General features: G+C 49.1%; 1 protein-coding gene across 7 annotated transcripts; it reads left to right on the top strand.

Moving 5' to 3' along the window:
• Positions 1–1319: 1319 nt before the first annotated feature.
• Positions 1320–14722, top strand: Slc4a3 (solute carrier family 4 member 3). 7 transcript variants are annotated; one of them, XM_059278000.1, is made up of 23 exons: positions 1320–1423; positions 2438–2581; positions 2868–3054; positions 3600–3877; positions 3990–4105; positions 4538–4734; positions 6185–6333; positions 6435–6615; positions 6974–7109; positions 7353–7536; positions 7893–7992; positions 8552–8736; positions 9191–9416; positions 9559–9777; positions 10092–10240; positions 10428–10622; positions 10835–11065; positions 11282–11371; positions 11783–11949; positions 12557–12810; positions 13108–13277; positions 13460–13633; positions 14451–14722. In XM_059278000.1, exons 2-23 carry the CDS (start codon positions 2531–2533, stop codon positions 14526–14528), a joined length of 3717 nt encoding a protein of 1238 aa, XP_059133983.1. In that variant the 5' UTR covers positions 1320–1423; positions 2438–2530; the 3' UTR covers positions 14529–14722. The 7 variants fall into 7 exon arrangements, with proteins under 7 accessions (XP_059133983.1, XP_059133984.1, XP_059133981.1 ...); XM_059278001.1 differs by lacking the exon at positions 1320–1423 and adding an exon at positions 1506–1574; XM_059277998.1 differs by lacking the exon at positions 1320–1423 and adding an exon at positions 1512–1833.
• The last annotated feature ends 46226 nt before the right edge of the window (positions 14723–60948 follow it).

Raw genomic sequence — 60948 nt, 5'->3', positions numbered from 1 at the left:
AAGATGCTCAGGAAGGACCTGTTCCAGGCCTCTCTCTCTGTTTCTGGAATTGCCTTGGCTCGTGGCAGCACACTGCCAATCTTCACATGGTGTTCTTTCTATGTGTGTCTGTGTCCAAATCTTCCCTTTTTATAGACATGCCATGCTGGATAAGAAAGGAGCCCATGTCACTCAAGTATGGCCTTAACAACTGCGGTGGCTTTATTTCCAAATAAGTGCTCATTCTGAGGTCATGGAAGTTGAGATTTTTGCATATGAGTTTTGAGGGCGGTGGAGAGACACAATTCAACACCAACACGTGGGCCTCATATGCTGACTTTTGGAAGGCAATTCGAATGTTCTGTTTCTGCACAGCTGACGTCCAGCATTGACAACCTTGTTTCATGTTCTCATCCCCCTGTAAACCGGATGATAATGAGAAACCTGGAGTAAATGGCCATGTCTCAGTCACCTTAAATCTGCCAAGGATTTGGTTACCCCAAATTTGTGGATAACCTTCTTCCTAGGCGTACCCTCTGTGGGGGTAACACAGCTTCCTGCATCTCCATGTTCTTAGCTGAAATAATAATAATAGTTCCCTGTGGTGGTTAGTGTTGTTACCTTGATAGCATCTGAAAGCAGAAGGTGGGCCTCTGGGCATGCCTTTGGGGCATTCTCTTTATTGTGTTAATTGATAAAGAAAAACCGACTTTTTGGGGTTTGTTTGCTTTTTGACACAGGGTTTCATTATGTAGCTCTGGCTGGCCTGAAACTGGTGTGTAGACCAGTCTGGCCTTGAAGGCCTTGAACCCATACAGATCCACTTGCCTCAACCTCCTGAGTGCTGAGATGAAAGCCTCATACCAGCACACCACAGTGCCCTGCTCTTGGAAGACCCATCTTAATTGTGGCAGGTCCGTTCTCCGGCCAGGGGATTCTGAACTATGTAAACTGGAAAGGGGGAACCATTCATCTTTGTTTCCCGATTGGAGATGTGATGTGACCAGCTGCGTCAAGCTCCGGTGGCCTTGACTTCCCCAGCATGAAGGATTGTACCCTTAACAGGAAGCTAGAATAAACCCGTTCTCTTTTAAGTTGCTTTTGTTGGAGTATTTTATCACAATAGGAAAGAAACAGGGGCAAGCCTTGATTTGAGGGGGGCGGGGCGCTGCTGAGCACAGGGCTCTGAGCACAAAGTGGGAAGCCAGAAGACAACTTTTCCTCAGCACCCCACAAAGCTCTGTATGTATAATCTCTTTCCTTGGGTGGTGCTGAGATCCTGCAGGGCAGGGGGCAGAGGGGTAACGCAATGCCCCTCTCTCGTCCTTTCCTCTTCTCTTGCAGATCCAGGAGACATTTGTTTCTCCTCCTCCTGGAGCCTGCCTATTCCACCTTCTGCTGACCCTCTGGTCATCCCCTGTTGTCCACTTTCGTTTGTTCTAAGGTACAGGGGCATGGCTTAAGCCGACTGTTATCCAGGGCTTTTATGGGCATGGGTTGTGCTAGGTGCCCAGTTTCAGAGACACCCCGAGAAGAACACACAGGGGTCTAGGTGCTCCTTCCAAAGAGCTCTCTGACCTTGGAAAGTGAGACAGGTCCTCAGCAGCTGGGGAAGTGGAGGCGGGGGCGTGGAAGCTTAGCCACAGGATTTTGGAGTGGTTGGCACAATTGGAATGCCCCTGTTTCAGCTGCCTCTGGCTACAGATGGGTAGATAATGTGCCAAGGTCAAATGTTGGGTGGTGCCCAGCTCCAGAAGCCAGGCCTTTGAAGGGCATCGGCTGAACTGAGACTTGAGGTGTTGATGGCAATTGCTTCCAGGGGTCTGTGATCTCCTGTCCAGGCTGGAGAGGCTTGTATGTGCGGAGGGGGTCTCCTCCAGTGCTCCTGAGGGGAAGGGAGGGGTGGCTAAAAGCAAGGTGGAGGAGTGTGTTTGAGGGATTGTGGGAATTTAGGGCCGTGCACCCGCCCCTCCTCCCCCCGCAATGCGTGGGGCGCTTGGAGAGGGGTCTTGCGGGCAGGTGGGATCCTGCGGGGACCCGAGCGCGGAGTCCGCGCTGGCCCGGGCGGGGTAAGTCAGGGCTCGTCCGCTCCCATTGTGCGGCCGGGCGGCGGCTGGCCGATCGAGCCAAGCGCTAGGAGGTGGAGCCGTGGGCTGCGGGCTCCGGCGCCTGCGTCCAACCCGGCCGGGCTCTGCGCGGCGAGAGGCCGGACGGGAACCCGGCAGCCGCGCCCCGGAGCGAGCGGGGAGGGACATGGGGCGCGGCGGCTCTCCCAGGCCCCGCAGGTTCCGGAGCCCCGAGGTACTTAAGGGCGAGGCGTGGGCCCCGGGCCGGGTGGGGACATCGGGCTGACCCGAACCGGGCTGGGCCTCGGAAGGGAGAGCGGGCTGGACACTGGGATGTAGTTCCCTGGAGGGGGCCCACTAGCCTGAATCTTGACCCCGCCTTCCTCCCCCAGGGCTCCCAAAGAGGTCTCCGCAGCGCCCCCTTCTTCTCACCCAGGGTTTGGGTCCTATAGTGATTGAGAGACTCCTAAGTCTTCAGCCCTACTATGGCTAATGGGGTGATCCCACCGCCCGGGGGCGCCTCCCCCCTACCCCAGGTGACTGATGCGTGGAGGGTGGGGTGGGGGAGGAGGGGCAGGATGGGTGGTGTGCCCTCTGGCTGACCCTGGGACCACCAGATCCGGGCATGGAGTTGTACTGGTGGTGTGGAGGAAGAGGGGGTCTGGTACTACTTCACGCATCCGTAGCTGGTGCTCCCAAGGCCTGGGGAAGCCCTCAGAGGGTGTTTTGGGGATGTTGATGCAGGCAAGGGTGAGGTTGTTGGGAAGGTTGAAGTATGGAGTTGGGAGTGGTGGTGGGTGTTCACGAACTAGGGGTCCTTAGGAGAGGCTGTCTGGCCTGCAGGTCCGGGTGCCCTTGGAGGAGCCCCCCCTGGGTCCAGACGTAGAAGAGGAGGATGATGACTTGGGCAAGACCTTGGCTGTGAGCAGGTTTGGGGACCTCATCAGCAAGACCCCGGCCTGGGACCCTGAGAAGCCTAGCCGCAGCTACAGCGAGCGGGACTTTGAGTGTGGGTAGCCTGGGGACCCCTAGTGCGGCAGCCTTCACCACCATCACCTTCATTGCCACCATTACTGCGCTCACCTCCGGCTTGATCACTCAGCGCCATCCTGTGCTGGACGCTGTGCTGGGCCACCATGCCGTGTTAAGTCATCATCCTGCCTTCCACACCATCACCTGTGTCACCCGTCAGGGGAGCTGGAGGGGAGATGGGCTTGAGGCTCCCTCTGTGACCTTCATCATCCACTCTGGCCCCACTCACTCTCTGCTCTACCATATCCCCTGGTGTGTCTTCCCTCAGCTTCTGGTTCTCTTCTGTGTCACATCCCCTACTCCCTTCTGCGACTTCTCCCTCTCTGTCACCCTTGACCCCACTCTACCAGGCCTCACCAATGACAGGAGCATGGACGCAGTAGTTGGGAGGGGCTCTAGAGGAAGGATTAGGGTGCCCTTGTTTGAGACCTTGAGCTAGAATAAGGTGTGTGCTCCTTAGTGGGGAAGGGGGGGAGCCCTACTCTGCTTCAGGGGTCTCAACCAACTCTCCTGCACCCCCAGTTCACCGGCACACATCCCACCACACCCATCACCCGCTCTCAGCCCGCCTGCCTCCACCCCACAAGCTGCGTCGACTGCCCCCCACCTCTGCTCGGCACACCAGGAGGAAGAGGAAGAAGGAGAAAACCTCTGCTCCCCCTTCAGAAGGGACACCCCCTATCCAGGAGGAGGGGGGAGCTGGAGCAGATGAGGAGGAGGAGGAAGAAGAGGAAGAGGAAGGAGAGTCCGAGGCAGAGCCTGTGGAACCTCCACCCTTGGGGCCCCCACAGAAAGCAAAGGTAGGGTCTACTCATTGAAGGAGGGTTGGCTGGCCAAGGGGTTGGTACAGAGCCGGTGCAGGACGCGATAAGGTGGCCGCTGGGAGGTAAGTCTGTCCATGTGTGTCCACAGTTCTCCATTGGAAGTGATGAGGATGAGAGCCCGGGCCTTTCTAACAAGGTTGCCTGTACCAAGGCCCTGCCTTCTGTGGGCCTGCACTCTGACCAGAGCCCCCAGCGCTCCGGCAGGTACTGGTCCCAGCTCCCTGGACCCAGCTAGCGCTCATGGAGCAGAACCCACTGCAGTCCAGAGCAGCTGGCCCAAGTCCCTGGCACCTGATTCTTAACCCTGAATAGTGTCCCTAGGTGTGACCTGGAAAGTGAAGAATGGGATGGGAGCTTCATCTGTCTCCGGGTTTCCAGGTGGGAGGGAGCAAGAGAGGAGAAAAGAAAGAGTTGAGCCAGAGGTCAAGGGTCCTCTAGACCTGAAGTGTTGGTGAAGAGGAAGGGGTACAGGTAGACGAGATGAGCCAGCAGCGGGAAGGATGGGCATGTTGGGGAAAGGGGGCCTGTGTATTCACTCTGGCTCCTGAGACCAAGGAAGTAACAGGAACCCACTAGCTTAGCCAGCTCCTTCCTTGCCTCTCTCCATCAAACCTAAGGCTCATGTTGCTTCCTTAGCTCTCCCAGCCCCCGAGCCCGGACTTCCAGAATCTCTACAGAGAAGACCCGGCCCTGGAGTCCATCAGCCAGCTATGATCTGCGGGAGCGGTTGTGCCCGGGCAGTGCCCTGGGCAACCCTGGGCCAGAGCAGCGGGTGCCCACTGATGAGGCTGAGGCCCAAATGCTGGGTTCTGCAGATCTGGATGACATGAAGAGTGAGTGGACCTTGAAGAGTCCCCCCACCCCCCAACCTGGGGCTTAGTCCTTTGCACGGTGCCTCAGTGGCAGAGGGAGCTTCGTCTCACAAAGCTAACTCTCTTCCAGAGCTGTTTCCCTCTGTGTCACTCACGAGTGCTCTCTGAGTCACACTATTGCATAAAAGAGCCCTCTTCCTCATGTACTCTTGGAGGGAAGCTCTCTTGAGACCTCACTGCTCTGTAAACTCTACTTTCACCCACCTGCCTGGAGGCTGAGGACTGAGCCGCACCACCAGGCTCTGCTTCTCCCCAGGCCAGGCCTGCCACTGCCCTTATTCCTTCCTACCACCCTTGGCCTGGCCTGGCTGTGATCTCGGCACATTCCTTCCATCTTATCAGTGCCTGGCTTTGGTGCCACCTGTCATCACCCATGGGGCTCTGTGCCCAGGCTAGGGGCATCACTGGTCTCCCTCCCCCTCCTCCTCCTCCTCCTAAGATTCACAGGGTGTGGGCGGGGGCAGAGGTGGGGGGAGTTAGGGCTTTGAGCTAATACGTCATGGAAAGTTGCCAGGGCCTGAGGACAGGGACAGGAACAATCCGATGGCAGCGGGATTGGGGGGGGGGTCATAGGGAGGGTGTATTTACAGATCCAGGGTGGGAGCTGGTAGCAGCAGAAATAGACTTGGGGGACCAGGAAAATTGGGAGCAGGAAACCTTACCACCTCCAGCTCCGTGTGGGCAAAGGCTGTTCCTGCAGGAGGCTCCCACCTCTTGGGACATCCAGGGTTCTGGGAAGGATCAGGGGCTGAGGCCTTGGCCACCAGGGGAATGACGAGCGTGCTGGACAAGGTCATGGAGCCCAATGGGGCTCTGAGTCCTGGGCCCAGGGACACTGAGGACCAGGGCCCTGGGAAGAATCCAGTTCCCGGCTCTGGTGACTTGCCGGCCTCAGAGGATTTGGAAATGTTTGTATTGGACTTTGAAGACTATGGCCTGTGGGAGCCCATGAGGGGCCACCCGAGCCCCCTGGCAGGGGTAGCTGCTTGTGAGTAACTGGGCAGCCAGCCTGTCCCCAGCTGTTCGCCTGGGCAGGGCAAGTGGGAGGATGACCAGGCAGCCGTGCAGAAGCCTGTTGGATGGGTACTAGTGGGGCTGGGATTCGGGTGTTGTAGATTTGGGGGAGCCAGGTGTCTAGGGCAGTGGGTGTGGTAGGGGCTTCAGGGTCTGGATGGGGCTGAAGACATAAGCTGGGATCTGCTTTTAGTTGTGGCTCGGTCCGTGGTACAAGGTGGCTCTGTACTGTGTCTTTCCACTTCCTGAGAGTCAGTCTCCAGCTCTGGGAAGTGGCCACCTGGATTATGTGGTCTGTCATAACAACCGGGTGGACTTGGTGGGTACAACAGGGACCCGGTGCGTGTGGGCCGTGTAAGTCAGACCCAGAGATGGATCCTTGGGGCCTTGTCCACAGGCCATCGGCTGGAGGACAACCCTGGTGTGAGGAGACACTTAGTGAAGAAACCATCCCGGATACAGGGTGGGAGAGGCAGCCCCAGTGGCCTGGCTCCCATCCTGCGCAGGAAGAAGAAGAAAAAGAAGTTGGATCGGAGGCCTCATGAAGTATAGTAGCCTGCGGGTGTTGGCCTTGGGGATCCAGTTTTCCTCTCCTGACAGCCCTAACCCTGGCAGCCTCCGGGCCCTCACCTTGATACCCACTGCAGGTGTTTGTGGAGCTGAATGAGCTGATGTTGGACCGTAGCCAGGAGCCACACTGGCGGGAGACGGCGCGATGGATCAAGTTCGAGGAAGATGTGGAGGAGGAGACGGAGCGCTGGGGGAAACCCCATGTTGCTTCCCTCTCCTTCCGGAGCCTGCTGGAGCTCAGGAGGACCATTGCCCAGGGTAGGGCTCCTCAGTCTGGCCTGAGCCACTGGGACCCTCTCCCCACCATAGCTCAGCCTGTGTTGGGCTGCCCGGTTCCCTGGGACCACTCTGGGAGTTCTGAGGGAGCAGGGCTGTGGATTCCACCTGGGGGCACAATGGACCTTCTAGCTACCTGCACTCTAAGCCAAGACTCGCCCCCATTGGCCCCTCTTTTGCTCTGCTTTCATGTCCTCCCCCAGCTGCCTGTGAAGTGTGTTATCTGCTGTAGGACACTGGCACTCAGCTGATGTTTGCATATTTGCCTGCCCTTGGGGAGCGAGGCTGTGGGGTGGGTCTCCTGTCTGGCAGGACGGCTCCTCCTCTTATTGTGTCCTAGGAGCGGCTCTCCTGGACTTGGAGCAGACCACCCTGCCGGGCATCGCTCACCTTGTGGTGGAGACCATGATTGTATCTGACCAGATCCGGCCTGAGGACCGGGCCAGTGTCCTACGGACTCTGCTCCTGAAACACAGGTGTGAGGCGCTGGGAAGAGGGCTCTGTCTGCTTCGGCTGTCCTTCTGGGAGCGTTGCCTCTTCTGAAAGGGTCTCAGTCTGAGCATGCGTCCTTAACGCGCTTCTGTCTTTCTATAGCCTCAACCAATAGAAAGCTCTTACGTTAAGGAAAAGGGCTGGAGGCTGTGGTCCCCTCATGTCTCACCTCCTTGTGACCTCGGTCTAACATAAGCCTCTCCAACTGACCTTGTCTCCTTCTTTAGCCATCCCAATGATGACAAGGACAGTAGCTTTTTCCCTCGGAATCCATCCAGCTCCAGTGTGAACTCAGTCCTGGGCAATCACCACCCAACCCCTAGTCATGGCCCTGATGGTGCGGTACCCACCATGGCTGATGACCCAGGGGAGCCAGCCCCGCTGTGGCCACATGACCCGGATGCCAAGGAGGTCAGTGACCTTGTCTAACTTGGGCCTGGGAACTTAGAAGATGCCCCGTTTAGTTGAGATTGGGAAGGTCGGATACCTGGCACGGTGCCGAGCATGCCGTGGGTCTGTGGGTGGCACACACAAGGACTCCCTGTGCTGGCAATACAGGGTTTTGGTGTGGTGATGTGCCTGACCCATGGCAGCCATGCAGCTGATAAAGCTGAGGTGGGCTAGGGCATCGAGGAGGGTGCAGGACCCTTCTAAGAGGCTGGGGAGAGAGGAAACAGGGCCCAGACTTAGGGCTGGGGCAAGGGGTGGGAGGGCCTGCCGTGGCCTCCAGGCTGGGTCCCAGCACTATTCCAGTTCTGCGTCCTCAGAAGCCCCTCCACATGCCCGGAGGAGATGGTCACCGGGGGAAAAGCCTGAAACTGCTGGAGAAGATCCCCGAAGACGCTGAGGCTACTGTTGTGCTTGTGGGTAAGGAGGGCTGGGTGCCGGGGATGGGGTTTGCTGAGTGCCCTCTCCTGTGGTCTGTTCCCCTGGACCTCTGGAGGAAGTTACTGTTGAGTCCTTTCTTCCCCGTTCCTGCCTGCTTCCATCCCATCCCATTCCGCCGTGAACTACTGCTAGTTTAATATAGCACCGCTGTAGGAAGTAGGAAGAAAGCAGTCTTTTTTTTTTTTTTTTTTTTTTTTTTTTTTTGGTTTCTCTGTGTAGCTTTGCGCCTTTTCCTGGAACTCACTTGGTAGCCCAGGCTGGCCTCGAACTCACAGAGATCCGCCTGGCTCTGCCTCCCGAGTGCTGGGATTAAAGGCGTGCGCCACCACCGCCCGGCAGAAAGCAGTCTTTATGTGCAAGCCTTAATTCCCCCCTATGGGTAACTGTTAGGTGACTATAAACATGGAGGTGGACAGGGGGCTTTTAGAGCTGAGTTGCAATGCCCAGCTGCCCCACTGTACAGAAGAACCCGGGTCTCCCTTCCAGGGCCTGCCTCGACTCTTCCCCCCTTGTCCATCACTGCCTCTTCTTCCTCTAGGCTGCGTGCCTTTCTTGGAGCAGCCCGCAGCAGCCTTTGTGCGGCTCAGCGAGGCTGTTCTCTTGGAGTCTGTGCTCGAGGTCCCCGTACCTGTCCGCTTCCTCTTTGTGATGCTGGGGCCCCGCCACACCAGCACCGACTATCACGAGTTAGGACGCTCCATTGCCACCCTCATGTCTGACAAGGTTAGTCCGATCACCTGGGATGTGAGGCCTGTCCTCCTGGGACCTGCTTGTCCCTTAGCCGTTTCTAACTGCGTCGGGAGTGGAGTTGGCGAGCCGTCAGCCCAGGGTCGAAAACAGAACCCTGGGCTGTGCCTGGAAAAGAATGGTAACAGAACAGCCCACACTCAGTGCCTTGGATGTAGTAGGAGATGTGGACTGAAGGGTTGGGGGTGCTGACCATGACTGGCCTCGGATAGGAGGGTCTCCTAGCCGAGTTGATGTCTGAGGTGCTCATTAGCCTGTAGGAGATGGGCACTGCCCAGTCAGATATGTTCTAGAGTTTCCCTCCTAGACTGTCCTGGTGCATATGGCTGCCTGTCTTCCCCACACTACCTCTGTGACCCAATGCCACCTCTCTGAAATCTTCTTCCTGGGCTCTCTTGGCCCATCCCTGAGAGCCAAACTCTCTTCCCAGCTGTTTCACGAGGCTGCCTACCAGGCAGATGACCGGCAGGACCTTTTGGGTGCCATCAGCGAGTTCTTGGATGGCAGCATCGTGATACCCCCATCGGAGGTGGAGGGCCGTGACCTACTACGCTCCGTGGCTGCCTTCCAGCGCGAGCTCCTGAGGAAGCGGCGGGAGCGGGAACAGACCAAAGTGGAGATGACCACCCGGGGGGGCTATGTGGCCCCTGGCAAAGGTTAGACCCCGGCCCAGTCCTGACTCTCTGAGTCCTTTGTGTCCTTCCCACCCCTGCCCGCAATGCTGTGGGGGATGCAGCCAGGGCTTCCAGACAGGAAGGAGTGGCCTGTGTTCCATCCGCGTCTTGCTCCCTTCCCCAGAACTGTCCCTGGAGATGGGGGGCTCCGAGGCAACCTCTGAAGATGATCCCCTGCAGCGGACAGGCTCAGTGTTTGGGGGGCTAGTGCGGGATGTGAAGCGCCGGTACCCACACTACCCCAGTGACCTGCGGGACGCACTACACTCCCAGTGTGTGGCGGCTGTGCTCTTCATCTACTTTGCAGCCCTCAGCCCTGCCATCACCTTTGGGGGGCTGCTAGGTGAGGCTCCTGGGGTCACTGTGGGGGCCAGATGTCACCTGCAAGGCTATGTGGTTCGTATCACTTAGCGGGGTGATGGGCAGAGGGGATAGGGAAGCTGCAACCCCTTGCTGGATCAGAAAACCCCAGCGATCTCTTTGTTTTGGGGGCTAAAAAACGAGGGGTACAAGGACAGGATTGCTGTGGTCTCCTGGGGAGTGTGGCCTTGTCTGTCATTCTGGGAGCTGTTCTGCTCTTGCTGGGGAGCTAGATGAGGGAGGGACTGGACAGGAAGAGCCAGGCTACGGCCACCTCCTGACCCCTTTCCACCGCAGGAGAGAAGACGGAGGGGCTAATGGGCGTGTCGGAGCTGATCGTGTCTACAGCTGTGCTTGGGGTCCTCTTCTCTCTGCTGGGGGCCCAGCCACTGCTCGTGGTGGGCTTCTCCGGACCTCTGTTGGTCTTTGAAGAAGCCTTCTTCAAGGTGAAGCCTGCTCCCTACCCCAGGCACTGCCCCTCCTGCCCACCCTTGTCAGCCCCTCATCCGGGTGTCCAGGAGCTGGGTCTCTGCACTCTGTCCCTTCTTGGAGTCCACCCCTGTTCAACCCACAGGCACCAGCTCCGGGGCAGATGGGCCCCCTGTCGGTAACCACCCTCCTTACTATCTCCAGTTCTGCCGAGCTCAGGACCTGGAATACCTCACTGGTCGAGTGTGGGTGGGCCTCTGGCTGGTGGTCTTCGTCCTGGCCCTGGTGGCTGCAGAGGGCAGCTTCCTGGTCCGCTACATCTCGCCCTTTACCCAGGAGATCTTCGCTTTCCTCATTTCGCTCATTTTCATCTATGAGACTTTTCACAAGCTCTACAAGGTGTGGCAGTTCTCGGAGGGTGGGTAGGGATAGGGAGGTGGCGCCCTAGGGAGGCCTGGAGCTTGCCGAGAGCAAGGTATAGGGAGAGGGGTTTCATTTGAGAGCATGTGTGTGTGTGTGTGTGTGTGTGTGTGTGTGTGTAGGTTAGGGACACCAGGGCTGGGTTTTCCATCTGCCTGTGGAGAGTGAGGCATCCTCTTCTCCACACACAGGTGTTCACAGAGCATCCTCTGCTGCCATTCTACCCACCGGAGGGGGCCCTGGAGGGGACCCTGGAGACTGGCTTGGAACTGAATAGTAGTGCCCTGCCCCCCACAGAGGGACCGCCGGGCCCAAGGAATCAGCCCAATACGGCTCTGTTGTCCCTCATCCTCATGCTGGGGACTTTCCTCATCGCCTTCTTCCTGCGCAAGTTCAGGAACAGCCGCTTCCTGGGAGGCAAGGTACCCCTGTCTCCCTTGATTCCTGTGTCCCAGCTAGGCTCAGCTCCTGAGAGTCTTCCTCCTGCCCCCTCCCGGCCAACAAGACAGTAGTGTCACCCAGCTGTGGCTGGGACACGGGAGAGCCACCTAGAGGGACATCTTGGGGTACTTCTCAGATTGGCCCCAGAAATGGTTGGGCGTGTCTCCCGACCCTCATCCTCTGGCCGCCCTTGGCAGGCTCGACGCATCATTGGGGACTTCGGCATTCCCATTTCCATCTTGGTGATGGTCCTGGTGGACTACTCCATCACAGACACCTACACGCAGGTGAGTGTGTCCCACCTGAGTGGGCACTGCAGATCCCCACCAGCCCCAGCTTCTAGAGCAGGGCTACAGCCCAACTCTCCTGGTGACAAGCAGTTAGGCCGCATCAGGGGGCTGCTGTGATGTTCAGCCCAGCGGGGGTTATCCAGGGTGTCTGAACTGTGTATGATCCCAAGTGGGAGGAACTTGGAAGTGGGCTGGTGCCGAGTACCAGGTCTCCCCACAGCTGTGGAGTTAGGGGGAAAGTCCCATTGCTATGTCCTCTGCCAGCCCCGGGAGGAGCAGTGACGAAAATGAGTTTCACCAGCTCCCTAGAGTTCTGGGGACTCTGTGGTAGGAACAGCTTCAGCGTGCACCTCTTGTATGGGAAGCCTCAGTCTCTGGCCTTCCCACGTCTTCTTTCCCGCCATGCAGAAGCTGACGGTGCCTACAGGGCTCTCAGTGACTTCGCCGCATAAGCGCACGTGGTTCATCCCACCCTTGGGCAGCGCCCGCCCCTTCCCGCCGTGGATGATGGTGGCCGCTGCTGTCCCTGCACTCTTGGTCCTCATCCTGATATTCATGGAGACACAGATCACTGCGTGAGAGGGCCTGGAGAGGGAAGGGGAGATGGAGGGATGGCTCAGTTTCAGGGTGAAGGCAGGGCTATCTTATCCGTGGAGGGGTGCCCCGTGGCAGGCTGCGAGGTGTTTGTTGGGATCCGGCAGGAGTGAGGAGGAGGAGGAGGAGGGGGTGGAGGAGCTAGAGCAACAGGCAGGAAGAGGCGTGGGCATGTGGGCCCAGGCACGGTTCTCCCGGGATGGTTTGACCTGGTACCGCTCTCACTACCACCCCTGGCAGGGTGGCACTTGGCGGTTCTCAGAATTCTGGCAGGGCGGTTCTCTCACCCAGCAACGCTCACACATTTCTCGTTTTGGTTAAACCCCAAATCACGTGGTCTGATCTGGCATCTGGCTTTTGTGGTGCTTTTAAATGTTCGCAGCATGAGAATTTGGCTCCGATTTCCCGCAGTGTGAGAACTTTAATTTGGGAACGTGAAAGAGGAAGCTGACAGGTCTGGGGAGAGCTGTTGTCTACAGTGCGCCCCCACTCTCCCCCCCCCCCCCCCCACGCCTCAAGCCTTGGGTGACTGTCATGTGCGTTACAGGTCTGCCTGCTGCTAGCTGGCTCCTTCTCTCTTCCCGTTAGGCTCATTGTCAGCCAGAAGGCACGGAGGCTACTCAAGGGTTCGGGCTTCCATCTTGACCTGCTTTTGATCGGCTCCCTGGGCGGCCTCTGCGGGTTGTTCGGATTGCCCTGGCTGACGGCTGCCACGGTCCGCTCGGTCACCCACGTCAACGCGCTGACGGTCATGCGCACGGCCATCGCGCCTGGCGACAAGCCCCAGATCCAGGAGGTTCGGGAGCAGCGGGTCACCGGCGTGCTCATTGCCAGCCTTGTGGGTGAGCATGGAGTCTTCCCACGGACTTGTTCTCTTGGGCCCGGTGGCTTGAAATCCTCACGACCCTGGGCTGGACCCTCCTGAATCTGCAGGAGCCTCACGCTTAGCTCCCCCTCGGGTCTCCAACCTGTCAGCCAGCGGACACTCTGGGAGCTCTTCCCTGCTTTCCGTTTGTCCTGCTCCGTCTCTCTTTGTGAGGCCCAGATTGGTCAGATGCATCTTGTTCCCTTACCAGGCAGGCCCTTTGTCCGGGCAGGACAGGGCACAGGGTGAGGCAGATCTGTGTCACCTCCTCCAGGCCTGTCTATCGTCATGGGGGCTGTGCTGCGCCGGATCCCATTGGCTGTGCTCTTCGGGATTTTCCTGTACATGGGGGTCACGTCACTGTCTGGTATCCAATTGTCCCAACGTCTGCTGCTCATTTTCATGCCAGCAAAGCACCATCCTGAGCAGCCGTACGTGACCAAGGTCAGGCCCGGATGCATGGAGCTGGGGATATGCAGGATGATGGGAGGGGGTCTGGAGGGGCTGCCCAGCTAGAGATGAAAGGGACGAATGAGAGGATGACCGGGCCCTGGAGAGCCACGTTCCCATAGGTGTGGGTGGGGGCAGAGTGGCCACCGTGTAATGAGACCGAGCCTGTACCCCAGGTGAAGACGTGGCGGATGCACATGTTCACCTGCATCCAGCTGGGCTGCATCGCTCTTCTCTGGGTGGTCAAGTCAACGGCGGCCTCACTGGCCTTTCCTTTCCTGCTCTTGCTCACGGTGCCTCTGAGGCGTTGCCTTTTGCCCCGGCTCTTCCAGGACAGGGAGCTGCAGGCGGTAAGGGATGATGGCTTGGGGTGGCAGGATTAAGGCAGATGGATGCTGGACTTAGATACCCAGGTTCCAGTTTATAAAGTCCAGACTACCTGTTGGGGTGTGCGAACTTGGGAAAGTTATTGGCTGTTCTGAAATGCTGTTTTCGCCAGTATAATGGGCTCGGAGATGCTGTCATAGAACTTTCGGGAGATTTAAATATGAATCTAGGTAAGGCTGTTGATGTAAGGCTTCGGAAAGAACAAGACAGGGCTGCTGTGGACAGCTGTGTAGAACGAAAACACCTGGCCGTGGGCTGTGTATGGGTTGGCATAGCCCAGACATCAGTCCTGAGCCCTGTTTCTGTCAGCGATAGGAAAGGATAGCTTGTTGCTATTCTTTAAATTTTTTCTTTCATTTTCTTTCGTTTTTTAAAATGTATTTTATGTGTATGTGCTGAGGTCAGAGGGCAGCCTTCAGGAGTTGGTTCTCTCTTTCCACCATGTGGGTCCTGGGGATTGAATTTAGGTCGTCAGACTTAGTGGCAAGTGCCTTTATCTGCTGAGTCATCTCACTGTTCCGTTTTTTGCAATTCTTGAATGCTCAGATATGGGGTACAGAAGTGCCGTGATCCTAGGAATGAGCATCCTATGTCATAGTTGCCAATGTATTGGTGTGATTTGGATGTTCTGGGTGACCCGGTAATGAAGGCTTTGGCCGGGGAAGTACTTCAAGCTGGGGTCCCTGAGCAGGGGGATGAGATGTTTAGAAGAGGCTGTGAGGAACAGAAGGAGACATCTATGCCCCCCTGCCTTTCCCAACCCTGTGCTCCCTTCTGCAGCTGGACTCCGAAGACGCCGAGCCAAACTTTGATGAAGATGGCCAGGATGAGTACAATGAGCTGCACATGCCGGTGTGACCCTCAAGATGTTGCCCCTCAGAGACCCCACCTTGGTGACTCACAGACCCTAAGAGCCCAGCACCAGGGCCAGGCACTCCTCGGGACCCAGGGATGTGCCCTGAGTCACTGCCCATGCCAGGGCAGTGGCCCCTCGACTTTCACAGACTAGACGGCACAGGCTTTGAAGTCATTATACCACACTCCTTGTCTCGTGTCTGCTTCATTTTCTTGGTGCCACCTGTGGCTTCCCAGGCCACATTTACCTATCTGAAATATTATCAGGGTCATCCAAACTGGAAGAGGTTTGAAGCAAGGGACAGAGGCCTCGAGGGGGAGGGGTAGATTCAAGACTGCAGAAAGTTCAAGGTGGGCCTCACCGTTCCCTCCTCAGCTCCCTTGAGTAGAGCCAGAAGAGCAGGAGGTTCAAGGTCGATCGGGGATCACATGCCCATTAATCTAGCCCCAGATTAGAAAGGCGGAGAGGACAGGAAGGCATCGCTTCCCCTTAGCCACTAGGGAAATCAGGGTGACTTTGGTCCTGTGGGGCTACAAAGCTGAGTGGAAACTGTGCATCTAGGGAGCAGGAATAGCAGCCCAACCCCCTAGACGCCGGGACGGCGCGCAGGGTTTGGGGCCTCCCGGACGGACCATTTTAGAGTCTCCTGGTTGAAGAGTGAAGCGGTTCTAGGATTCCTGAAGCCGCTCCGTGTGCAACAGTCTGTTTTGCCAGAAATAACCTGGGAGGCCTTGCGGAGGGTGGAAACGGGACCCGTTGCGTCACGGTTGCTAGGTAACCAGAAGCCTGATGCAGCCTGCCCACCTTGTGTAGCCCTCTGGTGGTGGTTTTTACACACTGCATGGTCTGTGGACTGAGCAGGAGTAAGGCTGCCACCTGGCGGATCCGATTTGATCCCAGGCTTAGTTTCCAGAGGGTTCTGGGAGGTTCTTGGAGGTCTGTAGCTCCAAGCATCCAGGTAATGACCCCTTAGCTTCACACGGCCCTTTCCCTCTGGAGCTTGCTCTGTACCCCTATAGTTTGACCTCTCCGTTTCTGCCATGTGTTCAGGCCTACAGCCAGCGCCTGAGGCAGGGGACACAGAACAGTTGGGATGTTCGTTGTGTTCCTAAGTCAGTGCAGAGTAGAGCTAGCAGTGCTGGGCTGCCATCACGTTTTAAGCATTTCATCCCGGTTGTCCACACACCCTTGGTCTCTGACGCTGTCAGGACCTTTGACTGGCTCCTTTAGCCCCTGTGACGACGACAAAACCTCGTTAGATGGACCGTGACAAGGTAGAATGTCAAAATTCTCTGCCGCGGAGCAAAACAAGGGTTTCACACACAGAGAGGGCGTGGCCTTCTTCCAGGCAGGCTTGGCTGACAGGCTTCATGTGAAAACCCACTTTTTTTTTTCCCAGCCTGGAGCCCTTTCTGGGTATTGGCTGCTGGCTGGCTCTACTGTTGTGGGGATTCCATACACCTCGGGAAGGAGCCTGTTTTTCCCAGGACCCCTCTGCTGCAAGTGAGAAGAAGTGGGGTTCACATGGAAATGAGTCCTAGTCAAGGTCAGCAGCAGGTGAGAAACGATGATGTCCGCTAAAGTGAGGAGACCCAGACGCCTCACAACAAAAGGTGACAGCAACCTAAATGTAGAAGTCAGACAGCCAGGACACCTGATATCACCTAATATGGAAAGGAGACTGGAGCTGTAGGGTATGAGCTGCAGTTTAGGAGGTCAAGCCTGAGGTGGGCCTGACAGAAGATGGAATTCCGTGGTGGGTGCCTGGGCAGGGCGTGAGCAGACCCATGGCGTTTTCCTAACAACCCGAAAACGTCACCAGGAAGGGTGCCGTGGGTGACAGGAATGGTGACCAGGCTGATTCTGTAAGAGACAGGGCATGATGAGACTCATTACATCCAGGCTTGGGGCGGGGTGCCTAGAGTGAATGCCATTTGAGGACGTTTGGAATTTGTCCCAAAGCCTTGGTAGTCCCCATGTGTCCGCTGACCTTTCTTTGACTGGGCCTTTGGCCATACCCTCTCAAGGGCTTGGGACCTTTGAGGATATTTTTAAGGCATAGAGGGGAGTCAGTAGAGAGGCGCCCCATCCCAATGGCACAGTTTAAGAGCAGGGAAGAGGTGGATATTACAAGACAGGTGTTGTGAAGTATGGTCCTCCAAACAAAACAGCCACCATGATAAGCTGTGCCTGTTAGCAGGAGACATCAGGAGAGGCCTTCGGACTGTTGACATTTCCTCAGAAGGGGGCTGGGGAAGGATCATTAGACTCTCACTCGAGATTCTAGCCTCTCCTTAAGCCATTTTTATGCATTTCTGCGTTGATTGCACATGGTGTGTCCTGGACACGGGCCCTCAGGGTCTTGGGAGCTGCTAGACTGACTAGCTGCTAAAGTATGTGTTCTGGGAAAGGTCACCAGAGGGTGCTTCATTTATTTGACTATGGGGAAGCCATCACCCATGTTGGGTGAAGATTTTCCAGTGTGGCTGCTTTGGGACAGTCACCCACATTCCTCTAGTCCCCTGCCCACGCTCTGTGACAATAATAAACTCACGAGTTCCCCAGCATGAACTTTGATGGGATTGTACTTCAGTTTGTGGTTGGGACCTTTTAAGGAGGGGGGTAGGCTTTATGTCTCTTCACAGAAGGAATTCTCCCACCAGGTAACGAGAAATGGAGTAAAGGCCATGGTATATTTAAACAACCAGCCCTGCTGTTGACTGATTTGGTTTGGAAAGGGAGTAGGCATGTGCAAAGTGTTGGGGTGTGCGGGGCGCTTCCAGTCGGGACATATTCCTGTCACACATTCTGCTCTTTTCCTTTGTAGCTTTCAGAGGGCAGATTTTGGCCACACCTTGGGCAAGTGCCCAGACTTTTCATTATCTCTGGACGGACAAGTTCAAGCCCATTGCCCGTCCAGAGTTCCAGCTCCTTCTTTTGCTTTGTACGAAGAAGGTGGCTGGCGCTGCCCTGTTCCCTACTGAGGATCCCAGCTCACTTCAGACAGCCGAGGCCTTTCTGACAGCTTCTGGCTGTCAGAGCTTGTGGACCATCTGCTCACACTGCCCCACACCCCCTCCTTTAGGGTCCAGAAGCTGGCAATATTATGTACCATTTGGCAGGCCAGGTGACATCTCTTCTTGTAACGTATCAGGTGACTCAAACAGTCATCATAGCTGTTGACACTTGGCACTCTCGAGGGGAATTCTAAGCAGCAGAAGCAAGACTCAAGGGCACCTGTACCAAGCACTACCTACTCGGCTCTCAATGAAGCCATTGCTGAGAACCGGCAAAAACAGGTTCTGGCAGTGCCTACCAGTGGCCTGAATCCAAGGTGGCAAATTAGGAAATGCAGAGTGAGGAATTTGGTTCCCAGATAAATTATTCAATCGTTTGAATTTGATCCATCATATGTCTCATCCATTGTGGAAAAAAAAATATGCAGCCTCCAATATTCATAGGATTTATGTTCTGTGAGAAAGATTTACCGTTTGAGCGGCCTGCTGGGATTATTTTCAATTTCCTAGGAACTGTTCGTTAATATTGAACGATGCTTTATCAAATGCTAACTAAGCAGACAGCCACTGGGATGCTCTCCGGGTGGTAGATGAATCACAATGGTTGTTGGCAATGGGAAAGAGTTGCCTGGAGCTCCTCCACATCCTGTGTCCTTCACATCCTGGGGGGAGGGGGGGCGGGGTTAGGGGAGGTGGGGGGGGAGGCGTAGCTGGTGGCTAGGTACAGTCGAGCACGGGGCTGGCGCAAAGACAGAGGGGAAGGAGACTCTGAAGCTGGTGCAAGCCAGGCTTGCTTTTAGAGCTTGCTTAGTGTCCCCCCAGCATGCCATTGATGGTGCTTTCTGTCTCTTTCTGGTCTGTGAGATAGGCAGAGACCTAGCCTAAACCTTTTTTTGTAACCTTGATGCCTCTCCGGTGCCTGGCCACAGAATACAGAAGGCATGGGGGCGGACAAATGTCAGGGCAGGAAGGGACCAAGTGATTCGGAATTCCATCTCCTTTAGGACTCAGTGAATGCCTCGTGACACCAATAGACCTGTCAAGAATTCCAAAACGGCGGCATTAGTTCTTGTGTTTGTTTCTGTTAAGACTGTCATTTCTCTGTGGCCGATAGTAATCATGCTCTAGAGCCCTGAGAGGGATCATGGGTTGCCTTCTGAGACAGTCGAGGGGAGCGATGTTGATGACGTTGTCCTGCATGCCAGGCTGACGGGTTGATATTGGTAGGACTAAAGAGTCAGTGCTACCATATTTTCCAGGAGCCACAGGAGATGAGAAAGGGAGAGAGGGGAGTCAGCCTGTTCTGAGAGTGGGCCCTGAGTCCATCTGTGCTTCCTAATCCACCAGTAGCACCTCAAAATACTAGAACCAGGTCACATGCTCCGTTATAGCTTTTGGCAGGCCAATCACAGATAGGGAGAGCCTGGAGGCAGTTCTAGACTCAGCCTTCTCCTCTCCAGCTTTCTCAGGTAGTTTCTTAGTATGTCATAGGGCCCCTTTGCATCCCAGTCACCCAAGGAACTAAATAAAGTGGTTAACTCTTCCTGGGTGTAGAGGTATATAGCAGGAATCTTAAAGGATCTTATTAATGAAATCAAACCCGGAGCCAGTTATTGGGGTGAATGCTGGAAGATCAGAGAAGCAGAGCAAGCCACGGCCACCTCACCTCACCAATTCCTCAGCTGATCCTGTTTCCTCAGACTGGAAGCCTCTGAGTCCTCATCCAGAATGAATCTCAGTTGAACTGCAGCTCAAAAGCCTAAAAGCTGAACCAGCCAAATGCTTCTAGTTTCTGATCTTCACACCTTATATATCTTTCTGCTTTCTGCCACCACTCCTGGGAATTAAAGGCTCATACTTCTTGGGACTAAAGGCGTGTGTCACCATGCCTGGCTGTTTCCAATGTGGCCTTGAACTCACAGAGATCTAGAGGGATTTCTGCCTCTGAAATGCTAGGATTAAAGGTGTGAGTGCCACCATTTTCTAGCCTTTGTATCTAGTGGCTGTTCTGTTCTTTGACCCCAGATAAGTTTATTAGGGTGTACAATATTTTGGGGAACACAATACCACCACAGGGAGGCTGTGGCAGCATTTGAGACTCGCCTGAGTCATTCAATAAGGACCCGTCTCAAAAACCATGCAAGGGAATACTGAAGTCTAGCAACCTATTTCTTGATGATCTTTGAAACTCAGACCCAAAGATTCCCATCCTGTGGGTCTTTGGAGTACACTTTAAGGGCCAGACAGGTGTTTTCTGCCTTCCAACACAGTGGTTCCAAGTTCACATTATTTAGAAGGAATTGAAGCCAATGCTCGAGTCTCCTCCTAGCTGTGGAGTCTTTCTGTTGGGGTCAGGAGAACCTGCACAGGAGGGAGTTGTTAGGGCGTAGGTATCAGATGCCTAGCTTTCCTGAGCCTTCCAGGTTCCATCTGTGTCGTTGGCTGCCCCACTCTGCAGTGGAGCAGGGGGAGGGAGGGTGGAAGGTGAGTTGGCAAGCTGTGCCCTCCTTGTGTGTTGTGACTGTGCACCCGTAAAGACTCTGCAGCATCCTCGCAGTCTACAGAGGTTGTGCAGCTTTCCAAGTGATGGGTAAAAGGAGGCAACTGAGTGAAAGTTTAGGAAGGAGCAACTTCTGGGAAAATTGTTTCCTGCAGGGAACTCTAGCATGGACTAAAGTCTGGAGTGGCTAACTAAGAGCAGTGGTGTATTTTATTTTATTTTATTTTATTTTATTGTGTGTGGTGGTGGTGTGTGTGTGTGTGTGTGTGTGTGTATGTGTGTGTGTGTGTGTGTGTGTGAGAGAGAGAGAGAGAGAGAGAGAGAGAGAGAGAGAGAGAGAGAGTTTTGCTACATAGCTCTGGCTAGCTCGGCCCTCTATGTAGCCCAGGCTGACCTTGTACTCAACGCATTCTCCTGCCCTAGGCTCCTGAGTGCTAAGATTACAGGCATGAACCACCACAACTGGGGCAGACATTACATTTTTCTTGTTGCTGTTGTTTTGAGAAAAGGTCTCTCTATATAGCCCTGGCTGTCCTGGAACTCATTCTGTAGTCTAGGCTGGTCTTGAACTTATGGATATCTGCCTACTTCTGCTTCCCAAGTTCTGGGATGAAGGCATGCGCCACCGTAACCTGCAATGAAAAAAAAATTAATTTTCTTTTAATTAAAATTTTTTCATCATGTGTATGTGTTTGTTTTGTTTGTGTGTGTGTGTGTGTGTGTGTGTGTGTGTGTGTGTGTGTGTGTATCACAGTGTATGTATGGAAGGTAGAGGACAACTTGAGGGAGACTTTTCTACCAACCATGTGGGTCCCAGGAATGGAATTCAGGTCATGAGACTTGGCAGCAAGTACATGTTTCTGCTGACCCATCTTGCTGGCCTGTGAACATTTTCAGATGACTAACTTCTGTTGATAAATGCAAAGCCAATACCCATAGTCCTCGGCTCTTTCCACTTCTCTGAGATCAGGCAGTGTTTCTCGCGGTGAAGAAGAGCGTTAGCGGTCAAGATGCTTTTATACTGTCTGGATGGTCTGACAGCTCAGGTGGGTGTCTTCACATGTGGGAGAGAAAAATGGAATGAACAGCTCTGTGATTCTGCAGGTAGCACTGTAGAGGGAAAAGCTGGAGTTGATGTAGAGAGAGACCGGACATTCAGCAGGGGCACATGGCACAAATCAACACAGTACTATGACAGAGGCGTCAGAAATCCTTGTTCAGGCCAGAGCTTTACTTGGTATGTGTATTGGAATAGCTTAGAAAGTTTTAACCAACATTAATATCTGGATTGTTCTCTATAGGCTTGTGTGTGTGTGTGTGTGTGTGTGTGTAGTAGGGATGGAAGTCAAGGCTCATGTATGTACATGAATGGTCTACCTTAACTCTTGCACTAGCCTTTTAAAAACTGTGCCCCCCTCAATCTCAGAGATTCTAACTTGAAGTCAGCTCGACAGCCCTAATCTGTTGTGCCCTGGGCGCGAGACGCCCGCCCCCCCCCCCCCCTCCAAGAGACCACCAGAGACATGAACTCACCAAAATGCAAAAAGCAAGGTTTATTGAAGCTGTGCGGCAGGGACCTCGTCAAGCCATCCCACACAGTAGAGGCTGGAGGAGGTGCCCGCCTCTCTGCAAGCTCAGATTACATCGTTTAGGGGCGCTAGTACGGGCACAATTCTGATTGGCTCAAGTTTCAGGGGCTTTTCAGAATTTCTGTGTTATCTTACTTTGTAGTTTTAAGACTACCTCTGGCATTGGGGCATTCTACGGTTAATCGGTTGTTAGCAGATGGCCCCTCAAACATCCTGACTTTGTCCTGGGACCTATGTCAGCAGCTCTGAGAATTTTGAAACTCAGGCCTGTTTCAAGCTGGGGTGAGGGGCTTGCTTGAAATGGGGGTGCTTTGGTTCTTCACAATCCTCAACTAATATTTTTTTTCCCATGGATCATTTCTGGCCTCATTTCCACAACAGTTGAAAGTTATTTCCTATTACTGCTTCTTCCTGCTATGGAAATGCAAATGTTCAGTTTGCATATTTATTTTAGAATGCTCCGGGGCAGGAACCAAGCCTATTTTTATTCTTCCATTTACCAGGCAGCAGCGAACACACGTGATACTTTGCAGTGTTGGGGTTGTGCTCCAGGAGCATCCTTTGCTGGCTTTGCTGTCACTGAGGGCATTGTGATTGAGTGGCCAGAACATCGGGACTAGAAGCTGGCCGTCCTGAGTCGAAGCCTCAGTTCAGCTACCCGCTGGTGCCTTTGGCTATGCTGTCAATTCCTTCCCGGAGATCTAGAATTTGGCTGCGCTGTGTTCTCTCTTGCATAGACCTTGTTCGACCCAACGACCTTGACCACTGCAGTGTTTGCTAGGGAGAGGTTGCCCTAGGGATCACTAGGTTTAGGAATTACTTCCTAAAGTCCCTCAGATAGAGTAGAACACAGACCCCGGGGAAGCCCTTTTTGCCATTTCCAAGGAAATCAGGAATTCTAGGGCCACAGAAGATAAGGTAACGTTAAATCCACTGGTCGAGAATAAGTCCACTACTACAATTTAAAGCCAAATCTGAAGCAAGCTTTAATTAAATACTGGCCAAGTGGATAGGCTCTCCACGTCCATCTCTGGTTCCCCAGGGGGGGGAAAAAAAAAAGGCCCCGAGTCATAGTTTGCAACAATTTAAGTATTTGCTGTCAGGTCCAATCAGGGCCAAGCATACATAGTACCTCCAGCCTAAATCCAATCAGGGGCAAGCATACATCCTGACCTATTTCCTGCCTGTGAACCTCCCGCCCACATGAGGTCATCCACGTCAGGTGCAGATGGCTCAAACAAGCTTATTTAGGAGAGTGAAGACTTGTTATCTCCCATAAACAATAGCCTCCAGCATTTCAGGAACTAAATGGGCAAGGGACTTGCAGTTTGGAGGCGTTTTTTTTTTTTTTTTTTTATTTATTTTTTTAATGGACCTCTAAGGCATAATAATTAAAACTTAAAATGTAACTTTCACTCTCACAGTAGGAGTAGGAGGTGGGATCAGCCATGACCTTGGAGAATGATCTTGGATCTCAGACACAGCTAGCTGGAAGAGACGATCAGGATTCAATTACGTATTTTGGCATAAAAATTAGGTATTTTGGTATAAAACTATACATCCAGAGTTGTGTGATCTTATAAGCAGAATATAGAAATGACAAAAAGACAAAAACAAAATCAAAACCCTCAAAAGGGAGAAGTATATGAAAAGAACCAGAGATTCTTTTATATGTGCGTAGGGTATGTATGTGTATGTATGTGCTCATGTGTGTGTATGGGTATTTGTGCATGTGGAAGCCAGAGGTCAAAGTTGAGTGTCTTCCTTAATCACTCTCCAATGTATCTTTTTGAGATAAGAGATCTGGCTGAATTGGGTGTAGAGCTCACTGATGTGGCTACATTAGTTAGGGAGCTCCTATCTCTGTCTTCCAGGCACGGGCGTGTTAGACTCGAACTGCTAGCTTTTTACAAAGGTATTGCCAATCTGAACTCAGGTTCTCATGTTTGTGAGGCAAGTACTCTCACCACTGAACAATCTCCCCAGCCCAAGGACAAAGGATTCTCTAGAGATAAATGAACAATACATAGTTCTATGCCTTCAGGGTTAGATAAACACCAGATCAGATGCAATACCTGGGTGGGTATTATGGCCAAGCTTGGAAACTGGTATTCATTAACCTAAGGGGACAGCTGGCTCAGCAACCTGGGTCTCTAAATTAGAAAGTGACTCAAAATAGGGCTTGGTGGGTCAGTCCACAGACTCACCTAGACAAACCCTGACTCAGAAAAAAAAAAAAAAAAGGACAATAAAAGTCCTTTGCTTTTATAAGCTCAAGGATGCCTAAGTCTATAAATTAAATATTAATTTTCAAGACCTAAGTAAGTTGGGTTTCAAACAATCACTAACTGGAGTGTTTTCTTTCCTTTAATGATTTCTTTTATTTTTGAGATTATAATAATTACATCATTTCCCCCTTCCCTTTCCTCTCTCCAAACTCTCCCATATACCTCTCCCTGCTCTCTTTCAAATTCATGGCCTCTTTTTTCATTAATTGTTGTCACATGCACATATATCTGTGTATAGACATACATATTCCTAAATATAATCTGCGCATTCTGTATGATGTTACTTGTATGTGTGACCATTTGACATTAGATAACCAATTGGTTTGCTCTCCCCGAGGAAGACTGTTTCTCCTGCTTTCAGCATTCCTTAGCTGCCTGGAGTTCTTTGTGTAGGGTGGAGGAGGCCTTGTCTTCATCCACCCCATCCCATGTTCCTACATTGTCTGTGCGTCCATGTCCCATGCAAGCCCCTCCCCCAGTCCACTTTGGGACATGTCTATTGGTGTCTTCCTTGTTCAGCTCATGTTTAGACAGTCATGTTGGTGAGACTCTATGGGTATTAGAGTGTTTTTTTCCTATGCCCCAAAACCACCCTTAAGGATCATAAAAACTTTCCCTCTAATTGACAAATATTCATTAGCCTAGGAGGGCCCGAGGAAGCAGAGAAAGGAAACATGGACTATAGGGTTATGAGATTGCTTTGTTTCTAAGGTTGAGCTAGTTAGGGGACTCCATCCAGTACCAATGACTCACCTCACAGGAAGAGACTTTGGTTCCATTCCCTCTTTTATTGGTGGTGAAGGTAGACTCAGATTTACTGAGGAGAATTTTTGGTAATGGAGAAAGCAGGTTGAGGCTTTGGGCTGGGTCTTCTTAGTCTTTCCCTGCTACTATAATAAACAGGCTGAGAAATTCATAAAGTATAGAAATTTATTTCTTACGGTCCTGGAGGCCAGGGAGTTCTATTTAGCAGAGTCAGTGTCTGGTGCTGGGTTGTTGGCTCTTTCCAAGATGGTACCTTTTGCTGCGTCCTCACATGGTAAAACGGGGAGGGGGTGGGGCCACGAGGCTTTCTCAGGTCCAAGAGCTAATCCCATTTATGAAGTCAGCACTGTTATAGCACATCATTCACCTCCTGAACAGCTCGCTTGCTTTTAATACCATTGCAAGGGACCTCTCTCCAACGTGAATGTTGCAGGAACACCTACGCTCAGACCACTGCAGATTCTGAGGAGCGTCTCTCAGCAAGCCCTTAGAGGTTGTGTTCCGCTGTGCTCTTTGCTCTGCCTCTTCAGTCAGTCATTTCCCCTGGGCGAGAGCGAGGTCATTCTGTGGGAGATGCTGAGATTCCCTCCTCCACCCCAGTGGTTTCCTTGTCTGACAGCCAGAGGACATGTGCACCAGTTTGAATTCTTCTTTGCACTCCAGCTGACTTAATCTCAAACAACACCGTGGAGAGGGATTCACAGAACTCCTGTGGAGGAAGGGGATCCAACTCAGACGCAGCTGGTCAGAACCACTGTTAAATCCCCAACACAAAATATCAGGCGAGATGACTGCCACTGAGCTCAGGGTGCCACAGTCCTGTCCCTGGGAAGGATGTGACCTTTGTTATTCTGTCCCTGGAATGGCTACCAGGATTCTCCACCATCCTACTTCTCCACATTGCTAGCTCCTGGGGCTTGCATGGTCTTCGGTGGACGTGGCTGACTGGGCTCATTCAGGTTGGGTGTCTGCCAGGAAGGCTGGAAAGAGAGTGGCTTAGTTTCCACGGTGAGAGGTGGGGTTGACGCTGAGATTCATAGTAGTGTTACATTGGAGCCAGCTTACAAGGGCTCCTGTCAAAATTCCAGGGATCTGTGAATGGATAGTTCAATTCAGCTATCAAAAAGTAAATTACAGCTCTATACAGAGGGATTTCTCTTGCAAAGTACAGCTAAACTCTCTTTTCTGTTGTGTGTAAAAGAAACAGATCCCTAAGGAGAGAGGCAAGAAGACAGACTAGCTCACCCAAGGGACAGGCTCTAAGACTCGAGGGCCAGCACTTGGGCCCATTTTCTTCTTGATTCATATTTTCTAGAATCGGAGCTGAAGAAGCTGGTTAGGCAGTCGCATCGACAGACCCAGGCAGAATCCTCAAAAAGAAAACCAACTAACCAACCTCGAACCCTGGACTAGACCCAAGGAAACAAAATGTTACAGACGTGTCTGTTTTCTCCAGCTGAAGGAAAAGACAACTGCAGCAAGGCAGAAAATGTGAAGGCGACTATTTCAAATGTCACAAAAAAAAAGAAACAAACAGGGTCCATCCCTGCACAGTCCAACCAAGGGCAAGGTGTACGCTTAGACTTCCAACTCCGAAGGACTGTGACAGGACACCTCAACACTCCTGTTGAAGTGATGTCATAGAGGCCAAGTGGGGAGCCCCGGTTTCCAGCTCCCTAAAACTCCCAGCAATAAGAAAACATTCCTATAGGTTTTCTACCGCCTCCCCCCCCCCCCCGCCCCCATAATAAGTTTCTCTGCCAATGCAGTAAGTCAGATCAAGCCTAATTGAAAAAGTATAGCAACAAGTTTATTTGAGCAAAGCAACTCCTGGGTGGGTTCTCTAGTCCCAGAGATGGAGGCCAGAGAAGCTGTACCTCTAAATGAAAGCAGAGAGACTTTATAGATTGTAGGCACCGGATGATGATGTGTCCACCACAAACTGGGACTGTGCCCAAGTGTGGTCAAAAGCTGAGTGCTTTAGGCAAGGACTTGGGCAGCTGGCAACTTCAGGGGAGGAAAATGCAGTAGTCGCCAAGGATACGGAACTGGGCTTCTTGGCACCTCTCCTTTGTTTGGAGACTCTCTGTATGGGCAGGGTTTGGAGAGAGAGACGAATGGGGTTTCCTGATCATGCAGGGGCAAGCGGGAGGCTCCAGCCGAACACTTCCTCCTTCCCCTCTGGATGGTGTTGAGAGGCCTGGTGGATTTTCTACCACCACTCAGGAGTAAGAGGTAGAGTGTGTTACTGTGTAATAACAGAAGAGTCAATCCATGGGGGGGGGGGGATAGTTATTGAGAGTGTCTATGTACCGAAAGGACTGGAGTCACCACAGGACACCCCATGATCAAGTTCTCAGCACAAAAGAGACTTATTTGCCCCAGAGGGACAAAGGGCAGGGAATAAAAGACAAAGACAGGAGACAGAGAATGAGGGAGAAGGGAAAGGGATATTTGCCCTGGAGGGACAAAGGACTGCCTCTGGATAGATAGGATCGTGGCCCAAAGGCAAATAGCAGTGTTAGGATGAGTTGTTTTTTTTTTTTTTTTTTTTTAAGATTTATTTATTTATTATGTATACAATGTTCTGCCTGCATGTATGCCTGCAGGCCAGAAGAGGGCACTAGATTTCATTACAGATGGTTGGGAGCTACCATGTGATTGCTGGGAATTGAACTCAGGACCTCTGGAAGAGCAGACAGTGCTCTTAACCTCTGAGCCATCTCTCCAGCCCAAGTTGGTTTGTTTTGGTTGGGTGTATTAATTAGAGTGACCAAAAGGCGGCTTTTGATTGCTGGACTTCAATACTTTGACAGCTGAACCTGAGTAGTCAGCTTCAGGAAGAGGAAGCGGCTATGAAAGGGAATAGACCTTGGCTGGCTTTAGGAATGTAGTCTATCAGTTCAGGAAGGCAGAGGGAATGGAGGAAGGCAAGACCCAACAGAGCCATGTTTGCCGTGCTTAGGCCTGCTGGAACCCTTCAGGTTCCACACAACAAAACTGCAAAATATTTGAAGAAAAACCGGCTGACCTGAAAAGAAAAGTGGGCGAAGAATCACAATTACGGCTGAGGGCTACACTTCCCCTTCCTCAACAACTGGTAGAGCAATTGATAGAACAAGGTACAAAGGACTCTCGAAGCTGAGCTAGGTGTGATGGCACATGCTGGTAATCCTAGGATTTGAAAGGAAGAGGCAGGAGGACCACTGTGAGTTCAAGGCCAGCCTGGGGGAGAAAGCCAGATCCTGTCTATAAACACAAACAAATGAAGAAGAGGAAGAAGTCGTTGACATTATCACTCTACTACCACCAACCATCAGGACTGAAATTGACATTCAGGGAACACTAACCTGGAAACATCATAATACATATTCCTTTCATGGCCTGGGTCTGTTTTGCCCCTCCTGACATTTTTGTCCCATTCTTCATGGAGTATGTACTAAGAGACAATATTCTGGGCTATAAAACAAATTGCAACCAGTTTAAGAGAATAAACACAGAACTTGTTCTCATACTCTATGGACTCCAACTGGAAATCAGTAACAGAAAAATAACAGGAAAGTCTCCAAACATATGGGAACCAGACAGGTTTTGAAAAATAACCAATGAGTCAAAAAGAAGTCTTGAGGGAAATAAAACATTGAATTAAATGACACTAAATCTGCTATATATCAAAATCTGTGAAACGCAGCTATTGAAGTTCTGAGAGAGAGATTCATAGCTCTAAACGCGCACACAAGAGAAGTGGCACATGCCGGGCGTGTTGGTGTATTTCTGTAATCTAAGAACGCTGGAGGCCGAAGCAGGGGGATTGAGAGTTTGAGGCCCACCTCTGCTAAGTGGTGGGTTCAAAGCCTGAGCTACATAGATCATATCTCATAAAACCCAAGGACCGGGAGGATCCCAGTGGTGGGACTCTTGCCTAGTGTTGTGGTTTGAATGAGACTGGGCCCCATATGCTCATATATTGAATGCTTTGTCTCCAGGCAATGGAACTATTTGGGAAGGATGAGGAGGTGTGGCCTTGTTGGAGGAGGTGTGTCACTAGGGGTGGGTTTTGAGGTTTCAAAAGCCCAAGCCATTCCCAGTTAGCTCTATTCTCTCTCTCTGCCCAGTGCTTGTGGATCAGTGTAAGCTCTCAGCTGGAGTGCCATGCCTGCCTACTGCCATGATCACAGACTCACCTCTAAAACCCGAGACCCAGTAAATGTTTTTTTGTTTTGTTTTGTTTTATTTTATAAGTTGCCTTGGTCATGATATCTTTTCACAGCAGTTGAACTAAGTAACTAAGTAACTAAGACACCTACCATTCTTTTTTTTTTTTTTTTTTGGTTTTTCGAAGACGGAGTTTCTCTGTGTAGCTTTGCGCCTTTCCTGGAACTCACTTTGTAGACCAGGCTGGCCTTGAACTCACATTGATCCGCCTGCTCTGCCTCCCAGAGTGCTGGGATTAAAGGTATGCACCACCACTGCCCGGTGACACCTACCATTCTTAATTCTCTGAGTTTGGTCCCTTGAACTGGAAAAACAAAACAAAACAAAACAACAACAATAAAACCAAAAAACAGCAACAGCAACAACAACCCCAAACAGAAGAAAGGAACACGAAAAGTAGGCATGGTAGCACATGGTTGCAAGCCTAGAATTTGGGAGGCTGAGCAGAAAAGATAATGGGTCAGAGACTCACTTGAAACAGAGCTCGATCCTGATTAAGAAATATATATATATATATATATATATATATATATATATATATATATAGAGAGAGAGAGAGAGAGAGAGAGAGAGAGGATCTCACATCGATTATAAGTCCTAACTCAAGAACCTACAAAATGTCCAGCAAAACACAGACTAGGAAATGGAAGCAGGGGACTAGAAAGGAGGAGCAGAGAAACAATGTGAGCAGGGTACGGTGACTCACCCCTGTAATCCCAGCTTTTGGGAGGTGGAGGCAGGAGGGCCAGGGGTTCAAGGCCAGGCTCAGCTACAAAGTGGCCTCAAGAGACAAAACTCCCTCCCTACTCCACCAAACCAAACCAAAGAAAAACAGAAAGAAAGGAGGAAAGTCAAATAAAAATGTACTATCATTTGCAGCCACTCAAATACATGAAATATTTAGGTGTAAATCTATCATATATGATTTATATGGTGAAAGGAATCAAAGCGGATGTGAATGAATGAAGAGACATACCATGTTGATGAGTAGAAAGTTTGTATCATAAAACCATCAAATATAAATATATATAATACAATTTTTATCAAATGCCAACACGATTTTTGTAGATACAGATAAAACTATTTTAAATATAGTAAAGCACAAGAATCATACTATCCAGAACAACATGACAAGAGAGAATAATGTGGAGTGAATTCATCTACCCAATTTTAAGATTTACTGTACAGCATCAGGAATCAAGAGAGACAGGCACACGGATTAATGGGGCATAAATAGACGACCTAGAAATCGATCCACAGACACATGCTAACTGACATTTGGCAAAAGGTACAAAAATAACTTAAGGAAGAAAAGACAGCTCTGTCGATAAATGACACCGTGATAGAACATTCATAGGCAAACAAATTAAATAAATAAAACCCTGGTGTAAATCTCACATCCTGGGTGGGGGGGAATTAACTCAAAATGGGTCACAGACTTAAATGTAAAACTTAAAAAAAAATTTCTTAGAGATTTATTTATGTGTGTGCATGTATCTGTGTGAGCATACGTACATACATATAGGGTACACAAGAAAGGGTACATGTACCTGTGTACACATATAGGCCAGAAGAAAGTATCAGATCCCTTGGAGCTGAGGCCTTTGGGGGACACGGGGCTTGTGGATGCCGGTGATTGGTCCTTATGATTGGTCAGTCAGTACTTTTAACCACTGAGCTATCTCTCTAGTTGTATAAAGAATTGTGTCTAGACTAGGCAGCGAGCTCTTAGATTTGACAATGAAGACTGCTAACCTGTAGCTTATAAAAATGTAAACATTTTATTCTGCAAAAGAATTTGTTAAGGGAACCAGGCATGGTGGCTCACGCCTTTAGTACCAGCACTTGGGAAGTAGGGGCAGGTGTGTCTCTGTGAGTTCCAGGCCAGTCAGGGCTACACAATGAGACCCTGTCTCAAATACAAATTATGTCTCCCCTCCCCCACCACTGCTATATACACACACAAAAGAAAGAGAGCATGACAAGGTGAATTATAGGCCAGGAATGATGATAAATGCCTGTAAACCCAGAGCTTGAGGGGCTGAGGTAGGAAGGGCAAGAGAGGCAGGCCTTGGCTATACCAGGAGACCCTGTTACAGAAAAGAAAAAGGCAAATTACAGAAAGGGGAAAACATTTTAAGCTATACGTCAAAGGAAGGATTAGTACCTAGACCAATGGTTCTCAACCTGTGGGTCAAGACCCCGTTGGGGGTCGCATTCAGGTATCCTGCATATCAGATATTTACATTACAATTCATAACAGTTGCAGAATTACAGTTATGAAGTAGCAACCAAATAATTTTATGGTTGGGGTTACTACAGCATGAGGAACCGTATTATCAAAGTGTTGCAGCATTAGGAAGGTTGAACCACTGGTCTAGACTAAATAAAGAATTCCCAAAGTCAACATCAAAATCGCAAGAATCCATTTGAGAACCGGAGGAAAAGACACTACCGTTGAAGATGACTGATTAGCAATTAGGGACGTGCAAGGAGACACCTGCACTCCTATCTAATGGCAAAACTCCAACCAAACCAAACCCAAGCAACAAGAAACAACAAAAGCCAAGAGGCGACCTTAAATGCTAGTGAGGCTGTGGAGAAACTGCGTTGCTCAGACACGGCTGGTGGGAAGGTAAAGCGTAAACAGCCACTCTGGGAGGGAGTGTGCCACTCTCTGAGACACCTGAGTGTGCGGCTACCGTGAGCTGGACGTCATACTCTAGACCTCATATCCCAAAGAAATGAAGATGTGTCTTCACACGTGACTTCATGAACAATGACCTACAGACACTATTTGTAACAACGACCTACAGACACTCAATTTGTAACAATGACTTATAGACACTCTATTTGTAACAACGACCAACAGACACTCTATTTGTAACAAGGAGCTACAGACACTCTATTTGTAACAAGAATCTACAGACACTCTATTTGTAACAATGACCTACAGACACTCTATTTGTAACAACGACCAACAGACACTCTATTTGGAGTATGTGATGCACACCACACAGCAACCTGTGACATCTGAAGAGGACCGTGTTGATAGGAAAAGTCAATGCCTCAAAGTTACACAGTGTACGATTTTATCTATAGAGTATTTATTTATTCATTTGTGTATGTGTGTGTGTGTGTGTGTGTGTGTGTGTGTGTGTTCAAGTGTACATGTTTGCCATGGTGTGCGTATGGAAATTAGAGGAAAACCTCCTGGAGCTGGCTCTCTCCGTCTGTCATCTGGGGACAGGTTGTCAGGCTTGGTGGTCAGTGTCTCTACCCACTGAGCCATCTTGCCATCCCTACAGAATAGTCTCAGTGTGACAAAATCAGAAGTAGGGACTAGGTTAGCAGTTTCTGGGGGGTTAGGGGGTGTTGGTGAAAGTGGAGGTCTGTAAAAGGCAACATGGGAGATCATTACTAAGATAAAAATGCTCTACAGCTTGACTGTGTTGACGCCGGTATCCTGATTGTGATATTAATTACAAAGTAAAAAATTCAATTAAGAAAAGTAAATGTAAGTATATAAGCTCAAAGGTAAAAACATTACATTAAAATAGAGCTATTAAATTTAAAATAATTTTTTTAACATTTATTTATTTAGTGTGTGTGTGCATGGCTGTGCCACAGCACTGGAATCTGGTCCCTCTTCCCACCATGTGGGTTCTGGAGATGGAATTCAGGTCAGCAGGCACATTTACCTGCTGAGCCATCTCAGCAGCCCTAAAAAACAAGCTATTAAATACACAAAACCCATCACTCCTGGATTATCTTATGACTCTAGCTCTTGTTTCTGGTCTGGAAGTTCCTTCCGCCTGTTGGCTTGTGATGGGCGGAGTCTGTGGTGATGATGATGCATTCTGTACTCTGCAGTCGGTGGTATCACAGTGGCCGCCGAACATCCCCGTGATGGAAAGGAGCAGACCGTGGAAGCAGTCACGTCCCTTCTCCCTTCGTACCAGGCTGCCCGGCGTCTGCCAGCCTACCACTGTCCACAAGCTAAGAGGGTTCCCCACCGTAAGAAGTGGGCTTAGGGACAGACTGACCCTGGCTCCTGCCCAAAGAGCGAGTGTTTACTAAAAAGTAGGGGGCAGGGGGAAATGTCCCAGGTCACTTTTAAGAGGAGCTAGAATCTGGGCTCTGTCTGGGGCTCTTTTCTCTCTCTGTATTTTATTATACTCAAGGCGACTGCCAACTGTGGTTGAGGTGGATCTGGGGAACTGAAGCCGGGGTGTTCGCAATCTCGTCTGAGCTTTCGGCAGTGACACGGGAAGATGGCGAGGCTACAAAAATACGGAGGCTTATAAATGAATGCTCAGCTCTGTTTGGCCTTTCCCCTAGCCAAGGCCCTTTGTATTCTCCCCGTCCATCAAATTCTGGCCATTTCCTCAGCACTTTGATCTGGAGACCAAAGGCTGGGGATGCGTAGATAATGGGTGTGTGAACGTGAGACCTACGGAGTCTTTATCCACAGAGCTGCCATGTCCTGGCGGCATTCCGAGTCCCCGCCACAGAGGGAGCTCCTCTGCGGCCACAGTGGAGCGGATACAGAGGTGAGATATGGACAGAGGAATAGATATTATTGGGCTGAGTCACTGAGAAGCCCTGAGTTCCTGGTCCCTCGTAGCTAAATTCTAGCTCATTCTTTCTTGTCTCTCTTGCTTGTTCTTCCCAGCCATATTCTATTTTGGGCTATAGTTGAGTTGAGGTTTTTTTTTTTTTTTTTTTTTTTTGCGTATGCAGCTGAAAAAAAATTCCAGATAAACACTCTGTTAAAGAGCGTTCCCTGGTCTGGACAGCTTCCTTTCCCTCCTATGGCTTCCCTCTACCAGAAAATTATATATGTGGTCTAAGACTGCCAGTCACATCCAAACACCACGGGGCAGCATCTGTCCCCCAGAGGGCCAGCTAACTTCAAGATAAGCTCCAGGGGTCTCTGAGAGGCTGCATTTCTCCTGAGCGTATTTGGATGCTCCATTCAGCCACTGACTTGAATCAGAGGCACGGTAATAGCATGAGCCTGCAGTTTTATAGCCTAAGAGACACATTTGGACAGAAATTCCCCCACTTCTCTTCTCCCCTCAGTATAGAAGAACATTCCAGAAACCAAGCCAAATGTTTCTGAGAAACATTTTGTGGGGATAAACTGATTGGGTGCTAAGACACCTCCGTCTCAGCCTCCCATATTCCCTGATTTATTTTGGCACTGAACCGATTGTGGTGCCGCCATTCAGCCACATGTTAATTTTTTTTGTGTGTGTGTGTCTATGCAAGGGTGTAAACTGCATATGGTTTATTTCAATTAGCTTAATTGTTTTTGGTATTTAATAGTTAATTGTCTTAATTAGCTTCCGAAGCACAACAATGCCAACGACGGTAATGACTACATCTTATCCATATGGTTACAGGAGACAGATGAGTCTGTTTCCCATCCTCAGGCTGTGTTTGTCCCAGGAGGACAGGGCAGATGTGAGAGCGGAGGAAGATGGAAGGTCCTCAAGAGAGCTGACCTGGCCTTGAAAGCAAAAAACCTGAATATTAAGAATAAAGAGGAGGTGATGGACGGGAAAATAAAACCGGAGAATGAAGGATTTATGGAGAACTTGAGTCATCAATTTTCTTAATGTAGATACCACAGAGTGATGCTGGGTGAATAATAATAGCAACCAATTTCACCGGTCCGGCAGGCTATAATGGCGCCGCTCTGAAGAGGTGGTGTTTGAAGAACAGACTAGAATATGGAGGGTGAGAAATGTCCCATGGTACAATCTGTCTTAGGAATAGCTGGTACCAGTCAAAGCCTGGGTGACTTTTCTCTAGCCAGTCTGGCTCAGAAATAGTTCATAGCTAGTGCCTGGCACACATTAGGAGCTTAATATATGTTTTAATCAGCAGCTGTCTGGAACTCCTATTGGCTTAACCTTCTAGACGGACACTCAGTAACTCCTTAATTGCTCTTATCATGGTCTGACTCACCCATCATCTTTGACTTGGCTACCTCTGCCAGACTTAAAGCTGGCCCTCTGCCAGCCAGCCTCAGACTCCAGAGTTTATTTCTTATATATAAATATATATATTTGGTTTTTCAAGACAGGGTTTCCTTGTGTATTTTTGGTGCCTGTCCTGGATCTCGCTCTGTAGACCAGGCTGTCCTCGAACTCACAGAGATCCTCCTGGTTCTACCTCCAGAGCCGCCTGGCATATATATGGCCATCTCTCTCCTCCCACCATGTGGGTCCTGGGGATCAAACTGAGGCCATCAGGCTTGGTGGCAAACACTTCTACCCGTGGAGTTGTTGGCCCCAGAATTCCACTTTTAACGTAGCAAGTGTCTTAATCTGTTTCCTGTTGCTTTAACCGTCTACCTGCGACGGGATAACAGAAAGAAAAGCGTTTCTTCGGCTCATGGTGATGGAGTTTGAGAATCTAAGAGCAAGGCATGGACTTGTGCTTGGCTTCTGGTGAGGGACTCCATGATGCCTTATAGAACGTGGACGATATCATGCTTTGAGCCACAGCACATGTGCTGGTGTGGTTCTCTCTTTCTGTTCTTATAAAGCCACTAATGTTGTTGAGGGACCCCGCCCCACCCTCATGATCTTATCCAGCCCTAATTATTCCTCCAAAGCCCCACTGCCAAGTGTCATCAATGTATGGATTTGGGGAATAAGTTTCCAACATAGAAGCTCTTGATGGGGAGGGGGGAACACATTCAAACCATTGCAGCGGCTAAAGGAAGCCATTTAAAGCATTGACGCTAAGGTCATATCACTGTTCTTCTGAGAACCCTCCAGTGTCAGCCATCTCACTCAGCACAGAGCCAGACTCCTTACAATGACAACATTCATCGAAGGCCTCCTCATCCTGGGTCACCTCTCTGACCTCTTCTCCATGTGTCTTTCCTTTCCACTGTCCTGTGAAGTCCTTCACACGTCCACACATTAGGGCCACGCCGTTTGGGTTACGCCTGCCCGTGGCCATTCAGCTCAAGGCTGGTCACTGTGTATCAGCCACTTTTTCCATGCTATGACAAAATACTTGACATTCTGCAGGGAAAGCTAAGGTTCGAACCTTGGGCTGCATCAGGAGAGAAGGCAGCCACTAGCCTGGAAGGGTGGCTCTTGCCTGTGTCAGAACTCTAGTGTCCGCAAGGGGGACGGGTCTTAGAATGATTTTTAGGAAGGTGGTGTTGCTCCTGTGAGGTGTCTGGAGTAACCAAATGTGGTGTTCCTGACACCGTGTATAGGACATCTGAGGTATGCTGTAGATGAACAGTCTTATTAAATAAGAAACACAGAGCCAATTGCAGAGTTAAAAGCCCAAGAGGTCAGAGCAGTAGCTGAGAGCTGAGCTTACCCTTCACTGCCGCTGCTGTCCTTCCTCTCAGCAAGAGCGCTACTTCCTGTGTATCTGTCTTTTTATAGACTTTCTGTTCTGCCTTCTCATTGGTTGTAAACCCAACCACATGACCTCCTTGTCACTGCCCATCTATACAGACCTCCAGGTCTTCTATGGTTGGTATTGAGATTAAAGGCGTGTGTCTCCATGCTGGCTGTATCCTTGAACACACAGAGATCTGCCTAGCTCTGCCTCCCAAGTGCTGGGATTAAAGGCGTGCGCCACCACTGCCCGGCTTCTGCTGTGGCTTGCTATTAGCTCTGACCCCCAGGCAACTTTATTTATTAACATACGAATAAAATCACATTTCAGTACAAATAAAATATCACCATAGTATGCGGTTCGCGTTTGAAAGAGCAGGAATGTACTGTCACCATCTAGTACTTTCCACAGGCCACACCTGTTCCAAGTATTTTATACGCAGATGCTCATTCAATCCTCACAATCCAGTGAGGTAGCCGCCCTTATTGTCTGACCAGTGAGGGGACCAATGCGACGTCAAGCACTTTGCCTAGGATCCCCTGGCTGTAAGTGGCGGGGTAGTAAGTATTGAACTATGCAGTCTGGCTCCATGTGCCAACGCTGTTTGGTTACACTTTGCATCTAGGACTTTAGGAAACACGCCTCTCTCATCCTTGCTTCCCACAGCTTTTGGGGAGCTGTGGAGGGAGAGTCCCTCCATTCTGTCCCTGTCTTCCTTCCATCCCTCCTCTTTCCTTCCTCACCCTCTGGTTTTTGTAGTTAGTATCAGGCAGGGAGTGTGGCAGGGAGGCTTCATATCATGTGACTAGAAGGAGGAGGAGGCTAGGGTGTACTTCCAGGACTGTCTGGGGTTGATTTACATTTTGTGGGATCTAAGCCAGGCGGTGGTGGCGCACGCCTTTAATCCCAGCACTCGGGAGGCAGAGGCAGGCGGATCTCTGTGAGTTCGAGGCCAGCCTGGGCTACCAAGTGAGTTCCAGGAAAAGGCGCAAAGCTACACAGAGAAACCTTGTCTCGAAAACAAACAAACAAACAAACAAAAAACAAACAAACAAACAAACAAAAAAACAACAAAAAAACATTTTGTGGGATCTAAAGTTTATATTATCTATTGCAGAAGGACTCTTCAAGAATAGATAGGGAGCCAGGTGGTGGTGGCGGCGGCGGCGGCGGCGGCGGCGGCGGCACACGCCTTTAATCCCAGCAATCGGGAGGCAGAGGCAGGTGGATCTCTGTCTCTGTGAGTTCAAGGCCAGCCTGGTCTACAGAGTGAGTTCCAGGACAGCCAGGAGTGTTACACAGAGAAACCCTGTTTCAGGAAACAAAACAAAACAAACAAAACAAAAGAACCAAGCCAACCAACCAACCAAACAAAAAACCAAGCAAAAAAATAGGGAAAACATAAACAAGAAAATATAGGAAATTATACTCTTTTGCAAATTTCATGAAGCCATGCTCAAGGTGAGTCATATCTTTCCCATCATTAGGTCTTCAGAGAAGGCCTCTCTAGTTCCCTAGAGCCCTGCCTCTCACCCTGAATTTGGCTTTTCTGACCATCCCAGAGGGGAAGTTGGCCAGCTGAGAATCTGTCTTCTGGTAGCATTGAGTCCCTCTTAGAACGACAGCCAATTGGAGCAACAGGGTCCTGGAATCTCTTTCCCACCCCTCTGAGGCCTGAGGGTGGTCCAGCTATCATCCTAGCTTGTGAAGGGGAAGGGCAACCCATTCAACCTCTTCCGGGAAAAGAGGGATTTATTAATGGCAAGGTGGTTCAGTTCTGCTTGGCGCTCAGAAACCCACACTTGAGATGGAAGAGTGCATGTCAAGGAGAAAACGTTTACTATGAAAAAATCAGCTAATTAGAAAATGGCTGTTCTATTGTCCCAAGGACCATGTCGAGGAACGTGGACACAGGGAAGTGTTTTTGTTTGTTTTTTTTGGAAGGGGGATAGTCCAGGGGGTGAAAAGAGAGGAGGACTACTTGCTGATCATACGTCCACCAAGCTCCCTAAGTATCTCGGCTGCATGAGATATTTCCCTTTCTTTTTGACAGACTTTCTATGTGGTAACTATTGACCTAGTCCCTGGGGCCAGTCCGTGACATTCTTTAGAAAAATGTGCCAATTTCCCTGAAGTGGATCATTACACTTTTTTAATTAAAGAAAAAGATTAGGAAACCCATGGTTCACATTGTGGTGTTATCCGAAGACGATCAGTAATTTTGAAAAACTGATAACCGATTAGGGAGTCTTGGCAGCAGTGTGTTCTGTTTTTTTTTTTTTTTTTCCTGCAATGTCTGGCTCTGACAGTTAGTATATCTGTCCTTTCAAGGTGGTTTCTGTAGACCGTTTAATGCTGGGCAAACGGGAAAAACAAAGAGTGACTTTATTGGGGGAATTTACAAACTAGAGCTAATCTAGACTCGGGTGGATGGAGGAAGGGCACACAGCTTCAACAATGGGTGCTGTTACAATAGTATTGTAATCCCAGCCCTTGGGAAGTGGAAGCTGGAGGGTCAGAAATCCAAGGTTATGCTCAGCTACACTGGGACACTGAGGCCAGCCTGGGCTATAGAGAACTTTGTTTGAAACAAACAAGCAACTAACAAATGAATGAACTTGTTAGTATTTTCCTGGTGGGGCTTTGAGGGACAAGCTGTCATGGTTGTCACAGAAGGACTTAGCTCTGTCTCATTTGTTGGCATATATATGTGTGTGTGTGTGTGTGTGTGTGTGTGTGTGTGTGTGTGTGTGTGTTTAGTTTAGTCTATTTCTATACATATTTTGTTAACACAGCTCATCATGGAGTGGCTTGGCTTCAGCCTCAGTGCTGTCTGTCCCTGGGCTTTTTTAAGAGTATCTAGGAGCAGATATGTTCCTCACCCCCATTTGGGCCAGCAGGGCTATGTCAGAAATTGATTGTGTTTGTCTAAAGAGGAGACATGATCAACGAACGTTTCTGGAGAGGTCTGACAGAGTGGCTTCAGCCAAGATGGGGCAGAGATAAACTGGTCAGTGGTGGCAGGACTCCAGGGCAAGCCTGTGAGAAGTTGGAGTCCCAGGTGCGAAGGGTGAATCAGACATGGAGGCAGCGTCCTCACTCAGCAGACTCTGGAGAATGAATATGCCACGTGGAAGGGGGTGCCTTGTGATCTCAGCGTGTGCACCGGGCACTGTCAGCCTCGCTGCCTGGTCCCGCCGTGTCCCGAAACTTCGTCGTGGTTCTCCCAGAGCAGACAAAGGCCACCGAGAACACTCTTTTAATATTCAAGTATTCCCCCTGTTCATTTACTTCTCCCTCTTTCTCAGGGAAAATTGACAGTAAATGGCAACTCCACAGACAGTCCTGAACTGCAAATTAGAGCTAAAGCCAGCAGCCCTCAGATTTACAATCATAACCTCTTGGAATTGAACTATTAACTAAACCAAACATGAGTGTATTAAGTCACAAGCCCTGGCTTGAGCAATTACTGGCGGTCCCTCTTCAGTCGATAATTTTATAATGCTTGGAACTGCTATTGCCTCTTCAATCAGATCTCTAGGCTGGGGGTCACAGCTCTCTCTTCCCCCGCCCTTCGCCCTCCAAGTTTTCCTGAGGGCTTGCCGGAGCTGGGGAGGATGTCTTTCTTCTGTCTTTTAGGAATTGTGCAATAAGTAAGGTTTGAAGGTGGTGAAACTGAAAATTCAGTTCAAGCTCCTTGTAATGTGTCCCCGTCCTATAAGAAGGACTGTGGCTTTTGGTCAAGAAGCTGAGCAGCAAGCAGAATCCACCTAGAAACAGACTTGGCAGGTGAGCTGTAATGGAAATACTTCAAGGTGATGATTAGATTGACCTTGACAGCAGGGCCTGTTTTGTCAAGGTCGTGGTATAGTGAGTCTTAGTCCTGTCTCTATGTTTGTTTGTTTATTTAGATGTGGGTTCTTTTTTTTTTTTTTTTTTTTTTTTTTTTAGGTGTTTCGAGACAGGGGTTCTCTGTGTAGCTTTGCACCTTTCCTGGATCTCTCTCTGTAGACCAGGCTGGCCTCGAACTCACAGAGATCCGCCTTGCCTCTGCCTCCCGAGTGCTGGGATTAAAGGCATGCGCCACCACTGCCCGGCTAGATGTGGGTTCTTATTATGTTTCTCAGGGTGGCCTTGAACTCTTTGGTTCAAGCCATCCATCTCCCTCAGCCTCTTGAGTGCCGAGGCTATAGGTGAGGTGCCCACCCGCCTGACTTTAGACCTACCCTTAGCTGTGAACTTGGTCTAGGACATTTACCCTTTGTTAGGCTGCTCTTGACCAGAGATTGATGAGTTGGATGGGGTATAGGATGCTGGGAACAGAACTTGGGTCCTATGTCCTCTTAACTGATGAGCCATGTCTCCAGCCTCGGAATAAGTTTTGAGATAGCTAGAATGTTATCATGTTGTTTTTAATTTTTATATATTTATTTTAATATCTATCTATCTATCTATCTATCTATCTATCTATCTATCTATCTATCTATTATCTATTTTTGAGACAGGCTGTCTCTATTATGTAACTCTGGCTGTCCTGGAACTTACTATGTAGGCCTGGCTGGTCTTGAACTCTGATAGATCATCTCATCTGCCTCACGAATACTGGGATTAAAGGCATGCACCACCATGCCTGGAATTATATTTATCTTTATGGTGACTTTGAATCTCACATTCATAGGCCAGAGAAAGTGGATTTCACTTTATAACAGTGACAGGAAGTCTTTTTCTTTGAAAGCCACATTAAATAAAATGTCAGATGATCTAAGAGAGAATATTAAGAAAATGGTAGTGATGAATGGGAAGTGAAGAAGGCAATGGCTTTGAAAGCAGGGGCACAAATAAGGGGAGCCTGGGAAGCGGCAAATGGGCCATCCTGCCTGGAGAAGCTTCTGTCACAAACTCCTAGCTTGAGGATGCCATGGACAACTTTACATGCAAGCCACGATGTTTCTCCAGGAAGTAGTCTCTGCATTCCACTTAGTTCCATTTCTGTCTTTCCATTTGTGGCCACACAGCCAAACCACGAGGTGTCTGACAACTGTTCCCCTCTCCTGCTCACATTCTCTCTGCCCCCATGATCATATAACCACCCTGTCTGGGAATGGAGGATCTCAGAGAAACAGCCAGGTTGTGTTCATGAGTCCAGGGCTCTTGGGGAGTCACATGACATTCAGGACGTTGGACTATGGGCACCTGATCATTGCTAGAAACGGTGAGCAAGTGACCCAGCTCCACGACCCCTCTTTCCAGGCACCAGCTTTCTCGTCCTGAACAAGGAGAGCAGAACTGCCCAGAGTCAGGAGGCCTCAGAGGCAGACTGTTTCCATAACTTTATACCTTGGACCTCTAGAATATTCCCTCTGGGGCTCCTGGTGGGACCCTCCTGCCCAGCTTGTGTCCGCTCTGGCCTGGGCCTGTCTGAGAAGCGGGAAGTATGGCCTAATCATCCCGACTTCTTCTAGATCCTTGATCTGTATTTGTGTCGTTCCAGCTAGGCAGGCTCTTTGCAATTCTGTGACTCTTTCTCTGATAGAGGATCAATTTCTGTCTGGAGAAACACTTTGGTGGCGTGAATGGGGTGCTTTATTGGCAATAGATGCATTTGTTCCTTCCTCAATGAATAAATAATCAGACAATAATGTTGTCGGCGCATATTTGAATCGAGAAAGTCTCTTACCTTCCCATGACTGTTTTTAATCGATTCCCCGCATGCTAAATATTTTCCCCTCCCTGAGATAACATGCTATAGTGTTTACAGGAAGATTTCTTATTCAACAGTAAAATGGCTGTGCCGTTTTGATTACATTCCAAGTCCTTGGTAATTGTCTCATTTTCCTTTTGTAAAGAGAATTCAGACATCTAACACAATTGTACCTCGACACCAATTCAGAGCATAATGAAGAATTCTGCCAATAGAACCCAGCAAGTTGTGAATAGCTTCTCTGTCCACATTTGGTTTCCTCAAATCATCTGGGATTCAGAGGCAGCACAGATGTTCCCAGCTGCTGGAAAATGAAGCTTGAAGTTAAAGCCGATAAGGAGCAAAACACCTAATTCAAATTCCAGGAATGATTTGACCTAAGTCAATTTCTACTCGAGAAAATGGGGTCAACTTTCTGGACCCCACAAGAACCACCCTGGTGATTAAAAAGCAAATCTTGAAGAATTAAATTATGTTGCTGTTCAGCCTTCATATGTACGCTGGGGGGAGGGGGGGCACAGTGCATCAAAGGCTGTCGGAATAACTCAATTTAGTGATGGTGGCAAAGCATCACTGTAGAAAAAGGGTTTTCCAGGCAACGAGAATTGCTCGGGGGAACTGTCGCACACTTCACTTGCTATCCGAGAGAAAGAAAGAGGGCTTTCTGATGAATAATTTCATGACTTTCAACCACACACATACTGCCGCTTGAATATCAAATTATTTTAAATGAGAACTTCAAAAAGATCTACCTGGTAAATGAATGAAAAGCTCTCAACAGCTGCCTGAGAGAACAAGGAGGTTCAGATGAAAATGCCCAACAGAGATGGGGAAGGTGCAGAATTCTGTTGGGCCAGGCATCCCAAGACACACACACACACACACACACACACACACACACACACACACACACGGTCAGCTTGCTCTGTGATGAAAGTATGCGCACGTGTGTGTGCGTGTGCGTGTGCGTGTGCGTGTGCGTGTGTGTGTGTGTGTGTGTGTGTGTTAGCCCATTCAGGCTGCTATAACAAAATGCCTTAGACTGGGTTAATTAATAAACAACAGATGTTTATTTCTTATAGTTTTGAAGGTTGAGAATCGGGGCAAGAGAGAATAAATAGTAACCTCTCACTTCTCCCTCTCTCTCTTTTTAAAATTATGCCAACTTATGGGTTAGAGTGTGTTTCTTAGTTAGGTTTCCATTGCTATGATAAAACACTGACCAAAGTCAATTTGTGGAGGAAAGGGTTTATTTCCCCTCACAGATTACAGTCCAACACTGAGGGAAGTCAGGGCAGGAATTAGAGGCAGGGACTGAAGCAGAGGAGTGCTGCTGACTGGCTTGCTCCCCACAGCTTCCTCAGCTGGGACTGGGACTGCCTGCCCAGGGATGGTACCACCCACAGTGGGCTGAGCCCTTCCGTGCCAATCATTCATCAAGAAAACACCCCACAGGCTGGCCTGCAAGTCAGTCTGATAGGGACATTTTCTCAGTTGAGATTTCCCTTTAGATGACTCTAGCTTGTGTCAAGTTGACAAAACAAAACAAAACAAAAACAAACAAACAAATCTGACCAGGATCATGAGTGTTGTGTCTGTATACATTTATGTATTTATATGTGTGTGTAAAGATCAAATCAGGGTCATCAGTATTTCCACGACCTTAAAGATTTCACATTTATTTGTGCTGAGAACATTGAAAATCTAATCTTCTGGCTATTTTAAAATATGCAGCAAATTACAAACGATATTCAGTTGTAAACTAGATTTGCTCCCTGCTGTGGAACATTAGGACTTATCCTTCTTTCTCACTTGTTTTGGGATCTGCTGTCTAGCCTCTTCCCACCCACCCACCCCCACTTCATCCTTCTCTAGCTCTGGTACTCATTATTCTATTCTCCACTTCTAAGAGAGCAGCTTTAAAGACTATTAAAGTTACAGGTATGTACACGTTATGTAACTATGTTTGTATGTATGTGTGAGTGTGCCGTGATGTCTGTGTGGAGGTCAGAGGAACACTTGTGGGGACTGGCCCTGGGCTTGTGGGTCCTGTCGATCAAGTTGAGGTCATCAGATTCGGTGGCAAGTGCTTTACCCAGTGAGCCACCTTGCTGGCCCAAGTTCAACTTTTAATGCTTTTCCCTGATTTGTCTTTCTATTCCTAATGTATTCTTTTAATTTAATGTCCTCTGGGTTCATTCATGTACCCTTTTTAAATGGTCACTGCTTTCTCATGACTTAACTACCTCTGAACAGCCCCCAACTCTTACGTACACAATGGTTACGTTTTAGCATATGAGCGTGTGTGTGTGTGTGTGTGTGTGTGTGTGTGTGTGTGTGTGTGTGTGTGTACATTCAGACCATAGCAGAGGTCAATGGATCTCAGGATTTTGGGATAATCAAATCCCTCTTGTCATATTTTCTAGGTGAAAACACAGAGGCCAGAATAGGTGTCCCCTAGTCCCCTCCCCGCTCCGATTCTGTCTAGTCTAGACACGTCCCAAGTCAGGGCAGAAGGGAGAAAAATTAATGACTGATGAACTGCTTTCGCCTATGAGATTAGCGAAAGGCGATGATTTATGCCTCTACCTTCCCAGCTGATACCTGAGATTTAAAAGAGCATATCAGTTATCTTCAGCTCAAAGAGGTGAACGGAGGCAGGGGTTTCCAGGCAACTGGATCAGAATGAGAAATTACTCTTTAATATCCAACAAGCAGATATGAATTTATTAAGTTGTCCACTGAGTGTTGTGGAGGGAAAAGGGCCTTAAATTCTTGCCTCGATCTCATTTAAAATAACATGACATTCATGCAGTATCTCTTAATTCATTTGTTAATAATATTATCACCATCATTATTTGACTTGGTACTTGGTTTGTCCAAATTGAGCTTCAGGAACCTGGACACGTGGGTCTTTGCCTTGGATTTCTTCTCCTGCACGGGGAAGTTGGGAGCAAGATGTAAGTTCACCGGAGTGAATTCAGTTTGTGACCTGGGAGCTGAGTTGGGTTTGATTTTCGTTCAGTGGGAGGTGAAGGTGCTTTTCTCACAGCGGTGCTCTGCTGTGCCTTTTTGCTTTGTTCCCAGGGATGCCCTTATATTTTGGGGACCCGTATGGTGGCACCATCCCTACAGAGGAGAGGATCAGAGGTGGTGGATGGTAGTGTTACCGGGCCAAGCTCTCAGCAGATTTTGCAGATCCCCGAAGAGCTGAGTTTTGTAAAAGAGAGTTTATTTCTGCACGGAGATAGGAGAGCGAGCGTAAATCTGCCCTCCCTCCGCCCCCAAAATGCAGAGTTTAAGGGTATTTGTGGAATTAAGAAGCAGGGTGTTCTAAGGCATGAGGAAAGGTAATGGACTGAAGGAGAAATGGGGTAGCCTGTTCTCTGGGCACGTGTGCTCAAATGTCACAGCTCGCAGGTCGTGTGTTCAGAAAATGGCAGCATTACCGAGATCTGAGGGTGAAGATCTGGCCCTCTGATGACAGAAATTCACTTCTCAGGCCCAAGTGAAGGATTGATGGTTTTCCCTGGCTGGTGTTTCCTCCAGACTCCTGAAAAAGAACTTCAGCCACTGTAACCCACACACCAGCAGTGTGACCTGTGGCCTGAGCTCTCTGTGACCTGTAAAGTTGGAGGAGGAAGCAGGGAACCAAGGCACCCGGGGTGGGGAGGCTTGTTTTGTCTCGGATTCAGAGGGTGGGCTCGTCCCTGCCGGTGTCCGACCCCAGGTCCAGGGAAGTCACCTGCAGCCATACTTAGTGAGTCCAGAGGATAGGCAGGTTGTGCCTTTTCATATTCTCTTTTTTCTGTCTTCTCTCATCTCTATTCTTGGGCACCATAAGGCATTTCTCCCACTCCGCCTTGTCATCTGTTGGTTTTGAAAGTTTTATGAAGAATCTCATTAGAATTTAAACATTTTAAAACATCATATAGATAGATCCTGCATATTTTTATTAGGTTTAGTCTTACATTTTTTTTTGGGGGGGGGAATATATTTGGCTATTTAAATGGAATTTTTTTCTTTCATTGTATTTTCAAATCAGTGTGTGTGTGTGTGTAGAAGAAGGTATTGATTTTCATATATCCATTTTTATAGCTAGCCCCCTATTGAATTCTACTTTTTTATTTTTTCAAGACAGCCCCTCTCTGTATAGACTGGCTGTCCTGGAGCTCGCTATGTAGACCAGGCTGGCCTTGAGATCCGCCTGCCTCTGCCTCTGCTGGGATTAGCACACCATGCAGTTCTATTCATTTGAACTTGACTCTTCTTTTACTTGCTGAGTATAGAGTCAAAGCTTGCTGCAGTTTTGCTAAAGCTTTTTCTTCTTTGTGTTTATAGCTTCATTCTCCGCAGCCATGCTGGGTGGCATGGATGTTAATGACGTCATTCTCCGCAGCTGGATGACATGGGTGTTAATGACGTCATTCTCCGCAGCCATGCTGGATGACATGGATGTTAATGATGTCATTCTCCGCAGCCATGCTGGATGACATGGATGTTAATGACGTCATTCTCCGCAGCCATGCTGGATGACATGGACGTTAATGACGTCATTCTCCACAGCCATGCTGGGTGACATGGATGTTAATGACGTCATTCTCCACAGCCATGTTGGATGACATGGATGTTAATGACGTCATTCTCCACAGCCATGCTGGGTGGCGTGGGGAGAGCAGGTCTTCTCTTTCTCTTGACTTTTCAGTTGGGTTTCTTCTGCCTCTGACTTTGCTTATGACTTGAGATCTAGAGCCCAGGTTCTGACTTGACCTCTCATTGTCCCTGAGGAGCAGGGTTGCAAGTTCCAGGAGGTTCTTAGAATTGGGGGCCCCAAGACATTGCCGGACTATGTCACTTTCTCCATACGTGACTCATCATGTCCAGTCAGACTTCCCCATTCCCTCTTTTTGGAATCTCTTCCAGCTTTTCTTGAATTCTTGGAGCTCAGCAGGTAATTTTAGGAAAAAGGAACAACAAAGGAATACACAGAAGAGTTTGTCATTGTTTCAATAAACAGATTGTGTAATTAGGGGTATACAACACGGGTGTGTTTATGGATAAAATTTTGCTTTTTAAAAACAGTGCTAGTCAAATACTTTTAAGATATCACTTGCAGAAACTGAACTTGAACCTGCTTACACTTACAAAAGGGGAATTTAAAGAATAAAAATAGGGGCTGGAGAGATGGCTCAGTGGTTAAGAGTTAAGGGCTGCTCTTCCAGAGGTCCTGAGTTCGATTCCCAGCAACCACAGGGTGGCTGACAACTATCTATAATGAGATCTGATGCTCTCTTCTGGCCCGCAGGCATATATGCAGACATAAAACTGTATGCATAAAAAGCAAATAAATACATCTTTAAAAACAAACAAAAAACCCCCACAAAACTTAAAAAGAATAAAAACTTATTAATAATAAGACAGAGAGAGAGAGAGAGAGAGAGAGAGAGAGAGAGAGAGAGAGAGAGGGAGAGAGAGAGAGAGAATTTATTGACTCCTGTGATCAAGTTGCAGAAAAGCTGGGTATATACTCAGTTTACCCTCAGGACCATTTTCTATGAAGACTTCGTTTGAGGATTGACATCCTTGAGGAGTCCATTTGAGGACAGACTCCCTCTGGTTCAAGGACACGGTCTCTCTGGTTGGCTGGTTTCTAACATAGCGTTTACGGTGTCAGCAGCTCTGGGATGCCATCTTGAAAGTAAGAGCCATCTACTGAGCCCTTAGGAAGGGCCAATACTATTCTAAGCATATAACAGACAGACTCATGGGATGAAGGTATAAGGTATTCGAATAGGTAGCTATTGGAGTCTAGCGGCCCCTGCTGGCATTTCCTGGAACAAAGGATTTTATACATGGACAGTGGTAGAAACACAGTTTATTCAGGATGAGAGCACATGCCGGCAAGGGTGTGGATCAGAGAGCGGGGGAAGAAGACTAGGAACTCAATGGCACCGCCCCTTTAGAGCACTGAGCTTTTATGAGCATTTCCACAGTGCCTACCTTTCCCTTCTGGAAACCTCAGGCTTTCTTCTGGCATCCTCTGTTCCTTACCTGTCACCCTTGGGGGTGTAGTGGTGTGGGGACGGTTGTCATTGACACCCCCCCCCCTCCTTTTCCACCCCACTCTTCTGCCTCCGCATGGTTATGCTCATCTTACTCATGAGGAGGTGGAGCCTGGCCAAGGAGCTCGTGGAGACTCACAAAGCCCATAACGAGGTTGGAGTTGAGAGTTACTTAGCCTAGAGAATGGGGACTCTTCGGCCCTGCAGAGTCACCACGGGAGAGAGGAGTTCTTCCTGCCAACTCCAGCTGGAACTAGTCCTGAAACCAAATGGGCTGTGATTGGTCTTGTTTGCCCACGCCTGGCCCAATCACTGACAGCAAAGGGGTCAGTTGCTAGGTATAGTCTACCCTGGGTCCTATGCCTTTGTGTGTGTGTGTGTGTGTGTGTGTGTGTGTGTGTGTGTGTGTGTGTGTGGTCTTGTTCTGGACAAATAGAATACTTAACTGGTCCCCACAGTTCTCAAATACAAATCCACAAATCCTCCCCTCTGAGTAGACCAGCCGTCTCCAGAAGCTCTGGGGACACCAGGAACATTCCTGGCTCCTCACTTTGTGTGTACTCTCTCCTCTCCCCCCAAAACCTTTCCCTTCCACGTACCAAGTATCACATCCTTTCTTTGTGTGTTTACATTCTAGCTAGCTTTTGCTATCAACTTGACAAAGCCTACTTCAGTTGAGAGATTGTCCAGATCAGATGGGCCTGTGGCCACTTCTGTGAAGGATCGTCTTGAGTGTTGGTGGATGTGTGTAAGGTTGCCCACTGTGGGTGGTTTTGTCCCTAGGAAGGTGGACATAGGCCATATAAGAAAGCTAATTAGGGGCGGTGGTGGCACACGCCTTTAATCCCAGCACTCGGGAGGCAGAGCCAGGCGGATCTCTGTGAGTTCGAGGCCAGCCTGGGCTACCAAGTGAGTCCCAGGAAAGGCGCAAAGCTACACAGAGAAACCCTGTCTCGAAAAACCAAAAAAAAAAAAAAAAAAAAAAAGAAAGCTAATTAGAGCATGAGGCAGTGAGTGAGCCAGAGACAGCAAGCCAGCAAGCTGCATCCCTCCATGGTTTCTGCTTCCAGCTCCTCTCTTGAGTTCCTGCCTTTACTTCCCTCAGGGATGGACTGTGACCTGGAAGTGTAAGAGGAAAGAAACTCTTTCCTCTTGAAAGTTTGCTTTTGGTCAGGGTGTTTCATCACAGCAAGAGGAGGCAAACCTTTCCCCAGGCAGCATCTGCTTACCCTCCCCACTGACTTGGACAATTTGCTCTCCAGATTTCCCAACCACCATTCAATTAACAAGAAGGTGGTTTTATCTTCTGGAGGAAGAAAAGGAACAGCTTTGTGTCTCCACATTTCCTGATCTCGAACTTTGCAGCTGATGGAACTTTGCTGGGAAACAAAGTGGTTCAAGGTACCTGTACCAAGACATTAGCATACACTGCCCCAGGCAAAGACACCACTGGCTTGCTCCATCTGTTTTGCCAAGTTCTCTTATGTAAGTGACAGCTGAGGGTGTTTTGAAGGAGATGCCGGGTTTGTGAACGATACATCTTAATAGAGGAACCGGCATGTGAAGCTCGCTTTGTGCGAGCAGGTTTTTTGCTGGAGGGTGACTTGGAGGTGAAGAGCTGTTCAGGATGGCTGGCAGAGCTAAGACTGACAAGAGGGTTCTTTTCGTCTGTAAAGGGCTGTCAGCAGAGGCTACACCAGGGTGCTCCTCTTGGGGCAAGAGGGATACTTGTCAGCTGGGGCCACACGCTGCACCCAGGTCAGAGAACAGCCCTTGCTTATTATACCGGGGACTCTGGATATACGCTTCAACCTTGGGAGTAATTTATGTTTATTTGATGAGGGTGGGAGTTAGGGAAGGCCGCTCCAAAAATCCCTGGGGCGCTCTTGTTGAGAAAGGGTGGAATCAGGACCCTTTCTCTTGATTCTGGGCAGAGTGGGCAAGGACTGAGTTAGAAAAGCCGCTGTTTCCACGTGATATCCTTTTGTGGCTCACTCTCCAGACCACCACGCCATGGAGGCTTTCTCCCTGAGCTCAGCAGCCATCCTAGGAGAGGCCATGTATAGGGGTTCTGGCTGGTCCTGCAGGTGTAGTACCAGCCATGTGAGCTCAGAGGCATCTTGGGAGTTCCAGACATTCTGGAGGAGAGAAGGGCTGTCCTACCTGGGATTCCCCTGGAGCCTGGGACCCGGGTGTCTTTTACACAACAAAAGATAATAATGAGAACAGCCTCCCAGCTCCCTCCTGATCCTCCTACCTTAATCTCCTGAGTGCTGGGATTACAGGCTGGCAGCACAGTTACTCCTGGTTTATACAGTCTCGCACTGTTGGCCTCATGCTAAGCAAGCACTCTGCCCACTGAACTACATTCCCATTCCCAGTCAGAATCTCTTGATTTCGATGGCACCCGAGAACCTGGGAACCTCTCCAGCTCCCTAATTCTAGAGACTGAGGTTCCACGAGGGTGGAGCTCTTTACAAATACCTGCAATCCCAGGCTGCTTGGTATCATTTCATATGGCATCCAGAGTGTACAAAAACAATGCCAGCTTGTCCAAGATTATTTTCCCAGCTTGGAATCTGCTCAGTTCCCATGGCATTTGGGCACTGGGCCCTAACCTATGAGTCTTGATGGAAAATTCCAATGGACCTTTTTTCCCCCCCTCTAGCTATATTTAGTCAAAGAAGCAAGCTCCAGTACCTCATCCCGAGGATAGTCAACTACCCAGAGGGTCTGACTCCTCCTGCCTGTGGCTTTTCTCCTAGTTATTGGGGGTAACACCAGCTTTAGATCATTGGCACTTGAAGGATTTCTATCAGCTAGTCAATCAACAAACAGTGGTCGACTGACTATTTTTTTAAGCGTCTATGGAAGAAATGAACTATAAACCTCAGTGCACGCTCTTGAGAACTGTAGTTTATTTGGGAGAAAGAAGACACATGTAAAATAAAATAGCACAAAGATTTGACTACTCCCAGGATAGGTACCATATGCTCACTTAAGAGACTGAATGGCAGGCACTCTGTCTTTTTTGTGTCTCTGGGAGAATCTGGGCATCTCTTTTACAACCATAGGATTGTAAGCAAAACAGAATTCTCCAAACACGAAAACAAAACAAAAACAAAAACAAAAACAAACAAACAAAAAAAACAAAAGCAAGTCTGTGACCGGTAACAGCCGCAGCATCGTCCATAAACAAAGGTTAGCGATCACCCTGATTCCGTTCTGGTTGCTGTAGTCGGAGGCCCTGACCAAAGCATCCGAAGGGAGAAAGGGTTTGTTTGAGTCGGAGTTCAAGGTACAGTCTTGGCAGAGAAGGCAGGCAAGGGCAGCAGGAGCCTAAAGCAGCGGGTCACGTCACCACCGTAAGCAGGAAACAGAGGGTGACGAATGTAAGCCAGTGCTCAGCTCTTTTTCCATTTCACACAGGCCAGGATTCCCCTGCCCAGGGAGACTGGTGCTACCCTGAGTTAGGGTGGGTCTTCCCATGTCAATAAACCTATTAAGGTCATCCCTCACAGGCATGCTCCGAGGCCCTTTTCTAGGTGACTCTAGACCCCGTTAAGTTGACAACAAACAGGCACCCATCCCAGAAATAGTATAATCACCATGATTTGGAGCAAAATAGCTTGATAGGCCACAAACATCCACGATTCCTACAGGTATGATCACACAGGCGATACAAGCTATAAATGAGATATGAAATATCTATGATGTGGTATAAAACCTGTGACCTCTATGAGATACTATGAGTATTTCTCTGTGTGTTGGGTACTTACACTCATAACAGACAGAGATGCTGAATTTTATTTAGTGGCTAAAAGGGGGTTCATGGTCTGTAGCTGTTTACAAATGATAACAACATTGAAGTTGGTCTTGCTTTTATTACCGCCACACACCATCAACTTTTAAATAATTGAGCAATGAAATGACTATCTCCCCCGAGGGCCCAAGGATTCCCACTGCCTCCCTCACCCTGGTTATGCCAATAGATCCATGTGTAATTCTTTCCTTCAGTAGTTCTGACCTCCAACTGCTGCCCACGGAGCCCTCAGAGGTCTGCAGACTCTAGGTTACACACGCCTGCTGTATGGCTTTGGAATTAGGTGGGTCTGAGTTTCGCTTGATGTGATCTTGAGGCAGTGACAATCTTTCTGAGAAACAGTTTCCTTCGCTGGATAACGGTGTATAGTAACAGTGGGGAACACGGCCTGTGGAGGTAGCTCCATTTGTGGAGGCCTGGCCCTGCCAGCAGTGTTGGGAGAAAGATACCGTTTATGGGGTGAGAACCTGAGTCCTCACTCTGTCAAAGGTGGGAGATGCGTGCTGTCCTGCCACCCACACGGAGAACTATTGTTGTTCTGAGGCTCAGCCTCTAGCAGCTCAGGGATTGAAGAAGACCATGGAGTCGGCGGACTATGACTCAACTTGACTTTGCTATCTGAGGGAGTAGAACTTAATCCTCTGGGGCCGGTGAAAAAGGGAAACACACACACACACACACACACACACACACACACACACACACACACACCCCTCCAACATGTCAGGATCTCTCCTAGAGTGCTGATGAATAGCAAGCCTTCAGCAGGTCAGAGAAACTGAGGAAGAGATGCAGGCAAACGACTGGAAAAACAGACACCGAGGACTTTGCTGAGGGCCGAAGCTTCCTTCTTCATTTTGTTATTGCTGTTGTTAGCTCTACTCCGTTCCTTTTCTGGACTGTTTTTCCACCCTGATATTTCCCGTTGGTCTCTCTTGATGTTTTCCTTCTAACTTTCTTTCCACATCTTTCCTTCTCTCATGTCTGTTTGTTCCCTTACAGCTTATACACCCCAGCAAAATCTTCCAAGCAATACAAAAATTACAATGTGGTTACACTCTATTTTTTTTCAAGTGAATGATTACAGTGAATACAAGTAAAACCAGCATGTTTTCCATACCCCTTACATGATTAAACATTTTACGTATTACAGGTGAAAAACAAGTTGTCCCAAGAACCCACATACATCCATACCCAAGCAACTTCTTATAGATTAACGGAGCGTCAGCAGGCAGGGTATTTTTCTCAGCCAGTTCTTCTGCTGGCGGGCTGCATTTTGCGGTTACAAAGAAAGGACCAATTATTTTATTATTTATCTCAAAAGGTAATCTTATAAGGAATCTTAAAAGAATCACAAATCTAAACTTTATATATGAAAAAGAATCAGTCAGCTTTATTTTAAATCCTCAGGTGCATACCCACTCATCAACAGTTTTTTAAAAATTTTTCTTTCTTTCCTTATTATGTATGCAGTGTTCTGCCTGCACATATGTCTTCACTGCAGGCCAGAAGAGGGCACCAGAACACATTATAGATGGTTGTCAGCCTCCATGTGGTTGCTGGGAATTGAACTCAGGACCTCTGAAAGAGCAGCCAGTGCTCTTAACCCCTGAGCCATCTCTCCAGCCCCATCAACAGTTTTTTTTTTTTTTTTTTTTTTTTATGTCAGGAAGCCAAGGACTTAATCACTATCCCGTCTTAGCAAGAAAGATATATCAGTCAGCAATAGGCTGTCATTGTTCTTGATTCTTGACCCCAAAGAGTCCCTCACTCAGCTATTAAAAGTATACCTTTAAATTGTTTTTAAGACCTTTTACCTCAAAGCCATTAAGAAAACCATCTTAACCCAACCTTAACAGCCTTGGCTGTTCTGGAACTCACTTCGCAGGCCAGGCTTGTCTCGAACTCACAGAGATCTGGCTGCCTCTGCCTCCTGAGTGCTGGGATTAAAGACATGTGCCACCACCACCTGGCTACCTTAAGTTAATTTTAAAGCTTTGTTTTAGCTATGATGCACACTGAAACCTATGAGCACATCTCTCAACATTAAGATTAAAAGAACTTGAGCTAACCTAGCTTCTGAGACTCAATTGTTTTTCTTAATCATTAACCTAAGCCACAGTCTATGTGGCTCCTCAAGAGAGACTAGCTGTGTGACATTTCCTTATTCTTATTTCTATCCTCTGCAGCCCCTGCTTTATCAGGGGTGCGGGCAACACCATATCTTTCTTTTACCTATGTTAGTTTTCCCACTAAGCTAACCTCTCTCATAATCCCTTACTATATTTATTAAAGACCCTCATTCATCAAAATCCTATTTAAACTAACATTATTATTGTATAAAATCATTGCTTTAGTTAAACAGTTCAGCTTAGGAGGAAATAATCTTCATAATAATCCACAGCCAAAAGTGCCCAGTAGAATGGGATATTTCCATGAGATAATCACACTACATTACAGGCAGTGGGGATCTCCCCACACCCATTCACACCATGCCAGATACCAGAGAAAAATGGCAGCAGCAAACATATAAAGACACAGCAGTAGCAAGAGACATTCTGGGGCTGAGGCGCTCAGGGGCCTTGCCTATCTGAGATTCACCCATCAGAGCTTTGCTTCCTGGTGATTCGATCCCCTGAAGTCAACTGCCACCTGCTGCCCCTGTGATACGGCCACTGTCAGAGAACCTGACTGGTGTTTTCTGAACGTCTTCCTGCCATGGTAGACTCTGGCTCACAGACTCCAGAACTGGCTGCCAGCCCTGCTTGGTGGATGTGGGGGTGGAGTGGGGAGGGTTCTTCTGGACCAGCCGTAATATGCTGGATCCTCAGCCCCATTGAGGAGGATCCTGTCCCTCTCTAGTTGGGACTCTGGAAGTTCTCCTGGCCTGTCCCACTCATATGGTAAGAAGACTGAGGGCAGGCCTCTGCAAGAAAGCCCTCTGGGAAGGAGCTCTGTTTTCCTCTATGGATAACAAGTCCTGGGTTGACGAGATGACTCCACGGTTTAGCGCTTGCCATACGAGCCTGAGGACTGCAGTTTGGATCCTCGGAACTCATGTAAATGCCTGCTGAGTGTGGCTGCCCTCCTGTAATTTCAGTCTCAGAAGGCAGAGCTGGGGTAGCCAGAGCAAGGTGGTTAATGAGACTAGCCATATCAGTGAGCTCTGGGTTGATTGAGAGACCTGCCTCATTGAATATAGTGGAAGAGCAATGGAAGATGACTCCTGACATGAAAGTGCACTCATGTGCAGGCATATCATATCCACACTCACATGTGCAGGCATATCATATCCACACTCACATGTGCAGGCATATCATATCCACACTCACATGTGCAGGCATATCCACACCCACATGTGCAGGCATATCCACACCCACATGAGCAGGCATATCCACACCCACATGTGCAGGCATATCATATCCACACTCACATGTGCAGGCATATCCACACCCACATGTGCGGGCATATCCACACTCACATGTGCAGGCATATCCACACCCACATGTGTGGGCATATCCACACTCACATGTGCGGGCATATCCACACTCACATGTGCAGGCATATCCACACCCACATGTGCAGGCATATCCACACTCACATGTGCGGGCATATCCACACCCACATGTGCAGGCATATCCACACCCACATGTGTGGGCATATCCACACCCACATGTGCAGGCATATCCACACCCACATGTGCAGGCATATCCACACCCACATGTGCAGGCATATCCACACCCACATGTGGGGGCATATCCACACCCACATGTGCAGGCATATCCACACCCACATGTGTGGGCATATCCACACTCACATGTGCAGGCATATCCACACCCACATGTGTGGGCATATCCACACTCACATGTGCGGGCATATCCACACTCACATGTGCAGGCATATCCACACCCACATGTGCAGGCATATCCACACCCACATGTGTGGGCATATCCACACCCACACGTGCCTACACAATGAACACACATATGAAAATGGAAATAGGAAAGTCAAGGGTGATGTGAGTTATTTCCGGGTCTTGTTTCTTTCAGAGCCGCCTACCTCTCTTTGTCCTACATTGCTGAACCCTTAGTGCTCACACAGTGTGTTTGCACCTTCGGCTCCTATGCCCTGGGAGGTGGGCAGGGAAGATCAATTACTGTAGTGGGATATTTTGATTGCCCTCTGACACTCCCGAGATTGCCAATAAAGTTTATGTTGAATCCGAGGGTGGAGTTAGCCGCTAGCTGGCCAGAATTAGCAGTAGAGGTTTTGGAGGACCCAGGGCATAGAGAGACACAGGAAGTAGTAGGGAGGGGCTTATTAAGATTCGAGGGCCTTTTGGATCTGGGAAAGAGAGAGAGGGGAGGTCACTGGTCGCTTCTTTGCCGCTACTCTGATGGATCTGGTTTTTACCCTAATATCTGACTCCCAAGTTTTATTTAATAGTAGAACAATGTAAGTAAAAGCTTCAAATTACACCCTGAAGATGAGCATGGAGAGAGGCACAGTATCAGAGTGTCGTGCCCCCCCCCCCCCCCTTTGAGGCACACAGAGAAAACAGAAAGGTGCCTTTCTGTTTTCGCTGTGTGCCTCAATGTAACAAATGTGTGCTGTTGTAACAAAATACCACAGGCTGTGCCTTAGAAACCATAGAGATTTATTTCTCATGATTCTGCAGGCTAGAAAGTCCAAGGCCAAGTGGATTCTGTGTCTGGTGAGGGCCTGCTTTCTGGCTCTTGGGTGGTGGTTTTTTTGCTATGTCCTTGCAAGGCAGAAGCAGGCAGGCCAGGACTCTTGCCTGTGAAGGACATCATTTATTAACCTGCTGATTTCATTCTTCGTATCACTTCTGAAAGCCCATGTCCTAACCCCATCAGTTGGGGATTGGGTTTTGTATATGGGCTCAATGGTACTGTAATGGGGAGCTTAAAATCTCAGTGCAGTGGGCCCTGCCAGAAACTCAGACTTTTTTGGTTGGTTCAGACTTAAAACTCTTGGTTGTTTCTACCACCACTCAATAATGGAGGGCCTCCTTGGGGGCCTTTCATTGGTTTGGATCTGGACATGTCAACGCAAATGATTTCCATGGGGTGATGATGGTCCCTGACTCTAGGGAGGTTGAGAAGTCCGAGCGAGACAGTGTGTGCAGCACTCTTAATCCGTAATCAATGCAACTGCCCTGCTGCTTTGAATTCTTTTCCCATCACCCCCCAGTGAGCATGGGACCATGATGCTCTCTCCTCTCAGTCCTATGCTAAGTTCCATCATGAGCCTGTACCCTACAACCTACCACATCAACTCTGGGTGTCCAGAGTTGTGGGCGCTTGGTGGTCCCTGTTCCCTTTCCCACAGCAGGCCACTGAAGCTGGGAATTGCACCTTCAGTACCCAGGCAGGGGGAGAGACTTCTGCATCTAAATCACTTTTACTCTTTATTAAGAACTCTCTCATGTGAAAAACGCTCACAGAGTCCCTTTCCACAGTGGCTGCTTTGCCATCGTTTTCAACACGCTGAGGACAAGATGAGATTAGGCGTAGGGAAGGGGCCGTGCTAAGATGAGCAGTCAAGGACTGGATTTAAATCCAATTCGGCAGGTTGAGCCAGTTTATTATAGGACTTGAGGCAAGGACCTCTGTGGCTTAATCCAAGGTTTCTCCAACACCTGGGTCATTGACAATGTCACTCCTGCTTTTATTCTAGGGGTATCAAGGGAAGAGAGAGAGAGAGAGAGAGAGAGAGAGAGAACTAATTCTGAATTCCCACAATTGCTTACCTCAAAGGCATCAAATAGACCCTCCTGCCAGCGAGCAGTCCCTGATCCCCTGAGACCCGAAATAAAAGTGGTTTTTCCTTTTGTGATGCTTAGCCAGGCGTGTGCCGGGATCTTTCCACTCCACCTAGGTGAATTTCAAAGGGAGGATCTTGGGGATCATAGAACGGAACAGGTTTAATATTTCCCACTGCAGCCACACCCGCTCAGCCTTCCCAGAGGCCTCCAGCCTGGGTGTGAGGCAGTGGCACATTCACTGGGGACATAGTCAGTGCAGGGTTATGTGACTGGGTAGGTACGGTGAGGGTGATTGCCTGTGACTAAGGCCTTGATGGAGCAGAGAGGGCGTGATTCCTAAGCTGACCTGAGAGGTATTCTCAGCCTTTTCCGGGTCCATCGCAAGGTAGTAATGGCTAATGATGTGGTTGATCTTATTTATTTATTTCTGCAAGTATTGTTGGTTGTTTTTCACTCATTTGCTCTTTTGGGGGGTCTGCCACCCAGCTCCCAAATAAATCACACACGAAGGCTTAATTCTTACTTATAAGTGCCTGCCTTTAGCTTGGCTTGTTTTTAGCCAGCTTTCCTTAACTTAAATTATCCTCTCTACCTTTTGCCTCTGGGCTTTTTCTTTTTCTTATTTCTGTATATCTTACTTTCACTCTTACTCAGTGGCTGGCTATGTAACTGGCCCCTTCTTTTCTCACTCCCTGATCTCTCTTGATTCCTGAGCCCTCTTTTTCTATTTATTCTCTCTGCCTGCCAGCTCCCCCCCCCCCAATCCTTTCTCCTGCCTTGCTATTGGCTGTTCAGCTCTTTATTAGACCTATCAGGTGTTTTAGACAGGCACAGTAACACAGCTTCACAGAGTTAAACAAACGCAGCATAAAGGAATGCAACACATCTTTGCATCATTAAACAGCAATGCTGTTGAAAGTAAAGTGATGAATTCTAAAGTAGAACTCTTTACTGCTTTAGTAAAGAGGTGGTGGTAGTGGCGGTGGGGGGGAGGTGTGTGGGGGGTGGCGAGCAGGGGAGTGAGATGGCTTAGTAGGTAAAGGAGCTTGCTGCTAAGCCTCAAGACTGGAGTTTGATTTCTGGGTCCCAGATGGTGGAAGGAGAGAACTGACTTCTACAAGTTGTTATCTGACGACATGCGCACCGTGACATTCCCGTGCCCACCACACAATAAATAAATAAAGATAAATTTTAAATTATATTTATTTTATGAGTGTCTGTGTATGTGAGTACAGGGTTATGCATCACAGAGGGTTAAAGCCTCATAGAGGCCAGAGGGAATCAGACACTCTGGAGGTGTGTGGTGGTCCACAGAGGCTACCTAGTGAGACCTTACTCAGGGTCAGAGAATCTGAGCTTGCTTTACCCAGCAGGGCTGCATAATGGGATGACTTGACCTCGGGTGTGTTTACCAGGTGTTTAGAAGGGTCTACACTTGGCTGTACGGTGTGCTTTGATCTTGCAAGGGGGAGGTCTTTTGTGTCTCCCTTTGGCATCTTATAAAAAGCCCTTTTGAATAAAGCTCTGAGCAGCTGGGTATTGACCCAGGGCCCTCCTGAAGCTATCCCGTGTCTCTATCTTTCTTATCGTCTCTTTCTATCTTTCTACCTAATATTTCCTCATTCCTCTCTCCTCCACCCAAGAAGCCTTCAAAAGGTGGGGGCAGGTCGGAGCTGAACTCCCACAGACTCCGACAGAGGTGGAGTTACAGGCATCTGTGAGTTGTCTGATACGGATGCTGGGAACCAAACCCAGGTCCTCTGCAAGAGCAGTGTGCTCTCAATTGCAGAGTCATCTCTCTAACCCTATTTTTTTTTTTTTAAAGCTGAACTCTGCTATTGGGTTTTAGGAAAACTTCTGTTTCCCCGATAAAAGAGGAGAAGTGGCTGGTTCTGCTCCCCCTTCTTCCACCTGGGCAGGAAATGTGATGTCTGCACGTGTGGCGGCCATGCTGCAACCGAGGGGCCATGAAGCAGGCAGAATCGCCAAGAACCCGATCCCTAAGGAGGCTTCTGATGGGAGACTAAACATTTCTGCTCACAGCGCCTTGTACTGCAGTTTTACCAACTGTTCGCATTGGGTGAGCTGAAAGACGTATGCAACAAGAAACATGAAGTGGATATGGTTCTTGTAGATGGCTGACAAGGGACAAAAGAAGCCTAGGGCCCCTGGCCAGCCATTTCTGAAAGGCTTAAGAGAGCCCTGGATTCCTTACTTGTAGCACAGCTAGGAATCCCAGCAGGCAGCCTGCCCTGGGTTCACACTCTGGTTCTGTGGTACTCACTGGGCAAAACGTCCAGGATATCCTGCTTCTAGAAAGAGAGGAGAGGGCTGGAGAGATGGCTCAGGGGTTAAGAACACTGGCTACTCCTCCAGAGATCCTGAGTTCAATTCCCAGCAACCACATGGTGGCTCACAACCATCTGTAATGAGATCCAGTACCCTCTTCTAGCCTGCAGGCAGAACACTGTATACATAATAAATAAATAAATCGAGAGAGAGAGAGAGAGAGAGAGAGAGAGAGAGAGAGAGAGAGAGAGAGACAGAGACAGAGAAAGAGAGAGAGAGAGCAGACTCTCAGGGCTGTTCCTCCCTAACTCAAGATATCACATTCCTGCGGAGGGATGGGAACCAGGGTCCAGGTTGCTTCAGGCAGCTCCCTTACCTCTATTACATTCCCAACACATTCCACAGCTTTTTTGAGAACTACATGTACCAAGGGGAGGCAGGGAGAGACTGGGTCAGTCGAGGCTATCTGGGGACTGTCCAGCACAGACAACAGGCCTGAGACAAAGACTGTTGACAAGATACCATTGTCTGTATTGACAGGCCTCTGAACCTGGCAGCTGCTTGCCTTGAGATTTCTTATCATGGAGGAAAATAAACACCCATTTACCTAAGTGGCTGTAAGTCAGGTTTTCTTCTGTTCTCTGCATCCCAATGCCATCCTCATGGACACAGGGCAAGTTTCTGGGTCTGGAGAAAGGAGGTGGCCCAGGAGTGGGGTCCCGGGAAGTTTCTTGGGGAGCATATGGCACTTACGTTGGGGCACGGGGACTTCAGAGTTACATAGGCAGAGAAGGGAGCATCCGAGGTGAGGGGACTGTGTGAGAAAGGGCAAGGCAGGGAGTGAGACAGTTTCTGGATCAAGAACTTTAGCCAATCCCTGCCGCTCCTAGTCTTAATTTGGAAATGGGTTTAAAGTCACATTTTTGGGATTCCCCACCTGTGACCCACTGAGCTATTTGGAGCATGTTTTGCTGCTGTTTGTGACACTTACCCTGGCTTCATCCA

Source organism: Peromyscus eremicus, chromosome 13 (genome assembly GCF_949786415.1).
Source record: "Peromyscus eremicus chromosome 13, PerEre_H2_v1, whole genome shotgun sequence".
Classification (NCBI taxonomy): Eukaryota; Metazoa; Chordata; class Mammalia; order Rodentia; family Cricetidae; genus Peromyscus; species Peromyscus eremicus.
This window is presented reverse-complemented; position numbering and strand designations above follow the sequence as displayed.

Coding starts and splice junctions, on each gene's coding strand:
- Slc4a3 (XM_059278000.1), top strand. CDS start 2,531: ATGGCTAATGGGGTGATCCCACCGCCCGGGGGCGCCTCCCCCCTACCC. Junction 10,241..10,427: donor TTGAAGAAGCCTTCTTCAAG/GTGAAGCCTGCT, acceptor TACTATCTCCAG/TTCTGCCGAGCTCAGGACCT. Junction 10,623..10,834: donor CTTTTCACAAGCTCTACAAG/GTGTGGCAGTTC, acceptor CTCCACACACAG/GTGTTCACAGAGCATCCTCT.